The sequence below is a fragment of the Chiloscyllium plagiosum genome, unplaced genomic scaffold (assembly GCF_037043375.1).
Source record: "Chiloscyllium plagiosum isolate Xiang-an unplaced genomic scaffold, Cpla_swu_hap1 HiC_scaffold_52, whole genome shotgun sequence".
Lineage (NCBI taxonomy): Eukaryota > Metazoa > Chordata > Chondrichthyes > Orectolobiformes > Hemiscylliidae > Chiloscyllium > Chiloscyllium plagiosum.
In genome coordinates, this window is record NW_028270190.1 from 2829413 (window position 1) to 2901501 (window position 72089).

The 72089-nt window shown below is 41.8% G+C and overlaps 2 protein-coding genes across 2 annotated transcripts; one reads left to right on the forward strand and one right to left on the reverse strand.

The window, feature by feature from the left end:
- The first annotated feature begins 15594 nt into the window (after positions 1-15594).
- On the forward strand, positions 15595-27472 carry LOC148134746 (putative G protein-coupled receptor 139). The gene is made up of 2 exons (XM_087985350.1): positions 15595-15664; positions 26556-27472. The coding sequence occupies exons 1-2, from the start codon at positions 15595-15597 to the stop codon at positions 27470-27472; spliced, it is 987 nt and encodes a 328-aa protein (XP_087841476.1).
- A 12740-nt stretch (positions 27473-40212) lies between these two features.
- LOC148134747 (putative G protein-coupled receptor 139) lies at positions 40213-43381 on the reverse strand. Its single transcript, XM_087985377.1, has 2 exons — positions 43312-43381; positions 40213-41114 (listed from the first exon to the last, which is right to left on the reverse strand). Exons 1-2 carry the CDS (start codon positions 43379-43381, stop codon positions 40213-40215), a joined length of 972 nt encoding a protein of 323 aa, XP_087841503.1.
- Positions 43382-72089: the final 28708 nt, after the last annotated feature.

Below are 72089 nucleotides of genomic sequence, written 5' to 3' on the forward strand. Positions count from 1 at the left end.
AGCAAATGTGGTTCCCTTGTTCAAAAAGGGGAGTAGGGATAACCCTAGTATCTATAGGCCGGTGAGTCTCACTTCTGTGTGGGCAAAGTCTTAGAGAGAATTGTAAGGGATAGGATTTATGCACATCTGGATAGGAATAATGTGATCAAGGATAGTCAGCATGGTTTTGTGAAGGGCAGGTCGTGCCTCACAAACCTTATTGAATTCTTTGAAAAGGTGACGAAGGAGGTTGATGAGGGGAAAGCGGTAGATGTGGTATATATGGATTTTAGTAAGGCGTTTGATAAGGTTCCCCATGGTAGGCTACTGCAGAAAATACGGAGATATGGCATTGAGGGTGAGTTGGAGGTTTGGATTAGGAATTGGCTGGATGGAAGAAGACAGAGGGTAGTAGTTGATGGCAAAGTTTCTTCATGGAGTGCCGTCACTAGCGGTGTTCCGCAAGGATCTGTTTTGGGACCATTGCTGTTTGTCATTTTTATAAATGACCTGGAAGAGGGGTTAGAAGGTTGGGTGAGCAAGTTTGCGGATGATACGAAAGTCGGAGGAGTTATTGACAGTGAGGAAGGATGTGGCAGGTTACAGCAGGATATAGAGAAGCTGCAGAGCTGGGCAGAAAGGTGGCAAATGGAATTCAATGTAGCTAAGTGTGAGGTGATTCACTTTGGGAAGAATAACAAAAAGATGGGGTACTGGGCTAATGGTCGGATACTTGGTAGTGTGGATGAGCAGAGGGATCTTGGTGTCCATGTACACAGATCTCTGAAAGTTGCCACCCAGGTAAATAGTGCGGTGAGGAAGGCATATGGCGTACTGGCTTTTATTGGTAGAGGAATTGAGTTCCGGAGTCCTGAGGTCATGATGCAGTTGTATAAGACTCTGGTGCGGCCGCATCTGGAATATTGTGTGCAGTTTTGGTCGCCATACTATAGGAAGGATGTGGAGGCACTGGAACGGGTGCAGAGGAGGTTTACCAGGATGTTGCCTGGTATGGAAGGAAGATCGTATGAGGAAAGACTGAGACATTTGGGGCTGTTTTCATTAGAGAAAAGAAGGTTTAGGGGTGACTCGATAGAGGTGTACAAGATGATTAGGGGGTTAGATAGGGTTGACAGTGTGAACCTTTTTCCACATATGGAGTCGGGTATTACAAGGTGGCATAGCTTTAAATTAAGGGGGAGTAGATATAGGACTGAAGTTAGGGGTAGGTTCTTTACTCAGCGAGTCATGAGTTCATGGAATGCCCTGCCAGTAGCAGTGGTGGACTCTCCCTCTTTATGGGCATTTAAGCGGGCATTGGATAGGTATATGGAGGATAGTGGGTTAGTATAGGTTAGGTGGGCTTGGATCGGCGCAACATCGAGGGCCAAAGGGCCTGTACTGCGCTGTATTCTTCGATGTTCTATGTTCTATGAGACTGTTTGCAGTCACTATATGATCACTTGGGGGTGTATAGTTGAGAAAAGTCTCTCTGAGAGACTGTTTGTAGTGACTGTATGGTTACTGGGAGGCGTGTTGATGAGGCCTCTCTCACTGGGAGACTCTGCAGTGACTGTGTGGTTACTGAGAGGTGTATGGATGAGGACAGGCTCTCTCTGAGATGGTTTACAGTTAGTGTATGGTTACTAGGAGGTGTGTAAACGAGGACAAGCTCTCTCTGAGACTATTTGCAGTGACTGTATGGTTACTGGGAGGTGTGCAGTTGAGGCCATTCTCACTGTGATACTGTTTCCAGTGACTGTATGGTTACTGGGAGGTGTGTGGATGAAGACATTATCTCTATGAGACTGTTTGCAGTGACTGCGTGGTTACTAGCAGATGTGTAAATGGGGATAGACTCTCTATCAGACTCTGTGCAGTGAATGTATGGTTACTGGGAGGTATGTAAGTGGGGACAGGTTCTATATGAGACTGCAGAGACTGTAATGTTTCTGCGAGGTGTGTGGATGAGGACAGGCTCTCTCTAAGCCTGTTTGCAGTTACTGTATGGTCACAGGGAGGTGTGCAGAATAGGCCAGTCTCACTGGGAGACTGTGTGCAGTGAATGAATGGTTAGTGGGAGGTGTGTAGATGATGCCAGTCTCACTGGAAGACTGTTTGCAGTGTCTGGGTAGTTATTGGGAGGTGTATAGATGAGGATAGAATCCCTATGGGTGTTTACAGTGACTGTATGGTTACTGGGAGGTGTGTAGATGAGGACAGTCTCACTGGGAGACTGTGTGCAGTGATTGTATGGATACTGGGAGGCATGAGGCCAGTCTCACTGTGAGACTGTTTGCAATGATTGTGTGGTCACTAGGAGGTGTGAAGATGAGGACAGGTTCACTGTGAGACTGATTGCGCTGACTGGCTACTGGGAGGCATGTCAATGAGGACAGACTCTCTCCGTGGCTGTTTTCAGTGACTGTATGGTTACTGGGAGATGTGTAGATGAAGCCAGTTTCACTGTGAGACTTGTTTGAGTCACTTTATTGTTACTGTGACATGTGTAGTTGAGGATAGGCTCTCTATGAGACTGTTCACTGTGACTGTATGATTACTGGATGGTGTATAAAGGAAGACAGGCTCTCTATGAGTCTGTATACAGTGTATGTATGGTCACTGGGAGGTGTGTAGGTGAGGACAGGCTCTCTATGAGACTGTGTTCAGTGACTGTATATTTACTGGGAGGTGTATTGATGAGGCCAGTCTCACTGTGAGACTGTATGGAGTGACTGTATTGTTACAGGGATGTATGTAGTTGAGGATAGGCTCTCAATGACACTGTTCGCTGTGACTCTTGGTGTGTAGATAAGGACACGCTCTCCATGATACTATTTGCAATGACTGTATGGTTACTTGGAAGTTGTGTAGCTGAGAACAAGTTCTCTGAGACTTTGGGCAGGTACCAACCCACGCTGCCAGGTCACCAACTTTATTTCGGATGCTCCTCGCATTGAAGTACACACACTTCAAACCAGGTTCTTGCTTGTGAGTGTCAAATACTTGATTTGGGTACTCCCTACTGTGCCTGTCCTACAATTAAAAGACCTAAGGGGCAACATTTTCACGCAGAGTGTGGTACGTGTATGGAATGAGCTGCCAGAGGATGTGGTGGAGGCTGGTACAATTGCAAAATTTAAAAGGCAACTGGATGGGTATATGAATAGGAAGGGTTTGGAAGGATTTGGGCCAGGTGCTGGCAGGTGGGACTAGATTGGGTGGGATATCTGGTCGGCATGGACAGGTTGAACCAAAGGGTCAGTTTCTGTGTTGTACATCTCTATGATTCTGTCTGCCACTTTCTGTTGCGGCTACTCTGAGATCCTGGGCCAACAAAATTCTCCACTCTCAAGGGAAGAGGAGAGAGATGTTGTAGCACAGGCCAGGAATGGAGGCTGGGATTTTCCAGATCTCTGAGACTCCGTACCATTCTGCATGTGTAATCCACACTACATGGATTTAATTTCGGAGTCTGTCTATTTCTGTGTCTCCTGTAGCTACTTGGAGTTCTTGACGGAGCAGAATTCCCAACTCCTATCTCATCCAGAACCACATTGAAGACAGTCAAGCAGCCAGGAAAAATGAAAGACAGATCGACAGCGTTCAATAAATCCTGCAGGTAAGATCACTCATGTTGGATAAAGCAGAAGATGAATTAGAGGACTCAAAGCTATAAGCCCACAAAAGTGACATAGCTAAAGGGCTGCAGTGGGAACACAAAGGCTCCATTGTCATCCTGTCATGACAGGCCTGCTTTCACCACTGCTTTACTGAGCTCCACGAAGACAGCACAGGCCACAATTGATGACTGGGACCTTCACATGCTGTTTTAATGAAGCTCAATTCAACAAAGGTAAAAGCAGGCTCCTCATGAGAGGCTGGTAATTAAGTCTGATATCTTTGTATTCTATTCTGTTCTCTGTCTTCAAAACTGTAATTATGTCACATCTTATGATCCTGTGTGTTTCATCTTTCTAACTTTGATAACAGTCCCAATCTCTGTAACGTCTTCCAGTCACTGTTACTGTCCTATCTTTGTAACTTGTTCCTGTCTCTACAACATGTTTTATCTCAGCAATCTCAATGTCCAGTCATTGTCGTAGTCACTATCACTGCCATCTCCTCCAGTGTCTACAAACCTCCTCCAACACCTCGAACCCTCCCCATCGGTACACTCTCCTCCAGTCCCTGCAACACTGATTCCTCCCATTCAACAATGCACGATCTCTGTAATCTCCTACTGTTCATACAAATCTCCTCAACTGCTAAAAGTTGTCCAGTGGTTACAGCTTTCCCTTCCTGTGTCACCTGCTCTTTGCGTGACCTTCTGAAGTAACTTTGACCCTCCCCATGTCTGTTACCACCTCCAGTCTCTTCAACCTTCTCTATCTCTGACCTCCTCCAATTGCGAAAAAGATCGCTATCTCTCCTTCTTCCAGTCACGACTAGCCTTCCTAACCCTGTAATCTCCTCCAGCCACTAAAATTATCCATGTCCTTGTAACATTTTCTCGATTGATGTAACCACCTCCAGTCCCTACAGCTGTCTCTTTGAAACCTCTTTCAGTCCGAAGAACCATTGCTACCTCTGTAAACTTGTCCAGTGTCCACAACTTTCAGTGTCACTAACCTCATCCAGTCTTGATAACCACCCCGATCTTTTTAATCGCCTTGTTGTAACCATCTTTCCAATAAACACTACTTAATTGACCTCCTTCTAAATGACATAATATGTCTGCTTCCTCCTCCTGTTACTGTACTCCTGTGAACTCTGTAACCTCATCCAATCTGTGCCTTTGTATAAAGAACAAAGAAAGAACAAAGAAAATTTACAGCCCAGGAACAGGCCCTTCGGCCCTCCAAGCCTGAGCCGATCCACATCCACTGTCTAAACCTGTCGGCCAAGTCCTAAGCATCTGTATCCCTCTGCTCCCCACCTACTCGTGCATCTGTCCATTCGCATCTTAAATGAATCCACTGTGCCTGCCTCTACTACTTCTGCTGGCAACGCGTTCCAGGCACCTACCACCTTCTGTGTAAAGTATTTGCCGCATGTATCTCCCTTACCGCTCACCTTGAAAGCGTGATCTCTTAATATTGGATTCTTCACCCTGGGAAAAAGCTTATTTCTATCTACCCTGTCTATACCCTTTATGATTTTGTAGACCTCAATCAGGTTCCCCCCCGCTCAATCTCCTTTTTCCTAATGAAAACAAACCTAATCTACTCAACATCTCTTCATAGCTAGCATCTTCCAAATCCGGCAACATCCTTGTAAGTCTTCTCTGCACCCTCTCCAAAGCGTCCACATCCTTTTGGTAATGCGGCGACCAGAACTGTACACAGTATTCTAAATGCAACTGAACCAATGTCGTGTACAATTTTAACAAGACCTGCCAGCTCTTATACTCAAGAGCTGATGAAGGCAAGCATACCATATGCCCTCTTGACCACTCTATCCACCTGGGCAGCCAGCTTCAGGGTACAATGAACCTGCACTCCCAGATCTCGCTTCTCTTCAACTTTTCCCGATGTCCATGTGTTTTTTATAATTCGCTTCAGAATAAGACTTCCCAAAATTGCATTTGCCTAGATTGAACTCTACCTGCCACTTCTCCGCCCAAATCTCCAGTCTATATATATTCTCCTGTATCCTTTGACAGTCCCCTATGTTTTCTGCTACTCCACCAATCTTAGTGTCATCTGCAAACTTACTGATCAGACGAACAATGCCCCCTTCCAGATCATTTATGTACCTTACAAATAACAGTGGCCCCGATCCCTTTGGAACACACTTGTCACATATTTCCAGTTCGAGAAACTTCCTTTAACTCCTACTCTCTGTCTTCTGTTGCCCAACCAGTTCTTTATCCACCTAGTTAGAACACCCTGCATACCATGTGACTTCACTTTCTTCATTAGTTTACCATGGGGAACCTTATCAAAGACCTTACTAAAGTCCATGTATATCACATCTACAGCCCTTCCTTCATCTATCAACTTGGTCACTTCCTCAAAGAGCTCCATTAATTTGGTAAGGCACGATCTACCCCACACAAAACCATGTTGCCGATCACTGAGAAGCCCATTCTTTTCCAAATATAAATAGATTTTATCCCTCAGTACCTTCTCCAGCAGCTTTCCCACTACTGTAGTCAGACTCACTGCTCTATAGTTACCTGGAATATCCCTACTACCCACTTGTACAGGCAGACAACATGAGCAACCTTCCAGTCCTCCGCACCTCACCTGTGTTTAAGGATGCGACGAAGATATCTGTCAGGGCCGCAGCTATTTCCTCTCCTGCCTCCCTCAGCAACCTCATCTACACAACTCCAAGTAACCATACAGTCGTTGCAAGCTGTCTCAGAGATCCTGTCGCCACCTACACAACTCCCAGAAATAATACAGTCACTGTAAACAGTCTCTTAGAGAACCTGTCCTCATCTAAACACCTAGGAGAAAGTGGGGACTGCAGATGCTGAAGATCAGAGCTGAAAAATGTGTTGCTGGAAAAGCGCAGCAGGTCAGGCATCATCAACGTTTCGGGCATAAGCCCTTCTTCAGGCTTATGCCCGAAACGTCGATTCTCCTGCTCCTTGGATGCTACCTGACCTGCTGCGCTTTTCCAGCAACACATTTTTCAGCTCTGATCTCCAGCATCTTCAGTCCTTACTTTTTCATCTACACACCTCCCAGTAACCACACAGTCACTGCGAACAGTCAGAGAGCCTGACTTCTTCCACACACCTTCCAGTAACCATATATTTCACTGTAAAGAGTCTCCTAGAGAGCATGTCCTCATCCACACACCTCACAGTAACCATACAGTCATTGAGAACAGTCTCACAGTGAGACTTGGCTCTTTACACACCTCTAAGCAACCATACAGTCACCGCAATCAGTGAATCCGTCCTCACCTACACACTATTCAGTAACCATACAATCACTGCAAACAGTTTCACAGCGACCCTTCTCCTCAGCTACAGACCTCCCAGAAACCAGACCGTTATTGCAAATAGTCTCCCAGTGTGACTGGCCTCATCTACCCACCTTCCATTAACCATACAGTCACTGCAAATAGTATCATAGATAGCGTGTCCTTATCTACACATGTCCCAGTAACCATACAGTCTCTGCACAGTCGTCCAGTGAGACTGGCCTCATCAACACGCCTCCAAGTTGCTATACAGTCACTGCAAAAAGTCTCATAGAGAGCCTTTCCTCATCTACACACCTCAGTAGCCATACAGACACTGCTCACGGTCTCACAGTGAGACTGGCATAACCTACACATCTCCCAGTAACCATACAGTCATTGAAGACAGTCTCAGTGAGACTGCCCTCTTCTACACATCTCTCAGCAACCATACAGCCACTGCACACAGTCGTTCACTGAGACTGGCCTCATCAACACACCTCCCAGTTACAATACAGTTACTGCAAACAGTCTCAGAGAGCCCATCCTCATCTACACACATCGCAGTAACCATACAGTCATTGCACACAGTCTAGCAGTGAGAAAGGCATCAACAACAAGACTCCCAGTTGCCATACTGTCACTGCAAACAGTCTCACAGTGAAACTGGCTGAATCTTAACATTTCCCAGTAACCATAGAGTCATTGAAAACAGTCTCACAGTAAGACGGGCCTCTTCTGCACACCTCTAAGCAACCATACAGTCACCGCAATCAGTCTCACAGTGAACCTATCCTCACTTACACACTTTTCCATAAGCATACAATCACTACAAACAGTTTCATAGAGACCCTTTTCCTCAGCTACAAACCTCCCAGTAACCAGACAGACACTGCAAATAGTCTCCCAGTGAGACTGGCCTCATCTACCCACCTCCCAGTAACCATACAGACATTACAAACAGTCTCATAGAAAGCCTGTCCTCATCCTCACACCTCCCAGTGACCATACAGTCAGTGCGAATAGTATCAAAGATCGCGTGTTCTTATCTACACATCTCCCAGAAACTATACAGTCACTGCAAACAGTCTCACAGTGGGACTGGCTTAATCTACCTACCTCCCAGTAACCATACAGACACTGTAAACAGTTTAATAGAAAAATTGTCCTCATCCACACACCTCGCAGTAGCCATAAAGTCACTGCAAAGAGTTTCATACAGACCCTGTCCTTATCAACACACCTCCCAGTAACCATACCATCACTGCAAACAGTAATAGTGAGACTGTTTGCAGTGACTGTATGGTTACTGGGAGGTGTGTCGACACTGCACACAGTCGCCCAGTGAGACAGGCGCAAACAACACTACTCCCAGTGACCATACTGTCACTGCAAACCGTCTCATAGAGAGTCTGTCTTCATCCACACATGTTCCACTAACCATACAGTCATTGAAAACATGCTCATACAGAGCCTGTCCTCATCCACACCCTTCCCAGTAACCATACAGACACTGCAAACAGTCTCATAGAAAGCCTGTCCTCATCCTCACACCTCCCAGTAACCATACAGTCACTGCGAATAATATCTTAGATAGCGTGTTCTTATCTACACATATCCCTGTAACCATCAAGTCATTGAAAGAAGTCTCACAGTGAGACTGGCCTCTTCTCCATACATTCACTGCACACAGTCGTCCAGTGAGACTGGCCTCATCAACATGCCTCCCAGTTACTATACAGTCACTGCAAACAGAAACACAGTAAGACGGGCCTCATCTACACCCCTCTAAGCAACCATACAGTCACCTGTCCTCACCTACAAACTTTTAAGTTACCATACAATCACTGTTTCATATGGACCCTTTTCCTCAGCTACAGATCTCCTAGTAACCAGACAGTCACTGCAAATAGTCTCCCAGTGAGACTGGCCTCATCTACCCACCGAGGAGAAAGTGAGGACTGCAGATGCTGGAGATCAGAGCTGAAAATGTGTTGCTGGAAAAGCGCAGCAGGTCAGGCAGCATCCAAGGAGCAGGAGAATCGACGTTTCGGGCATGAAGAAACGTCCTTCCTGAAGAAGGGCTCATACCCGAAACGTCGATTCTCCTGCTCCTTGGATGCTGCCTGACCTGCTGCGCTTTTCCAGCAACACATTTTCAGCTCATCAACCCACCTCCCAGTAGCCATACAGACACTGCAAACAGTCTCCTCGAAAGCCTGTCCTCATCCTCACACCTCCCAGTGACCATACTGTCACTACAAAGAGTCTCATAGATAGCGTGACCTTATTTACACATCTCCCAGTCACTATACAGTCACTGCAAACAGAGTCACAGTGAGACTGGCCTCATCCACACCCCTCCCAGTTACCATACAGTCACTGCGAAAAGGATCTTAGGTAGCGTGTTCTTATCTACACATATCCCTGTAACCATACAGTCATTGAAAAAGTCTCAGTGAGACTGGCCTCTTCTCCACAACTCTAAGCAACCATACCTTCACTGTACACAGTTGTCCAACGAGACTGGCCTCATCAATACGCCTCCCAGTAGCCACACAGTCACAACAAACAGTCCCATAGAGAGCCGGTTCTCATCTACACACATCTAAGTAACCCTACAGTCAATGCAAACAGTTTCATAGACAGCCTGTCCCCAATTACACAGCTGCTAGTAACCATACAGTCACTGCAAACAGTCTCAGAGATAGCCTGTCCTCAGCTACACACTTCCCAGTAACCATACAGTCACTGCAAAGTGACTCAGAGACTACCCTCAACCTCACATATTCCAGGAACAATACTGTCACTGCACACAGGGTGAGACAGGCCTCAACAACACGCCACACAGTTACCCACTGCCAAAAGTCTCAGAGCCTGTCCTCAGCTACACCTCCAAGTAACCATACAGTCGCTGCAAACAGTCTCACAGTGAGACTGGCCACATCTACACACCTCCCAGTAACCATACAGACACTACACAGTCGTCCAGTAAGACTGGCATCATCAACACACCTCCCAGTAACTATACAGTCACTGCAAACAGTCTCAGAGAGCCTGTCCTCATCTACACACAGAGTAACCATCCAGTCAATGTAAACAGACGCATCCAGAGCCTGTCCTCATCTACACACCTCCCACGAACTATACTCAGAGAGACTATCCTCATCTATACACGTCCCAGTAACCATACAATATTTGCAAACAGTCTCACAGTGAGATTGGCCTCATCAACACACATCTCAGTAACCAGTCAGTGGAATCAGTCTCAGTGAGAATGGCCACATCTACACACCTCCCAGTAACCATACAGACACTACACAGTCATCCAGTGAGACTGGCCTCATCAACATGCCTCCCAGTAACCATACAGTCACTACAAACACAGTCTCATAGACAGAGTGCCCTTATCCACACATCTCCCAGTGACCATACAGTCACTGCAAACAGTGTCACAGTGAGAATTGCCTAATTTATACATATCCCAGTCACAGTGAGCCTGTCCTCATCTACATACCCCCAGTAACCATACAGTCACAGCAAACAGTCTTATAGAGAGACTATTCTCATTTACACATGTCCCAGTAACCATACAGTCACTGTAAACTGTTTCATAGAGAGTCTGTCCTCAACTACACATGTTCCAGCAACAACAGTCACTCCATGCAGACTGACAGTGAGACTGGCCTCGTCAACACACATCACAGTAACCATACGGTCACTGCAAACAGTGTCACTGTGTGACTGGCCTCATCTACACACCTCTCAGTAACCATACGTCACTGCAAACGTCTCAGACACCCTATCCTCAACTACAGACATTCAGGTAACCATAGAGTCAGTGCACACAATCTGCCACTGAGACTGGCCTCATTTACACACCTCCCAGTAACCATCAAGTCACTGCAAATAGTATCATAGAGAGCGTGTCCTTATCTACACATCTCCCAGTAGCCATACAGTCACAGTGAACAGTCTCAGAGAGCCTGTCCTCATCCACACGCCTCCCAGTAAACATAGTCACTGCACAGTCTCAGAGAGCCTGTACTCACCTACACATCTCCCAGTGACCATACAGTCTCAGAGACAGCCTGTTCTCACCTACACATCTCCCACTGCCCATACAGTCACTGCACACAGTCTCCCAGTGAGACTGGCCTCATCGACACACCTCCCAGTAAATATAGTCACTGCACACATTCTCATAGAGAGCCTGTCCTCATCTACACACCCCCCAGTGACCACACAGTCACTGTAAACAGTCTCATGGAGAACCTGCCCTCATCTAAACTCCACCCAGTAACCATGCAGTCACTGCAGACTGTCTCAGAAAGAGCCTGTCTTCATCTTCATATCTTCCAGTAACCATACAGTCACTGCAGTCACACAGTGAGACTGGCCTCATCTACACACCTCCCAGTAACCATATAGTCAATGCACACAGTCTTCCAGTGAGACTGGCCTCATCAACACGACTCCCAGTAACCATACAGTCACTGCAAACAGTCTCATGGAAAGCCTGTCTTCATCCACACACTTTCCATAACCGTATATTCACTGCAAAGAGCCTCAGAGAGCATGTCCTCATCCACACACCTCCCAGTAACTATACGGTCACTGCAAACAGTCTCATACACAGCCGGTCCTCATCTATGCACCTTCCAGTAACCATACAGTTACCGCAATCTGACTCAGTGAACCTGTCCTCACCTACACACCTTTCAATAACCATCGTATCATTGCAAACAGTCTCATAGAGACCCTTTTCCTCAGCTACAGACCTCCCAGTAACCAGTCATTGCAAATAGTCTCCCAGTGAGACTGGCCTCATCCACCCACCTCCGAGTAACCATACAATTACTGCAAACAATCTCTTACAAAACCTGTCCTCATGCACTCACCTCCCACTAACTATTTGCAGTGACTGTATGGTATCATAGCTGCAGTGTCCTTATCTACATATCTCGCAGAAACCATAAAGTCACTGCAAACAGTCTCCCAGTGAGACTGGCCTCATCTACACACCTCCCAGTATCCATACGGTCACTGCACACAGTCTCCCAGTGAGACTGGCTTCATCAACACAACTCCCAGTAACCATACAGTCATTGCAAACAGTCTCATACAAAACCTGTCCTTATCCACACCCCTCACAGCAACCGCAGAGTCAATGCAAACAATCTGCCACTGAGACTGGCCTCATCTACCCACCTCGCAGTAACCATACAGTCATAGGATGTACAGCATGGAAACAGACCCTTCGGCCCAACCTGTCCATGTCAACCAGCTATCCCAACCCAATCTAGTCCCACCTGCCAGCACCTGGCCCATATTCCTCCAAACCCTTCCTATTCATATACCCATCCAAATGACTCTTAAAATGTTGCCATTGTACCAGCCTCTACCACTTCCTCTGGCAGCTCATTCCACATACGTACCACACTCTGCGTGAAAAGGTTGCCCCTTAGGTCTCTTTTATATCTTTCCCCTCTCACCCTAAACCTATGCCCTCTAGTCCTGGACTCCCCGACACGAGGGAAAAGACTGTGTACTTATCCTATCCATGCCCCTCATAATTTTATAAACCTTTATAAGGTCACCCCTCAGCCTCCGATGCTCCAGGGAAAACAGCCCCAGCCTGTTCAGCCTCTCCCTGAAGCTCAAATCCTCCAACCCTGGCAACATCCTTGTAAATCTTTTCTGAACTCTTTCAAGTTTCACAACATCTTTCCGATAGGAAGGAGACCAGAACTGCACACAACATTCCAACTGTGACCTAACCAATGTCCTGTACAGCCGCAACATGACCTCCCAACTCCTGTACTCAATACTCTGACCAACACAGGAAAGCATACAAAACGCCTTCTTCACTATCCTACCTACCTGCAACTCCACTTTCAAGGAGCTATGAACCTGCACTCCAAGGTCTCTTTGTTCAGCAACACTCCCTAGGACCTTACCTTTAAGTGTATAAGTCCTGCTAAGATTGGCTTTCCCAAAATGCAGCACCTCACATTTGTCTGAATTAAACTCCATCTGCCACTTCTCAGTCCATTGGCCCATTTGGTCCAGATCCTGTTGTAATCTGAGGTAACCCTCTTCGCTGTCCACTCCACCTCCAATTTTGGTGTCATCTGCAAACTTACTAACTGTACCTCTTATGCTCGCATCCAAATCATTTATGTAAATGACAAAAAGTAGAGGGCCCAGCACCGATCCTTGTGACACTCCACTGGTCTTTCCAAATACATGTACATCCTGTCCCTCAGGATTACCACCAATAACTTGCCCACCACAGAGGTCAGGCTCACCGGTCTATAGTTCCCTGGTTTGCCATGGCAAATCAGTCTCACTGTAAACGTGTCCTCACCTGCACACCTTTCAGTAACCATACGATCACTGCAAACAGTTTCATAGAGACCCTTTTCTGCAACTACAGACCTCCCAGTAACCATACAGTCACTGCAAATACACTCTCCATTGAGACTGGTCTCATCTACCCACTCCCAGTTACCATACAGACACTGCAAACAATCTCATTGAAAGCCTGTCCTCATCCACACACCTACCAGTAACCATACAGTCACTGCACACGGTCTCACAGCGAGACTGGCGTAATCTACACACCTCCCAGTAACCGTACAGTCATTAAAAACAGTCTCTCAGTGAGACTGGCAACTTCTACACACCTCTAAGCAACCAGACAGTCACCACAATCAGTCTCACATTGAACCTGTCCTCACCTACACATCTTTCAGTAACCATACAATCACTGCAAACAGTTTCATAGAGACCTCTTTTCCTCAGCTACTCAGTAATTTTATTATTCCTGATAATGTGCTAAAAATGTAGCTTCCCCGACCATGGCCAACAATCCTTCATTTAGATTTATGCCTTTATTCTGAGAGCTGAGTAACCATTTTGTTATCCTCACCCAGAGCAGAAAATGTCATTTCATTCATTCATTCACTCCAGCTGTTTGATGACGGATTTTCTTACGTTCAAACAACCCAAAAGGATTGCAGGGGTACCAGATACAATCGATTTGTGGAAACATGTGGTGCCATGAACCAACACTGTCCATTATAGACAGTGCATACTTAGGCAAATATCCACCTTGTCACCACTTATTAAACCTGCAATCGAAAACAACAGTTTATTAACATGTGGCGCTTGCAGCTGTCAAGGCTGAGTAATGCTACAGAATGTAATGCACACAAGAATCATTAATTTAAATAAACAATGAAATAAAAATACCTGTAAGGGATGAACAGAAACATTTATTATAAGGAACGATTCTTTTTTAAACAATATTGACACGATATTGGATATGCATTTATTATCTTTGTTCGCCTGTGCATCAATTGCCTTCCGTTGTTTCCAGATGCAGCAGTGAGTGAATTTCAATGCCTGAACATCAAATAAGGTTATGTTTGCGCCAAAATATATCTCTTTGATGAAATTACTTCGAGCAGCAGTGAGTTCCATTTGCAGTTTGAGTATTAAACGTGATTCTCTCTTATGTTCTTAACAAGCTTGTGGTTCCTTGGTGTAAGTAGCCAGAAAGCAGGTAGACGTTACTTGTCCTCCGCATGAATGGGAAGCTGTTGTTGGAAGCAGAATTCTTTTCCGAGAAAGCTATGAGCATGTTTCAAAAAGTATGATACGATTCTGGAAGGAAAGCAGGCATTAGGACACAAGCAATCCACTCCCCACCTTGCTCCAAGTTAGATCATTACAACTGGCTCATCGAAATATTGGAAGCAGCAAGTATGGAAGTTATTATCAGACAGATGGAGAAAATGTAAGAGTGCTCTCCAACTCTGATAGTGAACAGCATGGGATGAATTGTAGTTTATGTCTAATTTAATTTGCTACGGTTATTTCTGGTATTAGTGAATAATGTGCTCCAAACAATGGACATAACAAATTTGAGAATGTGGAGAAAGTCAAGAGAAAGAACTGAGAAGTACTTTGTGTAGCCAAACAAGATATTTCTTTCAGAAATGCAATTAGCCGTATTTCTCAGTTGTGTATGAATAAAGAAAGAACACTTCCAGACTCTTCGATACAGGTGAAGGAATGTCACACTGATAGTGGAATTAAACATTTTGACAAATCTTAGAAAATATGGGCATTGCTGGATCTGTGTTTGCCTTCTTGACACCTGAACAGTTAACCATGGTAAATCTGATCCCTCGCGATCACTCCCTGGAACGTTGCTTTCGACATTCAGATGCACGGAGCCATGTTAAAGTGTTGTACAAAACACAAATGAAATTAGGTTATGTTCGTTCAGTTTGCCTGATTTTACCCACGTGTGGTGAATAAGTTTTTCGGCATTGGAGCTGTGTTTTGCTGCATGCGTTCACAATGAACTGAACCCGTTCAAAGCGAATGGAGCGATCTTGGCAAGACCGAATTTATTCATGAACATCATGTCATATATTCTTCCAAAATATAACTGGACATTTTTGCAGTCTGTATATTCCATCTTACAGTCATATCAGGTGTCACGAAGAAACATTACACTCAAGCAAAACACACACGTGAATCAAAACAGCTGCACTGTTCCCTAAGGAATAGAATAAAACTTTAATTAGCACAATTGACCATTCTCTCTGGAGAATTACGTGACATATAAAATTGACCAACTCAATTATGAGCATAGCACACTCAGTGCTTCTGATAGAAATGCATGGAGTACCATCAGGTCTGGTTTTTGCCATATACTATCCCATCATTGCAGCAATCGGAGTTCCAGGTAAGAAATTTTACCAGTTCTTTACCAGTTGCGAGGACAACTGGTTAACTATATCATTCCACATACTGCGTTCCGAAAGCTTCTTCATGATCGAGATAACTACTGTTCGAGGGCCAAAGGGCCTGTACTACCTGCGCTGTATTTTTCTATGTTCTATGTTCTATAATCATGGTCTTTCATATAAATTATTTGTATGTGAGTATAGGAGGTACAGTTAGTAAGTTTGCAGATGACGCCAACATTTAAGGTGTAGTTGACAGCGAAGAAGGTCACCTTAGAATACAACGGAATCTTAATCAGATGGGCCAATGGGCTGAGAAATGGCAGATGGAGCTTAATTTCGAAAAATGTGAGGTGCTGCATTTTGGGAAATCAAAACTTGGCAGGATTTACATACTCAATGGCAAGGTCCTGGGGAATGTTGCTGAACAAAAAGACCTTGGAGAGCTGCTTGAAAGTGGAGTCGCATGTGAATAGGATAGTCAAGAAGGCGCGTTAGGCATGCTTTCGTTTATTAGCCAGAGTACTGAGTACAGAAGTTGGGAGGTCATGTTGCAGCTGGACAAGACATCTTTTGGAATTTTGCATGTAAATGTGGTCTACTTCCTTTCAGAAGGATATTGCAAAACTTGAAAGGATTCAGAAAAGAAATGACAAGGTTGTTGCCAGGATTGCAGGATTTGAGCGATGGAGAGAGATTGAGTAGGCAGAGGCTGTTTTCGCTGGAGCACTGCAGGCTGAGGGGTGATGTTATAAAGGTTCATAAAATCATGAGCGGCATGGATAGAATAAATAGAGAAAGTTTTTTCCCTGGGGTGGGGGAGTCCAGAACTAGATGGCATAGGTTTAGGGACAGTAGGCAAAGGTATAAAAGCGAACTGAGGGGCATTTTGTTTTCATGCAGAGGGTGGTACGTGCATGGAATGGGCTGCCAGAGGAAGTGGTGGAGGCTAATACAATTGTAACATTGAACAAGGATCTGGATGAGCATATGATTAGGAAGGGTATAGACGGATATGGGCCGGGTGCTGAGAGGTGGGACTAAATTCGTCTGGGATATCTGGTTCGCATGGACGAGTTGAACTGAAGTGTCTGTTTCCGTGCTGTACATCTCATTACTCTGTGAATCTATGTTCTCAGTGGTATAACACATTTTACTGAACTTGATTAATTGTGATTCTTGTGCAGCTTGTTTTCAGTCTCTTTAATAAATTATATATTTTTCAACGATTACCAGTTATTCATTTCCGATTTTAGCTCTGTAATATCATCCATCTAACGTCGTTATTTTTCTGTGATTGGATTGTTTGATTAGCTTCTTTAAATTTACCTCGCTGTGGTTAACATTCCAAATGTGGAAAGTTGTGAGAATTATTTGGTGTTGCTAGAGCAGTTAAATAGAAAACAATTAGTGGTGTACATAAAGTCTGTGCACTGGTTAGCTGTTGGTTTGCAATCCTGTTCTTCAGTGACAGATTGAATTATATTATCTTTTCTGAGGGGAAAAAGCAATTAATTTCATTTTGTTTTGGCATTCAAGTATCTTTCCCATCTTACTTGCATGCTGTCATCACCTTAGAACGTGAGCTCTGCTGAACTGTTTCAATTGTCATTGGTGATCTGCAGTCAGAATGTGATTATGAGTGATAAGGTTAGTTAAGAAAAGTACAGACGTCAAAATGGGAAAAAAGACAATGTACAAAGGAATGCTGAAAATAAATATAAGAATAGATGTACGAACATGTGTATATTCATTTTAAGGAGTTACCAAAGTGACCACAGTCCGAGAGAAAATTAAGAATGAAAAATAAGGTAATGAAAATTTAAGGGTTTTGGTGTTTCCATTTTTTTTACTATGGACACAGTAATAATTCGTTAGAAATAGTGGTACTGCGGAACAGGCAGGGATAGACAATCTTGGGAAATATGCAACCCACAGAAGAAGGTAATTGAGTGAAGGCTGAAAGCTTTTGGACTCATGAATATCCGAATCCTGATAGAATTCCTACTCCAATCAGAAAAAACCCGATTATTGGGATTATTGTTGCATTGGTGTTGATTTAAATGAATGAGCCTTTTATTCATAGAAGGTTCCAATACATTGACCGGTTCAAATTCAACTAATCTATTTTTAAAAATACTCTCCACAGAAAATTGGCAACTATAGGCCAGTTATAGAAATCCTGTTATAAGGAAAATGGCAGAACTCATCATCGAGCTGTTTAAGGCATATCATTCGACTGCAGACAGAGGAATCTACCAAGTTTCTGTCAAGGAGAAATCATATTGAAACAATATAGTGGAGTTCTTTGTAGGAAACTATGAAAATGTGTTGGAAGTAAAAAGAGCTGCTGGACAGACTAATTAGATCAACAGATTGCATTTAATAATGCGCCAGTTAAAAAAAAACAAGCAAAGTAAACTTCATCACTTTGACATAAAACACGGTGGCATGGACACACATTGGATGGTGAACACAGCCTCTTCATATTTTGAGTCCCTTTTTTTATAGATATTTTTATTAGAAATTTAACATTTTAACAAGTTTACAAAAATAAACAAAACTCTCAGATATAAACATTGATATACAATTAGCTCAAATATACAATAGCCAAAATTTAACAAAAAAAACCCCGTATTTGTGCGGGATTCCTCCGCCGAGGGGCTGCGGACCAGCCAGGTTTGTAATCTCAATTAAATAAAAGCCCTTGTTAGGATAGCCGAAATATCTGTATTTATGTAATTCAAAAAGGGCTGCCATATTTTATAAAATAATTCGGTCTTTCGGTGCACCATATTTGTAAGGAAGTCAAGGGGAATACAGAATAATTAGTCTGTGCCAATTTGAAAATCCAGGGGGGCCCTCAGCCGCCCAGTTCACCAAAATATTTTTCCTTGCACAGAGAGAAAGAATAGAAAATAGTCTCTTCCCGTACGTGTCCAGGGAGGGAAAGTTCGAAAAGCCCAAGAGGAGAGATACAGGGTCCACTTTAATTTCCGTTCCTAAAATTTCTGTCAGGGTACTTGCTACTTTAGTCCAATATCTACGGATCTTATGACAGGTCTATAAGCAATGTACAAGAGTGCCCACCTCTATTTTGCATTTAGGACACATTGGAGATGCTCCTGCCTTAAATTTTGCCAATCGAACCGGTGCTATATGGGCCCTATGAAGTATCTTCAGCTGGATAGCCTGGGTTCTGTTACAAATAGTAATTCTTCTAGCATTTTCCCAAATATCATTCCACGTTTCTGTGGAGATTTCTAGTCCCAGATCCTGACCCCATGTTTTAAGCAGATTATCCATATCTCCCGATACTTCATCATGTAGTAAATGATAAATAGTACTGACGGAAGATACCCCCACTGGTCGTAGGACACTACATTCTCTATCGGATTTATAAAGACTATCTAACAACGTAGTCTTCTTCTGTATATAATCTCGAATTTGGAAGTATCGAAAGAGGTCTCCATTGGGTAATCCGAATTTCTGACGCAGTTGTTTGAAAGACATCAGGACCCCATCTTTAAATAGATCCCCTAGACATGAGATACCCCTGGATCTCCAGAGTTTAAAAGTGGCATCTGTTAACCCTGGTTGGAATCCCCATGCTCCCACTATCGGTGCATAGGGGAATGTTTTATGTGAATTGCCCTCATTTTGCCGCATTATATTCCAAGCCTTGATTGCATTTAGTATGATAGGGTTTTTACAGTGATCTGTAATGATTTTCCTCTTGTCTGAGAATAAAAGGTTAATAAGTGGGTATTTTACTTGAGAAGCCTCGATGTCCAACCAGATTGATTGTGGATCAGGCAAGACCCAATCAGCTATGTAACTTAATAGGAAACTTAACTGATATTTCCTAAAGTCTGGGAAGTCCAATCCACCCCTTGCCTGTGGAAGCTGTAGCTTCTTCAGCTTAATGAGGGGCCGCCTATGATTCCAGATAAAGGAACTCAGCCAGCCATATAATTTACATAAAGCCGTCCTCGGCAGCATCACCGGAAGCATTCTCATAGGGTATAGGAGACGGTGCAGGACATTCATTTTGATTAATGCTATTCTACCCAACCAGGAAATTGGTAGGTCTCCCCATCGCTGGAGGTCCAGCCTGATCCTTTCCAATAAATACACAAAATTAGCCTTATACAACTGACCAAATACTGGAATAATAAAAATGCCTAAATATAAGAAACCCTCCAGGGACCAGCGAAGGGGAAAAAGGGATCCGTCCGCTAAGCGGGGTATCATAGCAAGGCCATTGGCATAGCCTCCGATTTTGAAAAATTAATTTTATAGCCTGAAAATGCACTAAATGTATTAATAACTTGGATTAAGCGAGGTATGGACATCAAAGGTTTACTAAGGAATAGAAGAACATCATCTGCATAAAGGGTAATTTTATGTTTACCTGTACCAATCCTTGGGGCCACTATATTAGGATCAGCTCGTATAGCTTCTGCTAGTGGTTCAATTATTAGCGTGAATAACAATGGTGAGAGGGGACATCCCTGACGGCAGCCCCTACCCACACTGAAGCTATCCGAACCTAAACCATTGGTAACCACAACTGCTTTGGGATCACTATACAATGTTGAGACCCATTTGGTAAACACTTGTCCAACGCCAAACCTCTCCCATGTGTAAAACAAATATGACCATTCGACCCTATCAAATGCCTTTTCTGCGTCTAATGAAACCACTACTCCTGGTATCTTTCCCTGATGACAAGCTTGAATCATATTCAGAGCCCTTCTAACATTATTGGATGATCTACGGCCCTTAATAAACCCCGTCTGATCCTCCTTTATAATATGTGGCAGCATCCTTTCTAGTCTCCGTGCTAACGTTTTAGAGAGGATTTTAAAATCTACATTTAGCAAGGATATTGGTCTGTATGATGTACAATCTTCTGGGTCCTTTCCTTTTTTAAGGATAAGAGAGATATTTGCCTCTTTCAGCGAAGGAGGGAGACAGCCCTGACTATATGCATAGTTATACATGTCCATAAGTGGACCAGCCAGTATTTCTGTAAATTCTTTATAGAATTCAGCTTGAAAACCATCTGGGCCCGGCGCCTTACCATTTTGAAGATGCCTAATTGCATCAACTATTTCTTGGGGTGTAAGAGGAGCATTTAGGACCGATACTTGTTCCGGAGTTAGGCCTGGAAAAGTCAAATTTTTAAAAAATGACTTCATCCTCTTCGTCCTATCTTCACAATCCTGTGATTTATGTAACGCAGAATAAAATTCTCTAAAGATCGCATTAATCTTTTTGTGATCATGAGTCAAAATACCCGTACTTTCCTTGATAGACGTAATAGTCTGAGGGGCCTTTTTTTTCTTTGCAAGAAATGCTAAGTATCTACCTGGTTTGTCACCATATTCATATAACCTTTGCTTTGCAAATATTTCCCTCTTAGCCGTTTGAGGAAGCGTAGTGTTTAGAGCTGTCCTAAGAGCTGTAATCCTTTGCAATTTAATAATAGAAGGTCTATCAGTGTATGCTGTTTCAGCCGCTTTTAAGCGGGCTTCAAGCAAACGCTGTTGTTCTCCCTTTAATTTCTTCTGGGTCGCTGAGTAGGAGATGATCAAGCCTCGCGTGTAAGCTTTGATGGTCTCCCACATCATTGACGGGTTGCTAGCTGTACCTGAATTAATTTCTAAAAAAGTTTTAAATTCTTGAGAGAAGTACTTTACAAATTTACTATCTTTCATTAGGAAGGGGTCCATACGCCAATGCCGAGGGGATGTCCCATTGTTCCTCGCCTTAGTTTCCATATATACAGCAGCGTGGTCAGAAATTGCTATATTACTTATTTTACAGGATGATATGGAATTTAAAAAAGTCGAGGGGGCAAAAAACATATCAATTCTGGTATGACATTTATGTGGATTAGAGTAGAAAGAAAATTCTCTACCCTGTGGATGAAGACATCTCCATACATCTACTAATCCTAATTCTTTGTTCAGATCCATCAATTGTCTAGATCTGGGAGATACTCCTGCAGTACTCTTGGGAATCCTATCTATTTCTGGATCCATAATACAATTAAAGTCTCCCCCTATAATTATATGACGGGCATCAAACGCAATCAATTTTGAAAAGGCTTCCGTTATAAATTTAAAGGGGTGTGCCGGGGGGCAGTACAAATTTAAAATCCCATATTCCTCTCCATTTATGAGGGCTTTAATCAAGATATATCGTCCAGATTCGTCTTTTATCTGCTTTAGGATTTTGAAAGTGAAATTCTTCCGAACAAGAATAACAACTCCCCTGCTTTTTGAGCTAAAAGAAGAAAAAAAGGCCTGATCAAATCCGCCCTGTCGTAATTTCAAGTGTTCTTTATCTGACAGGTGTGTCTCCTGTAGGAGAGCTATATCAACTCTTTCCTTCTTAAGATTTGATAATATTTTCTTCCTTTTAAGTGGCGAATTACTCCCCTTGACATTCCAGGTGCACCACTTAACAGACTGATCAACCATAATCCTCTGGGCCAATCCGAGACCCCTCGGGAGGGGGAACCCTATCCAGAACATCCCGAGCGTAGAACATGTAAAATTTACAAAAATAAAACCTCTTTAATACACCCACAACAATACAGTAAAAAACTATTTCTAAATAAAAAAAAATATAAAACGTATAAAGTGGAGACTTTCCCCCTTGTTCCCAGGGGGCATCACTTCCTCTCCAAAAGTCCCTCATATCCTCTCCCAACCAATGCCCCACCCTTGACCCAGGCACTCCTCAATAAAATGAGGAGAATTCAAATATAATACAAAGCTAGAGTTGACAGTGAGCACCCTGCCCCCACCCATACCAACACCTGGGTATATTTCGTAATATTAATACCATATATAAACATATAACTATAAAATTACCACCTCAACAAATAATAATTAAATATAATAATACAAAATAACAAGGGGAAAACAACCCCGCTCCTAGAGACAGAGGTAAAATTGAATAAGGTAACCACCTCCCCCCACCAACATTAACCAAACCCCCCAGCTTTTATATATATATATATATATATATATATACATACACACATATACATACATCCCTCATATACACATAAAATAATAACAGAAAACAACCCCCGGGGGGGGGGGGGGGGGGGGAAGAAAATCAAATCCCTCTCCCCACCCCCCATAATAATATTGAACAGTATATTGAACAGAAAAAAAGGGGGCGATATAAACCAAAGCGGGGGGAAAGGCAGACCAACATCCATTATGTCTTACAGTTTATCTAAGAGAGTCCAAGAATTCCTTAGCCTTTTCTGGTGATCCAAAGTTATATACGGATCCTTCATGGTTAAAGCATAACATCGCTGGGTAGCGTAAGGAGTACTGAATATTTAAGTCCCTTAAACGCTTCTTCGCCTCGTCGAAAGCCTTCCTCTTTCGAACCAGAGCCGGGGAAAAGTCCTGGAATAACATGATCTTGGATCCTTTGTAGATCATAGCTTGGGGGTCTTTTCCGAGATTTCTAGGGGCTTCTAGGAGTATCTGCCTCTCCCCGTAGCTCTGCAGCCGGAACAGGACCGGGCGTGGGCGCTGGTTCGAGCCGGGCCCACGTATTGCGACCCGGTAGGCCCATTCGACCCTTACCTGGCCTGATCCAGCTTGCAGATTTAAAAGTTGTGGCAGCCACTGCTCTAGGAACGCTGTAAGCTGGCCTTCCTCTTCCCGTTCGGGAAGGCCCAGCAAATGAATATTTTTTCGGCGACCTCGATAATCGAGGTCGTCAATATGATTTTCCAAGGTCCGGACTCGCTGTTCGAGAGTCCGGACCTGATCCACGGCCGATTGAGCGGTATTTTCGGAGGTCGCGGCCTTTAGCTCCGCCCCTCCGACTCGGCGTTGAATTTCTTGAATCTCTCGGTCGTGCTTCTGCAGCGCGGCCGAGAGCGACTCCCAACGATTTCTGGATTCTACAATAAAGGCATCGATCTTCGAGTCAAGCTTGGAAAGCATTTCTGTAAGGCTTGTTACTGTTGGTAAGTCCCCCGGGGCGGCTGTGGACGCCTCTGCTGCAGCTGGAGAGGGTGGGGGAGGGGTTCCTGCTTGCTGAGAGCTGCGGGCTCCCTTCCCTTTAGTCATTTTAACTTAGGATTAAATTGTTTAAATGTAATATTACACAACTAATTAAATTACACAACTATTATAAATGATTTGGTGAGCTTGGTAGGGGGTGGGTGACCCACTGTACCCAAGTCTTGGGAGGAGCACTATAGACTCAGTCTTGCTGGGTCGCCGCCATCTTGGATCCCCCTTTTTGAGTCCCTTAATGTTTTCAAGACTTAACAAGTGGAATACCATTTCCATCAGTACTTGAAAGGTAGTTGCTCACAATGCATGTTAACTAATCTAGATATGAGAATGCAAAGTATAATTGCTAAATATGCTGATGAGGTAAACCCTGTAAGCAAGTACAGTTGTAAATGTGACAGGTATAGAATGATCGAGGCATAGAGTTTTACAGTACAGAAATGGATCCTTCAGTACAAATTCTCAAGATCGATCTTAAAGTAAGGTAGTCCTATTTTCCAGCGTTTGACCCATATCCCTCTAAAACCTTTCTGTTCATGTATCCATTCAGGTGTCTTCTAAATGTTGTAATTGTACCAGCTTCCACCACGTTGGAAGAAAATTCAATCCATCCATGCACCAGTCTCTGACTGAAACCGTTGCTCCTTAGAGCCCTTTTATGTCATTGCCGTCTCAGCTTTAAACTATGCCCTCTCCTTTTGGTCTCCTCTCCCCTGAGAAAAGGACCTTGGGTATTCACCCTACTCATGCACCACCTGATTTTATAAACCTCTAAAATTTCAATCTGGAAATTGATTACGTGAATGGACAAAGAGCAGGAAAATGTATTATAAAAGAAGGGGAGAATATATAACTGCCAACTCTGCCATGAAGAATATTTTAAAAATCGTAAATGGTGACAGATAGATGATCTGAGATTCACAAGAGTGAATTGTTTGAGATCATTATTTATGTAAAAACATCTTATATAAAATTTTCATTTAACGCAAAGCCAATGAATGCAAAGGTATAAACGTTAGAGTTCAGTTATGCAATGCATTGATGAAACTCATCTGGAGTGCTGTGTACGATATTGATAACTTTATTAAAGGGAGGACGTAAATCCATTAAGGAAATTTCAGATAATGTCTCGTTGACTAATAATTAAATTTGTTGCATTTTCTTATGAAGCGAAATTGGAACGGCTCAACTTATGGAAGTTGACTGCAAACGGGATAATGAGCAACTTGCTTGACAGATATGTCACCGAGGCATTTTATACGGTGAATGTGGCGTGCATGTTCCCTCTAATGGGAGAAACGAGGCACCTCGTTCTAAAATAAAAAAAAAGACTCGTGTCACCCACTTAAAACATCAATGAAGAGAAACTGTTTCCCCATGGGCCATGAATCTCTAACAATCTACTCCTGAAACGGTGACACTAGCGAGGTCCTTGGACATATTAAGGCAGAAGTCTATACTTACTTCGAATGGAAGGCTGCGAAATATTATCCTGGGTAGACCAAAAGACAGATCTGAGTTTGCATTTACATCATTATGATTTTATTAAATGATGGGTGAGTCTTAAGGGGTCGCATGTGTGTGTGCTTAACCGAACATGATCTAAGTGTTGGAAGCTCTGTACTTCTTTCCACCAAGCAAAAACGACTCCAAACAAGCTGATGCTCGTTGACACTACCTGGCCTGCTGAGCTCCTGATCTTGAAGCTGCACTTGACATAATGTACCATCAAACCCCAGCAAACCTGAACGAATGGAAATTGAGTAGGTGGGGCAAATCTAGCACAAATGAAGATTTTTGAATTGGTTGGTATCCACTTTCTCAGCCACAGAACTTAATTGCAGGGATACTTCATAGCAATGTTTCCAGTGTAAGCCTTCTGAGCTAATTTTGGACATGTTCAATTAATCATACCATCAAGCATTGAAATGTTATCTGCAGTTTGCAAAATATTGGCATAATTTCCTTATCTTCTCATCTAATGTAGTGCATGCCGCAGTGCAGCAAAATATCTGGACCAAATGAGGCGTGGACAAGTACCAAGTAATGGCCATCGTTGAGAACAGAAAATTTAACACTCACTCTCTGATATTCAATTGACATTAATATCGCTGAGTTTCCAATGCTTATCATCCTGGCTGTTATTTTTGATAGGAAAATTATATAGACAGGGCAAATCAATATTGGGGGTATATGCTTATGTCAGAGGCTTGGAATTATGTCGTGCATAAATCAACTTCCCTCCCCTCAAATGCCCTCTATCGTCTCTGAAATTCAATTTTCGAGTGTTATGAAATATTCTCCATTAGCCTGGATTAATGTTGGGCCAAGTTCATTCAAGAAACTCGAAATTATCGATAAATGAAGCAATACAGCTGGTACCTCCTCCAATTTATTCTCAGCGATACATTCCATCTAATCTTCCACAATGGCAATGCTGTGTATGATCTATGAGACGTTCTGTAACAACTATCCAGAACTTCACTTTAATGCTATGTTTAAACTCGTATGCTTAAACCTCTCATTCTTTTTTACTTTTTTGGATGTCCTCTTATTCTCCATTGATCCATTTAAAGTTTTTAACAAGATAAACACATTGTGCATAACAGTATTAAATCTAATAATTACATTCAATTAAGAACATTATTAGAGTCGAATAAAGTGTAATTGGTCATGTGTAAATGCTTCAACTATTCAAATTTAAACAATTTCCAGCAATAATGTTGTTTGGAAATGAACGAGTATTATTCCGACTTTTCAGTTTCTCTCTCTATTTCTCTTTCTGTGCCAATTTCGTTCTCACTCATTTCAAGTTTTTCTCTTACAGCTAACGTGACAGTGATTGTGATTTTGTGTCGGACAAGGTGCGGTCTTACCGGATGCATCACTCATTACCTAGTGTCCATGGCCGTAACGGATCTTCTGGTGATGGTCACAGTTGTAATATTAAATCGCATTGCTGGAATTTACTTTCCTTCCAGTTTCTTGTCTATCACACCAATATGTAGTGTTCGCTCTTCGTTAAATTTTGCAGCCATTGATAGTTCTGCCTGGTTGACCGTCGCCTTCACATTTGATCGATTTGTCGCAATTTCTTGCCAGAAACTAAAAAGAAAATATTGCACGGAGAAGATGGCAGCTTGGGTCATAGGAATTGTATCTATCGTTTCTTGCATAAAGAATGTCTCGACATATTTTGTTTATAAACCTATTTACAAAATTAACAATGTACCATGGTTCTGCGGTGTAAAGGATATATATTATACGTCACTAGGATGGGCTGCTTATGACTGGATTCGTTCGATTGTAACTCCACTTCTCCCCTTCTTTCTAATTTTACTGCTTAATGCTCTGACTGTTAGATACATTTTTGCAGCCAATCGAGTCCGCAAGAGACTCTGCAAAAACAGCAATGGAGAGCATCAGAGTGACTCGGAAATGGAGAAGCGGAGAAGGTCGATTGTTTTACTCTTCACTATTTCTGGCAGTTTCATCCTGTTGTATTCGTTATTTTGTGTATCAATTCTTTATGTTCGAATTGCGAACCTTACTTATTCGACAGGTTCTGACTTTAATAATGTAACGTTTGTCCTGCAACAAAGTGGATATATGTTGCAGTTATTAAGTTCTTGTATCAACCCATTTATTTACGCTGGGACGCAGAGTAAATTCAGGGAGGAGTTAAAGAATTGGGTAACATTTCCACTGAGCCTATTTGTGAAAATGTTGAATTCCAGGAAATAGAAGACTCTAAGGCGAAGTTTGTTTTATAGAACAGTCGATGTCAATTTGTCATTGCACACGCACAATAAAGAACGTTTAATTGTGCACTCGCTTCCAATTGCTGACTTTGAAAATATTTACGGCCAATAGTATTTGAACAATGCCAATATTTCTGTTGTTCTTCGATAGTTTATATTTACAGTACCTCGCGCTGAAGCAACCTTCATGCTTTCCTATCAACCTTTCACGAGTTGTAGGCCAGTACATATTTGAAATACCAATGTCGTGAGTTAGAAGGTCTACGAGTTTCTTAAAATAATATTTTTATTGCATGTGATTCCTATTTATCATTACTAATTATGATGAATTCGTAATTATCTAGCTTGATTCAGGACCTGGAAATATTAACGGCCACCGTAGTTTTGACAAACGTCCACATTTGCAAATTGTCTATTAAAGCAGATCCACAATGTACTTCACCGCTCATAGACTTTGTAACTGCAATCTTGTCATGACTACAGAGGCATGTCGTAAGTCGGATGCTAGGCTTTGCCAAGCCTTTCCAGTCAACTCCAGAAATGTATTCGACGGATATACTAGCACCAAAAAAGCACCACCTTGGTCGTAAATGGGCGTCCCGTTTTTCTGAAAATAAGACAACACAACTTCCCATCATAAGATAGTCTCTCACTACCACGGCCAAACTGGCTGTCCCGTTCCTGTACTTCCTGTGATGCTAATTCATGTTTCATTATGTAAGGGGATGAAATTTGGCAATAATCGAAAGTTCTGGTCTACCTAGTAATAATACATTTCCAGGAATGTTTTCCTGCTTTTATATTGCATTCCATTTGAGATTAAAAAAACATTCCTTTTACCTTCCCGATGCTCCAAGTGAAATAATATCAGCCTGCCCCTCTCCGTCTTGAGAGCTAAAACTCTCCAGGCCAGGAAACATCCTGTAAATCTTCTTTGCATTCTCTCCAGGGTAAGTATAGATAGATAGATAGTTAGTTAGATAGATAGATAGATAGATAGATAGATAGATAGATAGATAGATAGATAGATAGATAGATAGATAGATAGATAGATAGATAGATAGATAGATAGATAGATAGATAGATAGATAGATAGATAGATAGATAGATAGATAGATAGATAGATAGATAGATAGATAGATAGATAGATAGATAGATAGATAGATAGATAGACAGACAGACAGACAGATCGATATAAACGTTTTTAAGTGGAAGTTAGAAATTGAGAGGAGACCTAATAAAAGTTCACAAAATAATGACGGGTAAATATTGAGGTAATGATAGTTATCTTTTCCCGAGGATCGGAGATTTCCAAATTGGGGCATTTTTCATGGTTTAAGGAGAGAGATATTTGCAACAAAAAATCGTGGGCTGTTTTACCCCACAAAGGATGTTTCGTGTGTGGAACAAACTTCCAGAAGAAGTGGAAAATGTGGGTGCAATTACAACGCTTAAAACAGATTTGGATAAGGGCATGAACAGGAAAGTAAGAAATGATACTGGCCAGGAACAGGCATCTGGGACTGGTTTAGTTTGAGCTGACAGTTGGCATGGATTGAAATGGGCAAAAGTGTCTGATTCTATGCTGTATGATTCAATGATTGTTTTGATTCAATGCGGACAATATCTAGCTGTAGATTAATCAATTTGTGTACGGTTCCAGCATAACTACCCTTCTGCTGAACACAATCACTTTGCTTATAGCGGAAAGAAACTCCTACGCTTTCTTGAAGACATTGTACATTCCAGAACAAAGGATTCATGGACTTGCACACAAAGATTAATCAGATCCTCGTTATCTCATAGATTGTAACCGTTCACTAAATATTCTTGCCTTGTTTGGCCCGACCAAATGCCTAACTTCACACTTATATGGGTTTCGTTTATTTTGCAACTGATTATCCCTCCCCATTTAATAATCTCATGAAATTTAAGGCAGTCTTCCTTACGATATGCCACTTCCAATTTTTAATTTTTTTTTGCGAACTTACTCATCAACCCTGTTACATTCAAGTCTAAACCACTTACGTAAACCACAGGCATCAAATACCATCCCCGACATATCTCTGAGGAATTTCATTTGCCGGAGTCCTCCAGACACAAAAACATCCTTCAAACAACACCCTCTCTTTCCTGCAACTCAACGAAAACTGAATCCAATTGCCTAAATTTCTTGAATTCTATGGGCTCTTAGGTTCTCTGTTAGTCTCCCATGATAGTCATTATAAATCGCCTTGCTGACGCCCACATAGACTGCATCAAATGCATTTCTCTCAATTAGAGAACGAGGCACACATTGGAAAAAAAGTTCATGCTGATCAGACATGGTCTTTGCTTTACGAACGCATTCTGACTGTTCTGGATTAGTCCATGCCACTGTAAGTACTGTAGAATTCGATCTCTCAGAATTGATTCCAATCGTCTCTCCAGCACTAAGATTAGAATGACTGGCCCATCGGTTTCTTGTATGTCCCTCATTCCTTTCTAACTGACCACAGAACATCGTATGCAGTCCAGTTCTCTGGAACATCACCTGTAATCAGACAGTAATTGAAAATTATTACCAGTACCTCTGTCATTTCTTTCCTGGTCTCACTCACATGAAATACATGTCTTCTAACCCTGCGCATTCGTGTATTTTATGCCATCATATCACTGACAACCTTTTCTCTGTGTGTGATAATTTATTCAAATATATCATGGTACTTGCCCAGATTTCTACGTAAACCTAGCCCCTCTAACTACTAAACAGCATCGTCAAGCATTCACATAGTAACTGATCTGCATCTTCCGGTTTCATGCACGAATGTCACAGTAATTCTTAATGGATCTTTATATTTCCCCCTTAATGTACTTGTAAATAACTGAGGGATTTCGCGTTTTTCTTTCAAATACAGTTAAACTTTCATGTTCTGTTTTCACACTCATAACTTCCTTTTTTAAGTTTCATATTTTGTGCTTCATTTGATCTCCTATTGTTTTGAGGTCTCTGTACCTACAAAGCCAATTCCCTTGAAATCGAGTTTTCGTTCGACTTGTTGCTTTTAAGATTTGTCTTTATTTGAACACATTGGCCTTAAACACACAGTATTCACTGAATACTTCCTATTCCTTTGATACAGAAATAGCTGTACACGCAGTCTATTCACGTAATATAATATCTGATGTTATTAATATTCAGCAGTTTAGAAATCTGATTTGTGTCTGCATCTGTAATTGTAAAATATGCTTTCAAATATCATTAGAGTTGGATTGTATGACATGGATTAGAATTGTTGTTGATATCTGAGAGCTGCTTGACCTGGAGTTTGTCCAGGCATTTCACATTCCTGCAGGTGCTGAAGGTATGGAACATAGAACACAGAACAGTACTGCATAGTGCAGGCTCTTCGGCCTATGACGTTGTGCGTAGCACTCATCTTAATCTAAGATCAAGCTAATCTCTGCAGTCCTCAGTTTACTGCCTTCCATCTGCTTGTCCAGCAGACGCTTCCATTTCCCTAACGTGTCTGACTCGACTACCAACGCTGGCAGTGCATTCCACGCACCAAACACTCTCTGCATAAAGAATCTACCACTGACATCTCCCCTATAATTTCCTTCAATTTCCTTAAAATTTTGAACCCTCATGGCAGCCATTTCTACCGTGAGGAAAGGTCTGTGGCTATCTACTTTCTCTATGCCTCTGATTATCTTGTACATCTCAATCAAGTCACTTCTCTTTCTTCTTCTCTCGAGTGTGAAAGATCTGAGGTGACTCGACCTCTCTTCATATGACAAGCCTTCCAATCCAGGAAGTATCCTGTATCCTCTGCACCCTCTCTAAAGCATCGACATACTTCTGAAGATGATGCAACCATAAGGCGAAGGTTTACAATGGCAGGGGAACTCAGACCTGTGGTATGTGCCTCTTGCCTGATGTGGCAGCTCAGGGAAGTGGCTGAATACATGACCCTTACACTTGCAAGAGGTGTGTCCAACTGCAGCTCTTGTTTGACCACATGATGGCTCTGGAGCGACGGATGGACTCACTGTGGAGCGTCCGCGATGCTAAGCAGATCGTAGATGGCAGGCTTAGTGAGTTGGTCACACTACAGATTAGAATTACTGAAAGAGACAGTAAATGGGTGACCAAAAGGCAGAGAAAGAGTAGGAAGGCAGTGCAGGTGGCCCCTTTTCTTAAATCCCTCCAAAACACATATACCGTTTTGGATTCTCTTGGGGGAGATGGTTCACCAGGGGAAGGCAGCAACTGCCAAGATCATGGCACCTTGGTGGGCGGGGGGAACAAACTCGTAGTGCCATAGTTATAGGGGATTCTATTGTAAGGGGAATAGATATGCGGTTTTGTGGCCAAAAATGAGGCTCTCGGATAGTATGTTGCCTCCTAGAGTAAGCGATGTCACCTATGGGCTGCACAGCATTTTGAAAGGGGAGGGTGGACAGCCAGTTGTCATGGTGCACATTGCCACCAATGATATAAGTTCAAAAAAACGAGATGACGTCCTGAAAGTAGAATTCAGGGAGCTCAGAGAGAAGTTGTAGTGGAGGACAACAAAGGTAATGATCCAAAGGGATTGCCACCCAGTGTCACGTGCTAACAAGGGTAGAAATGAAATAATTAGGCAGGATGAGCACGTGGCTTGAGGGTTGGTGTAGGAACGACGGGTTCAGATTTTTGGGACATTGGGACTGGTTCTGGGGAAGGTGGGACTATTACAAATTGGACGGTATACATCTGAATCAGACTGGAGACAATGTTCTTGGGTGAGTTTTTGCTACTGTTATTGGGGAGATTTTAAACTAATGCGGCAGGGGGCTGGGAACCAGAAGAGAACACTACTAGACACTGAGGTGGAAACTGAAGACTATAAGGGTCACAGAGTTAGCATTACCAAGAGGAACAGTAGTCAGAGAACATATGAATGCAAAAGAACTGGCGTCCTGAAGTGCATATAAATTAATGTAAGGAGTATAGTGGGTAAGGCAGATGAACTAAGGGCTTGGATTGGTGCCAGGAAGTATGACGGTATGGCAATCACAGAGACTTGGTTGAAGGAAGGGCATGGTTGGCAACTAAATATTCCAGACAGGACGGGGAGGGAAGTAAAATGGGGGTGGAGGAGTTGCATTGGTGGTCAGGAATAATATCACGGATGTGTTAAAGGAGGACACAATATACGGCTTGAGCAGTGAGGCGTTATGGGTGGAGCTGACAAATAAGAAGGGTGCAGTTACATTGGTGGGGCTGTATTACAGACCTCCCAACAGTGAGCGTGAGGTAGAAGAACAAATAGGTAAACAGATTATGGAAAGATATAGAGGCAACAGAGTGGTTGTGATGGGAGCTTTTAATTTTCCCAACATTGGCTGGGACATACGCAAGTATTTGAATCCAGTTGAACTGACTATAAATGTGTGCCGACATTATACTCTCAAAATTACTTAAACTCTCACAAACGTAACATTATTTCCTTTGACTGTTGTGTTAACTCTCTTGTTTCAATTTAACAAATGTAATTGTGAAAAGAAAATTAAAAATTAAAATACGCATCATTATTAGTAGTATAAAGATGACATTTTCTGAACCAATGGACGCATGTGTACACTCACACAAAACATATTAATCATCGTTGAGGCGATCTCCTGCAATTAACCCGATGCTACCCATTCTGCTACCAAACTGCTTCTCTGGAATTACACATTTGAAAGGACTGTTTCTATTTACAGGTTTATATGTCTTGCAAATACTCTTAAACGTGTCGAAAACAACTAGACAAAAAATAATCAAAATGGGAATTAGAAATGAAAATGTGAGAATCACACGTTTTAACATGATATGACATGACACGTTTTAACATGACATTGAACACAATATGCCTTCATTTGGATTATACGAAAATATCCAGTTTTCCGAGAATCCACTTACATCATATTCACAGAAGACTTGCTTTATCCATAATTGAATAGTGTTCCTATTATCCAGTTTACACAATGTATCATGTAGATGAACTAAAGAGGTAATCTGTTGTCCAAACTCATACCTAATCGAACTCAATCTACCATCAACGAAAGTTTTGGTGTGTTTCGTTTTGTCCTTCATTTTAATAGCTGCTGAAAACTGTGCAACCTGAATACTGTTAAGAAATTTTTTTGGACAATACTCTCATGGCCAAAAGTGACAAGTTCAGGTTCAGAAAACTTCAGCCCTCAATGAAGTTCCTTTCCTCCCATGGAACGTCCTGCCATCAAAATATGTGGAGTAAATTTTTTCCTTTTTGGTCTATTTCTCCTTTTTAGTAGAGGGTGGCACAGTGGCTGAGTGGTTAGCACTGCTGCCCCACAACGCAGGCGTCCCAGGTTTGATTCTAGCCTCGGGCGACTGTATATCTGGAGTTTGCGCATTCTCCCCGTGTCTGCGTGGGTTTCCTCCCACAATCTAAAGATGTGCAGGTTAGGTCAATTGGCAATGCTAAATTGCCCATAGTGTGAACTGCACTAGTCAGAGGGAAATGGGTCTGGTTGAGTTACTCTTCAGAGGGTCGGTGTGGACTTAGTGGGCCGAAGGGCCTGTTCCACACTGTAGGGAATCTAATCTAATCTGCATTCAGTTTAACAACAGACTGCATTCCGCATTATCATTCGAACAAATTTTAGTACCGTGTTCCATGTAGCCTTGTTTACCGGTTTCATTTACTGAATCATGGATTTTTAGAGTAGATTCATCCTCTCTATTATTCTGCTCAATGAATGATGGAAGACAATATTTAACCTTTGATACTCGTGGGAGTCTACATCTGGTAAACCCTTGTTCTGCTAGAATATTGCTTTAGCTGTGTTGCTTTTTGCGTGTCATAACCCATTTACTGGAAGTGTCATGTACACCAGGTTATGTCGGTATCTTCCCTGACATGGTGGCAAAGGACCAACAGAATCTATGTTCAAACTTTTCCATGGGTTTTCACCTGGTCTTTTGTGCCTCATTTCCACTTTAATCACGTGCCAATCAATGTCATTTTGAGCACATATTAAACACGGTGAGTACGGTGGTTCAGTGGTTAGCACTGCTGTCTCACAGCACCAGGGTCCCAGCCTCGGGAGACTGACTGTGCGGAGTTTGCACATTCTCCCTGTGTCCGCGTGGGTTTCCTCTGGTACCCGGTTTCCTCGGGTACTCCGGTTTCCTCCCACACTCACCAAAGATGTGCAGGCAAGGTGAATTGGCCATGCGAAATTGCCCAGTGTTAGGTGCATTAGTCAGAGGGGAAATGAGTCTGTGTGGGTTACTCTTTGGAGGGTCGGTGTGGACTGGTTGGGCCGAATGGCCTGTTTCCACACGGTAGGGGATCTCATCTAATTATGCCTCAGCATAATGTTCCATGTTTTATTCAAATCACGCCACCAATATCGACCCATGATTGGATTAACAGTTGATTCTGCTCCCTGATGACCTTGAACACCAGGTTATTGATAGGTGAGTCGATCGGTGAGTTTTTTGAGTCTGCACCAGATACCGTTCATGAATTAATCATTAGCTCATCTGTAAGTTGAAACTTATCTTTACACCACTTATAGGCACCAGGCTGTACTCCGTCCTGTATTTGGTTCAAATGATTATCACTCCGCTGAACCTTTTTTGAGATCTTCGACTTAAACCTGACTAATGGTAACATCATTTATCTTTTCACCCATTCTGGGTTGTCATAGTTATTTTTCTCTCTAAAGCGTCCCCCTTTGCCAATTTATCTGCTCAAGACATTCCAATTAATCTTCATTGTCATAGTTTGCCTGGACAGTTTGAAAAATATGCTTCAACAAGGGCATGGACACTAGTGCGTTTCCATCTGCTGAAACAAAACTCTCGCTTTCCATAATTACAGGAAGTTAGCCGATATAATGTTAGAATACCCTATCTACTGGTGTTGGAAACTTATCAGATCATAGCTATCAATTCTGCAATTTTGGTACATGACACTAAATAATTTAAAAGCCAGCTCAACAGAAAGTGTACCTTGGTGATTTTCTGCCTATATACCAAATCTTGGCTTTCAAATACCATTCTCCATCATACAAGATCCATCACCAAAAATGTTCAAACGCTGCTTTGCCGATTGTTCTTGTTCAGGTGTATCATATATGCATCTAATTCTCTTACACTTTACGAGTTCACCAATCCAACCGCCTCTCCCAAACCCTCCAATTAATTTGGAAAAAGAGAATTACTTCGGATTGCTTATTACAAAAACAACTCTCATACAGTAAACCACTGTCATCCATCTTAAACTAAATTAATAAGAAAAAACATAATTTGTTGAATGAGCTCAGCACGTCTGTGAAGAGAAATCAAAGCTAACATTTCATGCCCTTTGACACTTCCTCACAACTGATAATCATCGGACCCAAAACCTTAACTTTGATTTCTTTCTGTAGTGTTGCTATATCTGCTGAACTTTTACATCAATTTCGATTTTTGTTAATTATATATAGCCTCTGCTCTCTTTTCGGCTTTTACACTGAACTGCAACCTTTTCTATTCCTTCCTGCAAATGGCCTGTCGACCTACTTGAAATAATTGTACTTCTCTTTCGCCTGCATCCCAAAGGAATCCGATGCAGCAGCCACCTATCTCGTTATGTGCTACAACCATGAGCTAACCTTTTGCAGTTCCTTCACAAGGGCATCAAGATCTTTATTTGCACAGCAGCATGTTACAGTCATTTATTATGGAATCAAACGTCCATTTTGCTGGTGTTCCCACTAAAATAGATGACCTCACAATTATCAACATTGTACTGCATCTGCTGGACCCTTGCCCACTTAATTAACTGATCTATATTCCACTGTAAACTTTCATTGTCCTCTGCACACTTTCTTCTCGCACTCACCTTCGTGTCATCTGCGAACCTTGGCACACTACACTTGATTGCTTAAACGAAAACATTTTTGGAAGGTGTACACAATTGCAGGCCCAACACTGATTTGCAAACAGAAAAACACCCATTTATCCCCACTCTTTGATTTCTGCGAATTAGCCAATCCTCTATCCACACGAAAACACTACTCATAACGCCACAAATTATTATCTTACACAGCAGGCCTTTGTGCAGTTCCTTCTCGAATTCCTTCTAGAAATCCAGGACACTATATCGACTGGCATTTCGTTGCTATGCCGCGCTTGTATGTCATCGAATACTTCCTGTAGATTAGTTAAACATGACCTGCTTTTCCAGAACACATGGTGCATATGCCCGATATGGTGCCGTTTGTTACTTGTTATTTCGTTCTTGATGACAGATTCAAGCATTTTAAACACCAAAACAAGTTAGGCTAAATGGCCTATAGTTATCCGCTTTTTGCCTCCTATTTCCTTCTGTTTTAAACAGTGATATCATATATGTTGTTTTCCAATCTGCCGGAAACAACCCAGAATAGACCAAATTTTGGTAAGTTCCCACCAGTGCATTTGTTATCTCGTCATACCCTTTTATACCCTGGGATTCATTCCATCTTGGCAGGACATCTGTTTAAACTCCACCCCATTAGTTTGCCCAAAACTACATCTTCATAATAATTATCGTTTCTATGATATGTCCTGCCAACGTTTCCTTGTCATCAATGTTTGGCATGTTATTTGTTCTTCCATTGTAAAAACCGACAGGAAGTACCTTTTCAACGCGTTGACCATTTCTTCATTTCCCAGTTTTAATTCCCACTTCATATTCTCTGCAAGCCTACTGTTTACCTCAGTCGCCCTGTTTCCTTTCAAATGTTTGTGGAACACTTTGCTGTCTGTTGATTTCTTTCGTATTGTGAGTTGGTTTACTCATAATCTATCTTACCTTCCTTTTAATTGTTTTGTCTCTTTCTATTGATGTTTAAACATTTCCCAGTCCTCCCGTTTTATTCTTACTGATCTTTGCCACTTTGCATTATCTTTCAATTTGGTAGCCTCATTTAATTTTCTTAGTTACCCGTGGTTAATTTCCGCTTTTCCTTTAGTCCTTTACTTTTCACTGGTACATAGCTTTGTGGAGCACGTTAAAAATAGAATTGAGAGTGCACCACAGTTGGCAAGTTGTCCAACATATAGTCTTTAAAAGCCAGTCAACATTCGCCAACGCTTACCTCATCCCATTTTAAATGCGTTTGTTTAAGCTCAAGACACTGGTCTTCTCACCATCCATCTGCGTTGTAATTTCAGCCATACTGTAATTGTTCCTTCCAAGAGGATACCAATCCATGAGATTTTAAACTATTCCTGCTCAAACAGGAAAAGATCTGGGACTGCTTGGTCCATCCTACGTTCCATCGATGCTTTATGGGTAAACTATCACAGATGCATTCTGTGAACTCTGCCGAAAGGCTGCCCTGACAGTCTTTGATTAATCAAGCGATAGGGAGATTGAATTCTCCCATTAAAATTGCTGCATCATTTTTACATGCATCATTTACCTTCTTGTATATTGTCCACTCTAGCATGATGTCATTAAACGATGGCTTACAGACAACGCCAGTCAATGCTTTTTATCCCGTTATTATATCTAATTTTCACCCACATTAATATAACATTTTTTCTCATGGAAACGAAATCGTCTCTTCTTATCTATATGATGTCATCCATAAATATCCGAGCTATTCCACCTCCCTTTCCCTTCTGTTTGTCCTTCTAAATAGTCTGATGCCACTAAGTTATACACATTCGCAATGAGTTGTGCCGACAATTGTATCGAACGCGACCAGCATTCAGGTAAAAAGCTGTTATGATAGCATTTTTAACCTTCATTTCCTCCACCAGAAGAAACTTGGTTTGCAAAAATACTCTTTTTATTTTCTGTGACTACCTGCTTTCCTCCCAAATTAGAGCCACGTTTTTCAACAGTTTCATGCTTTTACTTACTGCCGTGATTCATTTTTTAGTTAAGCCCTCTCCCACTCTAGCTAACTCAAAGCCTCAAACTCAAGTAATTTAACTAAATCCCATAAAAATCTTTATGCACACGTTATTATAATGAAAACAGTTTTAGTTGCGTGTTAGCACAGACACTTGAATAATATTATCTTTAATGTATTTCAGAATGAAATTTCATTCCTGTAGGCAGCTAGCTATGGGGAATCTTGAGAAAGATACTGGTTAGCAGCTGGCATGTTTCTGGGACGGCATGTCGAAAAGTGAATGTTGGAATGTGGTCATAAGATGCATTGTAAGAGTCAAAAGACAGATAATGAGGTGATCTGGCAAACATCATGTGATGAAGCGAGGACAACAGTTTGACTATGAAGTTGTCCATTACTGATCATACAAGTACAGGCTTGGATGGGCAAAGGACAGATTGGAAGTGCTGATGTCAATGTTGCTTGTAATCATTGTAATACATAATGTATTAATATCTTATATGTTATTGGGAAACCTAGGTTTTCTGAGAGACGTCTCCCATTTTGTGTTTGTAAGGAGCTCCTAATATAGATCGATTTATGTTACTGAAAAAGGGGTTCAGATCTCCTTCAAACTCCTTCTCCAACGAGGTTTATGCGAGATTTTGAGATTATTGGTGTTTCATTATCAGAACTTTGAAGTCTGTGTCCAACATGCCAACAGGGGGAAAAAAATTGCAATGAGCACGATCCTGATTCGTAATTCATACGAAAGACAATCAGCTGAAAATCTGTCATTATACAGATGAAGCATTATTTTTCAACCATTTAACGTAAGTATAATGTGCATTGCTCGAACAAGTTTGAGGCAGTTGAGTTCTGTCTCGAGAGAGAAGAAAGCTGGTGACATGTGATTGCAATTATCACAATCATGAGTAACCTGGTTAAAAATCACACAACACCGTGTTATAGTCCAGCAGGTTTATTTGGAATCACTAGCTGTCAGAGCGCTGTTCCACCAGTAGCTGATGTAAGAGCAGCGCTCTGAAAGCTAGTACTTCCAAATAAACCTGTTGTTGTGTGATTTTTTAACTTTGGACTCCCCAGTCCAACACTGGTACCTCCATATCATGAGTGACTGGATATTATAAATAAAGATATTTAGTTATCAGTCGTGCAAACAGAAGCATGAGCAACTCAAGGATACATTATAACGAAATAAAGTTTTAATGATAGAAATGGTGTGAAGTGATGTGGAGAAAAGCAAGACCTTAGTTCATCGATGGTTATTCTGCAATATTTTAAAACAACTTTTTTTTCTGCCTCTTCTGTTTGCTAAATTAATGCACACTGGCATTTGTGTCTCAAATTTACAAAATGACATGATATTTGAACACTCAGCACCATCCCATTTGTTCAATACAAATATCATTCCTTAAAGTGTCATACAGATTTATCACTTTTAATTAATGAATGTCTGTGTAAAGTAAACCCTTTACTTTCATAATGCCTTCTATTTTGAAGTTTTGCAGGGAGATGTTTTGTCACAATCTATTGGTAAACTGTGATAATGATTTTTTGAGATCTATTATTTCGTTCGTTGACTTCTATGGTTAATCTGCACTGCATGATTGTTAGTATACATTAATAACAGCACTGTCTGATTCTATCATTCATTTAATTTCAAATATATGGTGGTTCACATACATTTTTAGATGTTTCTAAATAACAACTGAATGAAAAAAAAAACGTTCATCAGAGGTTCTTGGTTTATTCCCGTCATGTTAAATGCTCCCAGTCATTTTAATTAGAGATTAAATTCGAATTACATGAATTGTAAGACAAACTCCGTCAGTTTGTAATGCATTTTCCATTTAGTGTAAAAAGATATTTTATCCCATGCTTCAACTCTGCTCTGAATTTCTTTTGTGTTAATCCATAAATACAAGTGTTGGTTGATGAACTGAGAAGTTGCAACATAAAACCAACCTGCTGAACAATATAAATGGGTCCATCAAAATATTTGCTTCCATATTGACAGTTTACCAGTTGCCAAGTTAAGGAATGCACAACGGTGGTCATCCATAACAGTATGAAGTTGGCAGATAGAGCGAACAACAAAATCATGGAATTTCTCCGATTGTCCATTTCTGGATCATTATGGTTCTTGCCTGTACTTCGGAGTGCCTTGCGCACTTTATTTGTTGCAAAAATATGCCTAATAGTTAACACATTAAACACCAATATCATACATATCGGTAATAAAGGGTTAACAATGCTTTCGATGCATTCATATGCCTTCCAGAAGGATGAAGTTGCGTAGCCTGTTTTTCCAGTGCAGTACCATGAAATATTGTTGATCACAATTACAGGCTGGTATAAAAAGAATATGGGAATGCTTCGAAAACAACTTCCCACAAAAATAACTGATAGAATCACAGTTACTGTTCTCCTCCTACAGTATTTCTGCTTAAAGTTTGAATAGCAAATAGCTGTGCATCGGTCAAACGTAAAAGCAACAGTAAACCACACTGAGCAATCAATGGACACATTGTAGAGAACATGTCTGAGTGAGCAAACAGGTGTCAGCAGTAAGAAAGAAACCGGAAAATACATGTGATTTAAACGATGCATTATGACATCAGTAATCGTCACAGCAAGATCAGCTGCTGCCATGGCTAACAGATAGCAAGTGATGCATTCAGAGAGACCACACTTCCCACGAGCTAGAATCACGATTGCCACAATGTTTACTGTTAAAGCAGGATTTGGATATACGTTAACATCTTCATAATTGTATCAGATATAAACATTTGGATGAAGTTTCTGATTCAATTCTGCAAGAAATCTATGCTTATGTTTACCTTAATGTATGTACGAATAGTATACATATAAACAGATCAAATCTACTGTGATGATATAAACAATCCCAATAAACTTGTGGGTGCCACACTAAATAAATTACAACACAATAAGGATAATTCTACTTGGGAATTAGAGGAAAGGAATGAAACATTAAATTATAAATTGAAGTTTCATAGACAGTGAACCAACCTAATGGACGAAAAAAAGAGCACAATTAAATAAATGTCCAGGATAATCAAAAGAGAAATGATTGAAACTGGTAAAAGATTAATGAACAATAAAATTTCAATTTATATATTTAAGAGTCGATCATTGAAATGGGAGCAACCGAGCTGGTGAATGCATAAAGCATGAAACAAATTAAACAATTTAATAAGTTACAATTTCCTGGAATCTAACTACAGTGCAAATACCTATGATTAAAAAACAAATACTTGCGTGGTCTAAGCTGTTGGGTGCTTCCATAACTAGACAAAAAAAGAAACACCCATGATCATTTCTACCCACACACTCCGGAACCCCTGGAAGATCTTTTTCAGAAGAATCGTTTCTCCATCTGTTGATATTAGTTGATTTCTTGATTCATTACTTCATTTTTCTTCACTTCTCTTGCTCTATCTCTCTCTCTGTTGCTCTCCCTCTCTCAAGATTCTGCAGTGAACCAACCTGAGAATTATTTTTGGAGAGTTTCTCGTCTTAAGTTACATGAGCAAAATTTTCAAAGTAAGACCAGAGAGCTTCACACCATTAAATCCACACAGGATAGATAACAAGGATTATCGTACGCTTGCCTGTCATTGATCAGACCATTGGGTACATGTGTTATGACGTCATGCTGAGTTCGTCTCGGATGTTGCTGAAGCCACTTTCAGTCTGTATGTACATTTATGCTCGCTTTTCAACAGGAACAAAATAATTGAAGTTGAGAGCTTTCAGAAACATACGACCAGAGGTTTGCCAGGACTGGAGGGTTTAAGTTGAATGAAGTGTCTGAGTATTCAAGTATAATTTTCACAGGAGCACAGGAGATTGAAGGCTGGCCCGATAGAAGTATATAAAATCATGAGGGCTATTGATAAGGGGAATAGCAACCGTAATTCTCCTATGTTGGCAGATTTCAATACTGGAACCTTTATTTAAGGTTGAGTGCAAGCAGCTTTGAAAGAGACCTAAAGGGGCAACCTTTTATTAAATATTGGTAAAGTGCAACATTTACAAGATGTTAGGACAGCTAAATGAATAAGAAAGATTTACAGGGATATTGGACAAATGCAGGTAAATGGGACGTGTTTAGTTTTGGGAACATTGGCCGGCATAGATGAGTTGGACCGAAGAGTATAACTCTTTCACACTGTGACTTTACATTGAATCAGTCACAAATGCGTTGAAAAAAGTTCAAGTAGAGTCCAATTCACGCATGACAAATTTAGGCACATTTGGACAATATAATCCCAAAGAAACCGAATTTCACTTGTTCAGTAAATTTCCTGTTGAGATCATTAATATCCAAATCAGAAGTAAACTACTTTTAGACTGTTTTGCACAACTGAACAAGAGTGAATTCCCTTCATTTTCATTGACCCAAAGTATGGAAACAAGTCCAGAAATGAAGACATATTGTAAAATTAATACATGAGACATTTCACTGAGAACTTTTAGACAGATGCCACAATGAAATTCGATGTTAGTAACACGTGACCTATTATCAAATACTTTTATAGAAGGATATTCTTTTATTCTATCATGTTCGTCTATGATTGGAATCTAAAATGAACGCAGTAATCAGAATTCAACCAAAATGCAATACTCCAAAATATAAAATCCGACATGCTTTGCACATGAATGTGCTCCACACAGACAGGTCACTGAGGCCAACCAAGTTTAAAATGAAGAGTCCGAAATACAGAAGAAATTTTGCGACAGAAATAAATAAATGAATAGGTACCCTGCCTACAGTTGATGCTAATAAGCAAACAACTGAAAAAATGAAGAACGTATAACAAATTTGTGACCATACTGCACATGTGACACATGCGAAAAAGAAGCAACGTTTTGTACATTGAACAACTTGTTTGAATGAAGTACCTGGTATGGCAATGATCGCAAGAACAAGGAAATAAATGCATTCCACTTCATAAATTACTGGATATTCCATTCTACGAGAGACGAAAGTAACTTGTTGGTCTCGAAACATGGCACTCACGAAGTGATTGTGGTGACACCTGAAGCCTTAATTGTAGTGAATCGAAGCATCTCGGGAATTAATTAGCAATTACACATCATGAAAGACGATCATTACAGATGGAAAGCAGTAATAGATGAGTTAAAAGTTTTAATAATTTTGAAAACAACTCAGGCAAATATGGAATAGAATGCAGGTAATAATAAAAAGGTGATTTCACATTTGATAGAACGTTATAAACAAATAAGCTAAAGTATATATTCAGAGGTCATTTTGAATTTGGTGCTCGGCAATGAGCCAGGACAGGTATCAGATCTCATGGTGGGTGAAAACTTTGGTGACAGTCATCACAACTGCCTAACATTTGACATAGCCTCAGAGAGGGAAAAGACCAGTTACCGAGGGAAGATATTTAATTGGAGAAAAGGAAATTATGCCGCTTATAGACAGGTGTTGGGAAGCACAGACTGGGAGCAATTGTTCCACAGAAAGGGCACAACAGACATGTGTAGACTGTTTAAAGAGCAGTTGTTGCGAGTGATGCACGCATTTATTGTTCTGAGACAGGTAAGAAGGGGTAAGATTAAGGAACCTGGGATGAGGAGAACAGAGGAGCCTCTCATCAAAAGGAAGAAGGCAGCTTACATAAGGTGGAAGGAAGCAAGGATCTAGCACAGCTTTAGAGGATTACAGGCTTTCTAGAAAGGATCTCAGAAATGGACTGAGGAGAGCCAGGAGAGGGCACGAAAAAGGCTTGGCAAATAGGATTAAGGAGAACACAAAGGCATTTTACTCATACGTGAGGAAGAAGAGAATGATCAGGAAGAATGTAGGGCCAATCAACGATAGCATACGGAACTTGTGCGTGGAGGCTGAGCAGATAGGGAAAGCCCTTGATTCAGGTTTCTCCAAGGAAAGGGACCTTGTTGTGACTGAGAACTTTAAGGAGCTGGGATACAGGCTTGACCAGATAAAGAATGATGAAGTTGATGTGCTGGAAATTTTGGAAAACATTAAGATTGATAGGTCCCCAGGGCAAGATCAGATTTATCCTAGGCTGATCCGGGAAGCGAGAAAGGAGGTTGCTGAGAGTTTGGCGAAGATCTTTGCCTCCTCACTCTCCACGGGAGTCGTACCAGAGGATTGGAAGGAGGCGAATATTGTTTCTCTTTTCAAGATGGGTAATAGGGTAATCCCTGGCAGTTACAGACCAGTCAGTCTTACGTGTGTGGTCAGCATGATTTTGGAAATAATTCTGTGGAATAGAATCTATAACTATTTGGCAAAGAATAGCGTGATAAACGCTGTCAGCATGTCTTTGTGAGGTGCAGGTCATGCCTCACAAATCTTATTGAGTTCTTCCAGGATGTGACAAGACAGGTTGACGAAGGTTGAGCAGTGGATGTGGTGTATATGGACTTCAGAAAGGCATTTGATAAGGTTCCCCATGATAGGTTCATTCATAAAGTCAGGCAGTATGGTAAACAGGGACAGTTGGCTATCTGGATTCAAAATTAATTGTCTGACAAAAGGCAGAGAGTGGTTGTACAAGAATGCATTCTGCCTGGAGGTCAGAATTGAGTGGGGTCCCGCAGGGCTCTGTTCTTCGGCCTCTGCTCTTCGTAGTTTCTATAAATGACTTTGACGAGGAGGTTGGGGGTGGGTTAGCAAATTTGCAGATGAAACAAAAATTGGCGGTGACGTCGATAGTATCGAGGCTGCCGCGTGACATAGAAAGGATGTAGAGCTGGGTTGAGCAATGGCAAGAGCTGGGTTGAGCAATGGCAAATGGAGTTCAACCTAGATAACTGCGAAGTGGTGCATTTTGGAATTTCGAACTCGAATGCTGAATATAGGATTAAATACAGGATTCTTGATAGTGTGGAGGAACAGAGGGATCTGGGTGTGCAAGTACATAGATCCTTCAAAGTTGCCACCCAAGTGAATAGGGTTGTCAAGAAAGCATATGGTGTTTTGGCTATCATTAAAATGGGGATCGAGTTTAAGAGCCGCAAGGTTTTGCTTCAGCTCTACAAGTCCCTGGTGAGACTACACTTGGAATATTGTGTCCGGTTCTGATCGCCCTACTATAGGAAAGGTACAGAGGCTTTAGAGAGGGTTCAAAGCAGGTTTACCAGAATGCTGCCTGGACTGGAGGGCTTGCCTTATGAAGAAATGTTGAAAAAGCTCGGACTTTTCACTCTGTAGAGAAAGAGGAAGGGAGGAGACCGGATAGAGGTGTACAAGAAAATGAGTGGAATAGATAGAGTCAATAGCCAGAGACTTTTCCCCAGGGCAAGATTGACGGGTATGAGAAGTTATAGTTTTAAAATATTAGGGGAAAGGTACAGAGGAGACATCAGAGGTAGGGTCTATACGCAGAGAGTTGTGAATGCATGGAATCCATTGCCAGCGGTGGTAGTGGAAGCAGAGTCATTAGGGACATTTAATCGACTGCTGGACAGGCACATGAAGAGCAGTGAGTTGTTAGGTGTGTTGGTTAATTTTTTTTAATTTTCCATTAGGATTAAACCTCGACACAACATCGTAGGCCAAAGGGCCTGTTCTGTTCTGTACTTTTCTATATTTCTATATACTGTACATTCAGAAACATCACAAAAAGACGACTGAACCTTTCATTTAGGTGATTATGGTGCATCACGAAGAATTTAAGACAGTGACAAGAAATACCTGTTTGTGAAATAAAACACTTGCCCTATTTATACATCGAACAGCGACAGTCTAATAACTGAAAACAAAACTGTAGACAACCTACAAATAACTTAAATAATCACGGAGAGTCAGCTCGTAATGAACTTACTATAGATCGCAAGAAATCAGCATCCAACATTTCATGGTCAAACTGTTGGCTGCAATCTCCAAAATGCACACGCATTTCAACCCGAGTAAGCTCCTCCATTGGCCTGTTCAGTGATTAGAGAAAATTTCCTAGAACGCTGTTACTTGACAATGATTTGTCACTTGACAAGTGCATCTTCAGTTTGTCCTCGTCTATTCCAGGGCTTTAGTCAAGATGGGGACGTCCCTGCATGATTATTTTTGTTTTACTCAATAGAGGATTGCAGCTGTCTGGTCGAACGAAAGACTGATCGGGGCCTTTACCATGTGGACAGACCATTCTACCCATTGTGTTCTATTGATGATCAGGGATGTGTGCATATTAATTCTTTCATTTCCGTTTTGACCTATGGTGGCTATTATAATGCAAGTGAAAGTAGATGAAAATGGAAATCCTATCAGGCTATCAGACCGGACCATTCCCTCTTTCAGTGTGCACCAGGCACCAACGTTCCTCTGAGGCAAACCAATTCATCACAACTGTCATTTTACCCTTTTCCTTAAATCTGTGTTGTCTAATGATTCACATCTCTACTAAAGAAAAATAAACTTTGTATCTGAGCTATTTTTGCTCTTCAAAGAATTATACCCACTTTCTCAGGTTCCTTCCTAAACCCCGCTATTCCAAGCAAGAAAAAAACTGCTACATACGCACATTCCCGTCAATTTAAACAGTTGACTTCAATCAGCGTGATGGTGAAGATTCACTCTTAGGCTATCTTGAAGAAATGGTAAGCGGGGCAATAAATGACTCTCTTTTTGTGAGAAATCATTTTTTTTTCAATTGCAACAGAAACTATCTTCTGATGCATCTCATCCAAAATTGGCAGAAATATTTTGGAAATTAACTTGTCTATTGCTCTATAATTAGAGATGGCCAATAAAAAAAACTGGCCTAGACAATGACACCAACATTTCCTGAGTAAATAATAAAGAAAAAATTTAGAAATCTGTTGGTATGCATATTCAGGTCCCTCTGAATTTCCATTCTTTCCAGGGTGCTACAATTCATAGCGGGGTTTTGTGCCTTATGCGCTTCCCTCACGTGCAATGCCACATATGTTTCAATCTTCCCCAATTGTCCACTCATTGAAAACCATTTTGCAGGGTATAGGGAGGTTATAGCTTAGTACTATGTTTAGATTTGGTCATGTATCTGTATTGAGCTTGAAGGCATTTCAAAGAATTTTACCGGCTGATAGCTGAAATTAAGAATTAGTTTACTGAAGACCAGCTGAAGATGTATCTGTTTCTGCATTAGAATGTCAAGCAATCAGCGGTGGTCTCACTGAAACAGATGGAGCTGAGCAATTCCACATCCAATGAAGAAAAACGAAAACAGACTGATAGAACATAGAAGAATACAGCGCAGTGCAGGCCCTTCGGCCCTCGATGTTGCGCCGATCCAAGCCCACCTAACCTACACTAGCCCACTATCCTCCATATGCCTATCAATGCCCACTTAAATGCCCATAATGAGGGAGAGTCCACCACTGCTACTGGCAGGGCATTCCATGAACTCACGACTCGCTGAGTAAAGAACCTACCCCTAACATCTGTCCTATACCTACCACCCCTTAATTTAAAGCTATGCCCGCTTGAAATAGCTGACTCCATACGTGGAAAGAGATTCTCACTGTCAACCCTATCTAAAGCCCTAATCATCTTGTACACCTCTATCAAGTCACCCTAAACCTTCTTTTCTCCAATGAAAACAACCCCAAGTGCCTCAGCCTTTCCTCATACGATCTTCCTACCATACCAGGCAACATCCTGGTAAACCTCCTCTGCACCCGTTCCAGTGCCTCCACATCCTTCCTATAGTATGGCGATCAAAACTGCACACAATACTCCAGATGTGGCCGCACCAGAGTCTTATACAACTGCAACATGACCTCAGGACTCCGGAACTCAATTCCTCTACCAATAAAAGCCAGTACGCCATATGCCTTCTTCACCGCACTATTTACCTGGGTGGCAACTTTCAAAGATTTGTGTACATGGACACCAAGATCCCTGCTCATCCACACTACCAAGTATCCGACCATTAGCCCAGTACCCCATCTTTTTGTTACTCTTACCAAAGTGAATCACCTCACACTTAGCTACATTGAATTCCATTTGCCACCTTTCTGCCCAGCACTGCAGCTTATCTATATCCCGCTGTAACCTGCCACATCCTTCCTCACTGTCTACAACTCCTCCGACTTTCGTATCATCCGCAAACTTACTCACCCAACCTTCTAACCCCTCCTCCAGGTCATTTATAAAATGACAAACAGCAATGGTCCCAAAACAGATCCTTGCGGAACACCGCTAGTGACGGCACTCCAAGATGAACCTTTGCCATCAACTACTATTTCTCTTACTCTCTCTTAATTGTCATTCTTACCCTGTGCCGAACTATCTGCATTATCTTCAATCAGATTTCATTTTCCTTTATACCTGAGGTTTCTCTTTTCCCAATTTCTGTCCCTCACACATAGAAATGATCTTAAGTCCAAGCCTTGATTTAATGCATCAGCACATAATGATCAGCGAATTCAGCTGCTAATCTTGCAATTTTAAATCTCTGCTCTTCCACAAGAGTTGAAGGAAGTGAATTTCTGAACTCCAAAATAATTGTCTCATTCAGAGAAATGTTTGAAATAGTTTCAATGTCTTTATCAGCCCGTCAACACTGTTTTGCTGGATCCTCTCAAACTTAATGTATACTAGACCAAGTTCCCCTTTTCGATTCTTGAAAACTTGTCTGGATGCTTTTGACACCAGCTCATGTGCAATTAAAATGACATTTTTAACGTCATTATACTTCCCAGGTACATTCTCTGACAGCGAGGCAAGTAACTCACGGGCTGGACCTACCAATTTTATTTGGATCAACAAAACCCGCATGGTCACTGGCCATTCTCATTTATTTCTGACCTGACATGAAAAGGGCATCTACATCCTTCTTGTACAAGTTCTGCAATACTTAGACATAGTTAAACATTTCCTCACCAGGTATTTGGCTGTGATCGCCTTGCTCATCATCACGATTCTCACTAAGCTTACCTTCCACTTTTACCTCCGTTCTTTTAAGTCGACTTTCCTTTCTCATTCCCAACTTCCGAAGTTAAAGCACTCTCTCTCTCCCTTTGTACTCCTCTTCACTCTTTTTTTTTCGCTAGGACCATCCTCTTCTTTACTGTTTCCTCTGCTTTCAATTGCAATTTAAACTGTTTCAATTCTTTTTCTCTTCCATTTTGCCCAATTCAAGCGGTTTTATTTGCAGTTGAATTGTTCCCATTTCCAAAGATTATAATAGCATTTCGGCAACTTCAAACGTTGCAAAATTGCCACAGATATCTCCTCTTTCTTCATGGACATAGGGAAATCCAGCACCAGCTTGTTTTCCGATTTCAAAAGGTTTGCATTGCTCACTTTTTGGGACAAAAACACACGAAGTCAATTCTTCCACGGACAGAAAACTCTAAGTCTCTTAAAAAAAGTCCATTAAGAGACAGGGTATATCTTGCTAAACTCACCAAGTTCTGCACCGAAAATAGAAGACATTAACATTTAGCACTCACAAACTTTGTGTACAACAATCCTGAAGCCAAACTCGAATTTGGGATTTTGACCGCGACAAAACCCATAATTTGTATTGGAACAGATGACAACCCCCTCAAAATATTTGAAGATTATAGCCTCGACCATATTTTCTTTTATACGAAAGGCAAATAGAACATAGAACATAGAACATAGAAGAATACAGCGCAGTACAGGCCCTTGGGCCCTCGATGTTGCGCCGATCCAAGCCCACCTAAACTACACTAACCCACTATCCTCCATATACCTATCCAATGCCCTCTTAAATGCCCATAAAGAGGGAGAGTCCACCACTGTTACTGGCAGGGCATTCCATGAACTAACGACTCGCTGAGTGAAGAACCTACCCCTAACATCAGTCCTATATCTACCCCCCCTTAATTTACAGCTATGCCCCCTTGTAATACCCGACTCAATACGCGGGAAAAGGTTCATACTGTCGACCCTATCTAACCCCCTAATCATCTTGTACACCTCAATCAAGTCACCCCTAAACCTTCTTTTCTCTAGTGAAAACAGCCCCAAGTGCCTCAGTCTTTCCTCATACGATTTTCCTTCCATACCAGACAACATCCTGGTAAACCTCCTCTGCACCCGTTCCAATGCCTCCACATCCTTCCTATAGTATGGCGACCAAAACTGCACACAATATTCCAGATGCGGCCGTACCAGAGTCTTATACAACTGCATCATGACCTCAGGACTCCGGAACTCAATTCCTCTACCAATAAAAGCCAGTACGCCATATGCCTTCCTCACCGCACTATTTACCTGGGTGGCAACTTTCAGAGATCTGTGTACATGGACACCAAGATCCCTCTGCTCATCCACACTACCAAGTATCCGACCATTAGCCCAGTACCCCATCTTTTTGTTATTCTTCCCAAAGTGAATCACCTCGCACTTAGCTACATTGAATTCCATCTGCCACCTTTCTGCCCAGCTCTGCAGCTTCTCTATATCCTGCTGTAACCTGCCACATGCTTCCTCACTGTCAACAACTCCTCCGACTTTCGTGTCATCCGCAAACTTGCTCACCCAACCTTCTAACCCCTCTTCCAGGTCATTTATAAAAATGACAAACAGCAATGGTCCCAAAACAGATCCTTGCGGAACACCGCTAGTGACGGCACTCCATGAAGAAACTTTGCCATCAACTACTACCCTCTGTCTTCTTCCATCCAGCCAATTCCTAATCCAAACCTCCAACTCACCCTCAATGCCATATCTCCGTATTTTCTGCAGTAGCCTACCATGGGGAACCTTATCAAACGCCTTACTAAAATCCATATATACCACATCTACCGCTTTCCCCTCATCAACCTCCTTCGTCACCTTTTCAAAGAATTCAATAAGGTTTGTGAGGCACGACTTGCCCTTCACAAAACCATGCTGACTATCCTTGATCACATTATTCCTATCTAGATGTGCATAAATCCTATCCCTTACAATTCTCTCTAAGACTTTGCCCACAACAGAAGTGAGACTCACCGGCCTATAGTTACTAGGGCTATCCCTACTCCCCTTTTTGAACAAGGGAACCACATTTGCTATCCTCCAGTCTTCTGGGACTACTCCTGTAGACAAAGAGGACATAAAAATCAAGGCCAATGGCTCTGCAATCTCCTCCCTTGCTTCCCAGAGAATCCTAGGATAAATGCCATCAGGCCCAGGGGACTTATCTATTTTCACCTTTTCCAGGATTTCCAACACCTCTTCTCTACATACCTCAAAGCCATCCATTCTACTTATTTGTGCCTCAGTATTCTCATCGACAACAATGCCCTGTTCCTGAGTGAATACTGAAGAAAAGTATTCATTCAGTGTCTCCCCAATCTCTTCCGCCTCCACACGCAACTTCCCCCTACTATCCATGACTGGACCTATTCCTACCCTAGTCATTCTTTTATTCCTAACATACCTATAGAAAGCCTTAGGGTTTTCCCTAATCCTATCTACTAAGGACCTTTCATGTCCCCTCCTTGCTGCTTTTAGCTCTCTCTTCAGGTCCTTCCTGGCTACCCTATAACTCTCAATCGCCCCAATTGAACCTTCACGTCTCATCTTGAGATAGGCCGCCCTCTTCCATTTAACAAGGGATTCCAATTCCTTATTAAACCACGGCTCCCTCGCACGACCCTTTCCTACCTGCCTGACAGGTACATAATTATCAAGGACACTCAATAGTTGCCCCTTGAACAAGTTCCACATATCATTTACACTCTTGCCTTGGAGTCTACTTTTCCAAGCCACACATCCTAAGTCATGCCTCACCGCATCATAATTTCCCTTACCCCAGCTATAATTCTTGCCCTGTAGTACACACTTATCCCTCTCCATCACGAGTGTAAAAATCACCGAATTATGGTCACTATCCCCAAAGTGCTCACCTACCTCTAATTCTAACACCTGGCCTGGTTCGTTACCCAGAACCAAATCCAGTATGGCCTCACCTCTTGTTGGCCTGTCAACATATTGTGTCAGGAAACTCTCCTGCACACATTGAACAAACACTGACCCATCTAACGAACTTGAGCTATAGCTTTCCCAATCAATATCAGGAAAGTTAAAGTCCCCCATAACAACCACCCTATTACTGTCACTCATCTCCTGAATCACCTTCCCAATCCTTTCTTCAATGATTCTAGGACTATTAGGAGGCCTGTAAAAGACTCCTAACAGGGTGACCTCACCTTTCCTATTCCTAACCTCAGCCCAAACTACCTCAGATGGCAAGTCCTCATCCATCGTCCTTTCCACCACTGTAATACTATCTTTGACAAGCAATGCCACACCTCCCCCTCTTTTACCCCCACCTCTAAACCTACTAAAACATTTAAATCCCGGAACCTGCAACAGCCAATCCTGTCCCTGTTCTAGCCATGTCTCCGTAATAGCCACAACATCGAAGTCCCAGGTACCAACCAACGCTGCAAGTTCACCTACCTTATTTCGTATACTTCTTGCATTGAAGTATACACACTTCAAGCCACTTCCCTGTTTACAGGCACCCTCCTTGGAAATTGATGCCATGTTCCTCACCTCCCTACACTCCAGGCCCTGCACCCTGAAGCTACAATCTGGGTTCCCATGCCCCTGCCGAGTTAGTTTAAACCCCCCCCAAGAGCACTAGCAAACCTCCCCCCAAGGATACTGGTTCCCCTCAGGTTCAGGTGTAGACCATCCTGTTTATAGAGGTCCCACCGTCCCCAGAAAGAACCCCAGTTATCCAAAAACTGGAACCCCTCCCTCCTGCACCATCCCTGAAGCCACGCATTTAATTGTTCTCTCTCCCTATTCCTCGAATCTCTATCACGTGGCACGGGTAACAAACCAGAGACAACAACTCTGTTTGTTCTAACTCCAAGCTTCCAACCTAGCTCCCTGAAAGCCTGTCTAACATCCTCAGCACTCCTCCTACCTATGTCGTTGGTGCCAATGTGGACCACGACTTCGGGTTGCTCCCCCTCCCCCTCCAGGACCCGGAAAACACGATCAGAGACATCACGTACCCTTGCACCTGGGAGGCAACATACCAAACGTGAGTCTCTCTCGTTCCCACAAAACCGCCTATCTGTGCCACGAACTATCGAGTCCCCAATTACTACTGCTCTGCTCTTCTTCACCCTTCCCTTCTGAGTAACGGGGACAGGCTCCGTGCCAGAGACCTGAGCCCCGTTACTTACCCCTGGTAAGTCATCCCCCCCACAAGTATCCAAAACGGTATACTTGTTCTTGAGGGGAATGGCCGCAGGAGGTCCCTGCACTGGCTGCTTCCTCCCAGTCCCCCTCACTGTAACCCATCTATCTGCCATCTTTGGAGTTACTACTTCCCTATAACTCTGATCTATGACCCCCTCTGCCTCCCGAATGATCCGAAGTTCATCCAACTCCAGCTCCAGTTCCCTAACACGGTCTTGGAGGAGCTGGAGATGGGTGCACTTCCTGCAAGTGTAATCGGCAGGGACGTCGATGGCATCCCTCACCTCATACATGTTGCAGGAGGAACATTGCACTGCCTTCACTGCCATCCCTCTAAAGCTAACTGTTTAAACAAAAACTGTGTCTAAATAATACAAACAAAATTCAGCACTTACCTGCTTGCCACAACAGATGTTATTATTAGGTTAGAGGAGGAGGGCGGGTGGGAGGCACTACCCGTGTAGTGCCTCGGGTTCCTCTCCTTCACGCTTTTAAAGGGGGAAAAAACTAACCCAGCTAAGCTTACACTAACTGCTTCCGGGTCTCGGCTGCCCCTCTGCTTGCCGTCACTTCCTCTGCTGCTCCCGCTCTTTCTGTGAAGGAGAGAGAAAACAAAACACCGATGCCCGCTACAGGTAAGTAATTTTGAAAATGTAAAATGTCAGTTCCAGATCTAAATCCCTTGATCAAAATGCAATTTATTTAAATACTGTTGCTCAAATACAACTAAACAAAATGCAATTTATTTAAATACTGCTTCTCAAATACAACTAAACAAAGAAGAATTTAGAATAAACTAACTCTATCGCAAACGTAACAGAATAACCGATACAGTTACTTTTAATACTTAACTGTTGGAATATTGCGACACCCCATGCACACACACTTTGGCAAATAAAGCGGAACGTTCAAACACGAATTCTTACATACAGTTCTCTAATCAAAGAGAAATACACATCCAGAGAAATTCAGAGAGCGCAGCAGGCAGGAGACATTCATTGAAACAGTAACATTTTTGAGACCCTAATGGCTTCTGATGTGAATCAGGAATCCTGCTTTGTGAGAGCGGGCCACAACTATTCATCCATTCGAAAGGAATCCAAGGCCACCCAGATTTATAGATATGATCTTCAATAGACAGCTCATATCTCTGCCTGACAATCTTTCCTCAAATAAAAAAAAGGACAAAGTGACATCTTACGGCAAAAGCATCAACACGCATCCTTAATTCAAATAATTTGGTCTCACAAGCTAACCTCTGAATTTTGTAAATTCTTGTTATATTTGCTCCAATCTAGTATACTTATGCAAGGTGCGGGACCCATCCCTTCGCATAGCACTTCAAATAGGGCTCATTAGAGTTTTGAGAAATTGCAGCATAACCTTTGCAATTTTGCACTCAAGTGTAATGCACACAGCTGTCACTATTCTAATTGCTTTCTTGATTTATTCAGGCATCTGTGTGTTAGTATTGACATACCTATGCACCTGAAAGTCCAGGTCTCTTTGGACGTTCAATAGATTTAGTTTAACGCCATCTGGAAAGTAATATTTCAGGCCTCATACTTGCTTACATGTGAACTGATTTGTTTTGTTCATTCATTTACTTTATTATTAGCGTGTTTTTACTGTTATTCTATAAGCTACACTATCTATAATGTAGCCTAAATTTGTGTCATTATCAAGTTTTTTTTATTTACTCGTGGAACATGGGGGTCGCTGATTGCGTATTGCCCTTCGCTGCTTCCATATGGAGAAGGTGGTTGTTAAAGGCATTTGAAACCAAATGAGTTCAAGGGTTGCCCCTTACTGCGTTGAGGGAGAAATTTTCAGGATTGTGACACACAACCAGTCAAGAAACAGTTTTTGTTTCCAATTCAGAATGCGAAGTTGCTTTGAGTACCATTTATAGATGTGTGGTGTTCACAGGCATCTGCTGACTTTGTCATTATATTTTGAATGGTTGTGGTATTTTATGCTGCTGTCACAGGAGCCATGGTACATCTTATACATCAGACACACTGTCATTTACTGAGCATCTATGGTGGAGAGATTGTTGTCAAACAAGCGGACTGTTTTGGTGTCAATCTTCTTGAGTGCTGTTCGAACTCCACCCATCCAGACAAGTGCAAATGTTCCATCTCACTTATGCCTCATGGACTCTGGGTAGGTTATGTGGAGTCAGAATCACTGCAGTTCATCACTACAGTTTTCTTTTCCTTTGACTTTATCTTTCAGCCAATGTATTTCTCTGGCGAATGAAGTGGAGTTTCTGATCAATAGCAACCCCGAATTTTGATAATGGGGGATTCAGTGATTGTAACACAACTAATTTTCAAGGGATTGTGATTAGAATGTCTCCTACTCTGGATGGTGACTGTCTTGTACTTGCGTGGAATGAATATTAGTTACTATCTGTCAGCCCAAAACTGAATATGATCCAAATCTGTTGCATTTAAAGTCGCAAATAATGCTGAATTGCACAATACCTGGTGAATATCCCTACTCCTGACCTCACGTTGAAGGTTTAATTATTAAAGATGCAGATGATTCAGCCCAGTACACTACTTGGAGGAATGCTTGCAAAGATGTCCTGGAACTTAGATGAACGATTTTCCTTTGTAAACCAGGCATGAATCTAAACAATTTTCCCCAACAGCAGTGATTTCGTTTTTTTTCGGGCTCCTCGATGCCACACTCAGGCGAATGCGACTTTTACAGCAAAGGTCATTACTTTCATTTCATGTGAATACTTTTATCGATGTAAGAAACAAGGCTGTAATGATGTCAGGAGCTCAGTGGCAATAGCAGAGCCCAAACCGGACAAAACTGAACAAATGTTGCTGGATAGTGCTGTTGATGACAACATATCTCTTTACTGATGTTTGAAAGGAGATTGATGAGACGGTATTTAGCTGGGTTGCGATTTTCTGTTTATCATGTACAAGACACTGCAGGGAAACGTTTGGAAGCTGCCAGTTTTGCAACTGTAGTGGAATAGCTTGTCGTGTGGAGTGGCAAGTTCTGGAGGACATGTCTTCAGTGTTACTGCCGGAATTTTGTCAGGGCTCACAGCAATTGCAGCAGCATTTTACAGTTTCTTGAAGTCCCGTGGAATGAATTGATATGGCTAAGGACCTGTATGCGTGCCACTGTCAAACCATAGAACAGAGAACAATACAGTGCAGAATAGGCCCTTCGGCCCTCGATGTTGCATTGACTTGTGAACTATTCTCAGCTCGTCCCCCTACACTATTATTTCAAAATAATCGATGTACTTATCTAAGGAATGTATAAATTTCCCTAATGTGGCTGAGTTGACTACATTAGCAAGTAGGGCATTCTCTGCTTAAAGAATCTGCCTCTGACATCTGTCTTAAATCTATCACCCCTCAATTTGTAGTTATGCTCCCCAGTACAAGCTGACGTCATCATCTCAGGAAAAAGACTTTCACTGTCTACCCTATCTAATCCTCTGATCATCTTGTATATCTCTATCAATCCCCTCTTAGCCTTCTTCTTTTCAATGAGAACAGACCCAAGTCTCTCAGCCTTTCCTCATAAGACCTTCTCTCCAGACCAGGCAACAGCCTGGTAAATCTCCTGTGGACCTTTTCCAATGCTTCCACATCATTCCCGAAATATAAGCACCAGAACTGTACACAATATTCCAAGTGTGGTTGCACCAGTGTTTTGTATAATTGAAGGTATGATGGATCATCTGCTCAGCATTTCTGCCTGATATGTGCTGCGAAGTCTTTTATCCTTATCATTTGAACTGATGTTTTGTGTTTTTTTTTTCATCATTGAGGATCCTCCAGCTTATTTGAGTGGTTCAATTGTCCAGTACAATTCATGAGCAGACGTGTGAGGACTGCAAAACTTAGATCGGAGCCGTTGGATGTGTGTTTGCTTAACTCTTCGTATCACTAGCTCTTCATGTTAGTCACTTATCATGAGGTCACTTATTCAAAATATGTCGATGGGGTTTGTATGACGAAACGATAACTTCAATAGTGTATTTTATCTTTGTTTTATGAAGAGGTATTGAGACAGAGATAAAAAGTAGCCTGCTCAAGCCAAAAGAGCCTTTTTCTTTCTCTGAGAATTTGAAACAACACTAGCAACCGGAATGGACTGGCTCATGTTTAGTCTTAGGCTGGTGCCTTTAATCTGACTGAGAATGTTCTTGTTGCTCCCTCTGTTAAATTTATGAGATGGGATTCTGTTTCTGCTGCTAGAATTGCATGTGAAACCATGTGTTTAATGAATTTGCCTTTATCAAGTGGCAAGTTATTATACTGGACCAGTTAATTTGTGACAGTTATGATATATTGTTTTGCTAAGCATTTCGATTGTTACATTTATATAGTCGTAGTGTCACAAAACAAGTTCATTCCAACATGAACCACTCTCTATGTAAAAACAAAATGCATTGCATGTCTTTTTAAAAATCTCTCTTCCCTCACCTTAAAAATGTACTCTTTATTCTGAAATCCTCCTGAAAATCTGAACGCAAAGTAACTATTCAATATGCCTTCAATTTCCCTACAGTCATTGACAAAATTTCCAGGTACAGGCTTTGGTGGACCAGCAATGCTCCTGACCACCTGCTTTTCCAACATGTAATTATAAAATTCGTCCTCGTTGATTTTGACTTACCTGAAAATGTTCCTTTCATAATTCCTTTTAGTCGTTCCAAAAGCGCTTAGTCGGCATTACTTATTCAAAGGTCTGGAAGGGAACCTTTCCGGCACTATTCGGGATCTTTGTTGGTTGAATTTTGCGGTGTGTGTATACAAAGGTTGGCAAGGCTTTTTGGTTTGGATGTTTGTCTCCATGTCATAATAGCATTGGAAAGTACAGAACGTTTATACTTAGACGGATCATAGAACTGGAATGTTTTTAAAAGATCTTGAATATTTCGGAAATTTTCCTGATATGGTCGTAGAGTATGATTAAAACGAAATTAACAGAATTAGAGAAACGAGGAGAAAACATGATTCAATAATGAAACAGTGGGATGTAGCGGCAAAAGAGAGGTGGAGCAGAAAACACATCAGAATAATCAGAAAACATTGAGTTGCACGTCCGGCAAAAGGAAATGAGAAAAAATGGAAGTGAAATCCCAAAGTAGGAAAAATAACTTTATTACAAAGAAAGTCAAAACATTGAAAAATGGGACTGCAAAGTTAATAAAGGGATAAAAGAGAAACAGAACGGGAGTATGATAAAATAATTTGATGCAGCCTTGACAAGCTGAACGATACAATAAATCCATTCCTGGTTGATGGCCACCAAAAGGCGGCACAGTGGTTAGAACTGCTGCCTCACAGCGCCAGAGACCCGGGTTCAATTCCCGCCTCAGGCGACTGACTGTGTGGAGTTTGCACATTCTCCCCGTGTCTGCGTGGGTTTCCTCCGGGTGCTCCGGTTTCCTCCCACAGTCCAAAGATGTGCAGGTCAGGTGAATTGGCCATGCTAAATTGCCCGTAGTGTTAGGTAACGGGTAGATGTCGAGGTATGGGTGGGTTGCGCTTCGGCAGGTCGGTGTGGACTTGTTGGGCCGAAGGGCCTGTTTCCACACAGTAAGTAATCTAAAAAAAAACTATCCGCACTGCATTCCCAAGGCACTTTCCCATGTGACAGGAGAAGACAAATGCAACCCCTTCATCTCTTCCCTCCTCACCATACGAGAACCAAATCAGTCTTTCCAGGTGAAGCAACATTTCGCATGCACCTTCTACGATCTGGTTTACTGCATTCACTGCAGACTTTGTGTCCTTCTCTACAATGCAGAAACCAAACGCAAAATGGATAGCTGCTTCACAAAACACCTCGGATCCTTGTGCAAGCATAACCCCGAACATCCCGTGGCTGGTCATTTTAACACAGCATCTCTCTCTCTCTCTCTCTCTCACATACTCAATTGCCTGTACTTGGGATGATTTTCCATCAAATCACAGAGCAAACTGAAAGAACAGGATGTGACTACCTTTATTTCTAGTTCGGTAGTTGGACACAGTATTATTCTCCCATTCTCACATTCCTTAATATTCGTTACCAGCACTCCACCCGCACACGATTGCATAAATAAGTCTCCTTATGTAATCTCCGATGAAGAGTTATATGGACTCTATTGCCTGACCACTGTCATTTCGAGCATTTCTTTTCTTTTTTTGTTTTCTGTACCTCATCGTAGGCAATAATTATGGAAAAGCCTGAATGCTGCATTGGAAGAATTGGGGAGTGTAATTGCTAAAGATCTGTGTCTTAGAAATTATGCAGCCATAGGCTTCTCCCTTTTTACGGTTTTCTATATTTTGACAAGAAATTGCATTAAATTTTAAACATCTCTGATATTTTTACTCGTCTTACAAGTATGCTATAAAATAAATTGGGTACGCATGGAGGCTGTTCACACTGTCAAATTTGTGCAGTATTGGTTTCCACGGATGAGCTCCAAGAAGAAATGCTCAACAATTATTCTGAAATTGAATGCCATCAGTCTTGTATTCCTGAGCATTCAACGCGACCGTGGATTGACGGTCAAGATTCAATTCGGTGGATGGAGATATATCAATTGAAAAGTAAATGAATCACACGATGTGTCAGACAAAAGGGTCTTGCAACTATTTTAATCCAAGAGGAAAAATAAACTCTGTAATTTTGGCTTTAGGGTGACAAGTCACTTACAAGTTCCACGTTAGACTCAGAGCAGCTGGAATGGAAGTTTGAATGAGCTGGATGCCGAGGTCAGTCGCTTCCCTACAATTGGGATGAATCTGAGAAAAGCTGGAGAGGAGAAAAGTGGCAGACTTCTCAGAGAGGGAAGACACCACAAGGAAATATTTGAATATGGCAAAGTCTAAGTTACCCAGTACTGCACTAAGAGAACATCTGTTCTGGAATCTAAAGGGTATTTTACCTTTGGTCAGAAAGCGCATGAAGCGTTGGGTAACAATGTCCCAAACTGAAATAAAACTTAAGCGTCTGCATCGGAGTGAAAAGAGTGAAATGCAGAGAAATTGAAAACATAAAACTGAAGGAAGTGCTCGGGAATGCAGATAATAAAATCGACCAAATGCAGGCCAAAATCCTTGACCAGAAAATGAAGACTTAAGCGAATTTACCGCACACTGTTCAGTTTCAGGCTCAAGAAGGAAGGCTTGCCAACAGGAGTAGCTTGTGATGATGCATCGTATTGGAGTCCAAAGAGTCGTGACTCTTCTATCCAGGAAATGTAGTATTTTGTAAGCGGTGGTCATAGCTTTGTCTGAAGCAATGTAGGAGAGTAAAGGTCGACCTACAGTGACAATGATAGATTGATATATTAGCGCCCCATCTTGAGGTCCTGAAACACCCTTTAGTGCTGCAGGCAGAAAACAAGAAGAGCCACGATGTGGGCTTGTGTGGCAAAAATGAGGATCACAGACCACTGGCAGATGTTAATATGCACGACTGGTCCCGCAAGAAGCCCTACTCCCATTATACTCAACACCCTAATTACCCTCAGCACTCCAAGCCTCACTTCCCTTCCCCAGAGACCGTGAAGCTCAGGCAACCATGAACCCCTTCGACCTTCGATGAACTGTATCAACACTAATGGTCACGACAGAGAAGAGATCGCCGTTATCGTCATGACCATGCATTCACCTGACTCAATTGCCAGAGATATTCAAAACAACTTGCCAGAGTACCAAATCGGATACAAATAGATTTTTTGACAACTCCTACTGAGAGGTTATTTGCAGGGCCCTCAACAAATCATGCTAATATTCAACCCTTCGAACTCCACAATCCTTTCTGCATTTCCTTCTCAAAATCAAAGGTACACAGAATACTGAGTACACTCGTGGATACTGAGGGAGAGGATCTATTGACATTTGGAACAAAATAGACTTATCAGTGATAAGCAACATGGTTTTGTGTAGGGAAGGTCATGCCTCATCAACTTAGTAGAATTCTTTGAGGAATTAATGATGTTCATTGCTGAGGGAAGTGCTGTAGTTATCATATACATTGATTTCAGTCAGGCTTTTGAAAAGTTTCTGAGTGGTAGTCTGATGGGAAAAAAATGAAGTCGCATCGGATCCAGGGTATTCCAGCTCGATGGATAGGGAACTGGCTGGGCAGGAGGAGACAGAGAGTAATAGAGGAATGGAGTCTCTCAAAATGGAGAACTGCGACCAGTGGGTTCCACAGGGATTCGTGTGGGACCACTGTTGCTTGTGATATATATAAATGCCATGGAGCAATTACAGGTAGCCTGTTTAGCAAGTTTGCAGATGACACGAAGATTGGTGGAGGAGTAGATAGTGAAGATAAATGCCTGGGAATGCAGCAGAATGTAGACAGATTGGAGAGTTTGGCAGAGAAATGGCATATGGACTTCAACCTGAGCAAATACAAGGTGATGCATTTTGGAAGATCCAAATTAAGTGCGAAATATACGGTAAATGTAGTCACCCTGGGGAAAATTGATGCACAAGAACATCTGGATTCTCTGATCCATTGTATCCTGAAGGTGGCAAAGCAGTTCAATAGTGTTCAAGAAGGCATACGTTATATTTTCCTTCATCGGCTGGGTATTGAGTACAAGAGTTAGCAGGTCATTTTACAGTTGTATGGGACTTTGGTTCGGCCACTTTCAAAATACAACAAACAGTTCTGGTCGCCACATTACTAAACGGATGTGGGCGCCTTGGAGAGGTTGCACAGGAGGTAAACCAGGATGTTGCCTGGTTTGGAAGGCGCTAGCTTTTGAAGATAGGTTGAGTAGATTACAATTATTTTAATTGGATTAAGAGGGAACCTGAGTAAGAAATACAAAATCATGAGAGGTAGAGACAGGGTTGATAACAAGGAACTTTTTTTCCCAGAGTGGGGCACTCAATTACTCGGACTCACGAGTTCAATTTGAGGGGCGGTGATTTTAAGGGAGATAGGTTTGGTAAGTTCGTTACACATAGGGAGGTGGGTGCCTGGAACGCTTTGCCAATCGAGGTTGTATTGGTGGCATCATAGCGTCATTTAAAATGTATCTGGACAGCTACATGAGTGAGCAGAGAGCAGAGGGATACAGATCCTTAGAAAATAGGTGACACTTTATATTGAGGATCTGGATTCGCACAGGCTTGCAGGACTGAAGGGCCTGATCTTGTGCTGTAATTTTTGTTGTTGTTCCTTGTTCTTTGTTCTTCAGAGAGGAATGGAAAAAGAAAAATAAATTTTCTCAGATGTGTTCACACCAAAGGTTCAGTAAGTTGGCTGAATGATCACCAGGCGAGAAAGGCAGGAAATACAATAGTCTCCACTGGCTATTCTTCTTTAAAAAAAACTTTACCAGTTTGGATACTATTGGTGAATATGTTCGCTCAGGGTATAAGTAAAAGCAGCAGGTAGATCTGTGCCTCCAAGATTGCTTCATTATGATACAACAGGGAAGGTAGAAGTGTCTAAGAGCGTGACTGACAGGCATCTCCACAGTGAACATCATATACACGCTTTTGTGTGGCAGCAAGTGACTTTCCAGGGTGATGTGTATCTTTACTGGTTCTAGCGTCAATGATGTCTCTGAGCGGGTGCAGGACACTGTGTAAGGTAAGTATGGGCAGCCAGGGATCGAAGTACATATTGGCCCACAAAACATGGGTAGGAAAAGGGATGAGATCCAATACAATGAGTTAGATAGAACGTTGAAAATCTGAGAGTCTAAAGTTGGAATGTCGTGATTAATCTCTCGTGAAGCCATAAATAGGAACGTAATAGCGTTGACATGTGGCTGTTATAGAAACAAATACCCGTATCATTGGGATTCCTTTGAATGGCCTGTACAAGAAGGACAGTTTGCATGTAAACTTAAGGTCACCAGTTCGCTGCTCGGGAGGTTTTGCTCATGCCACTTGGTAAACTATATTCAGTAGTAGATCATTTGAATGCAGATAGCATTCCCCAGTCCTGCTCCGTGCGCCCCCTTTAGGCGAGTGTGATGGTCACACAGACGTTACCACGACTTCCTCGCAGTACCCGGGATCCGCATTGGAGTCGGGTTACTCTTCGTGTGGTGTTTGCTCATTCTCCCCGTGTCTTCGTGGGTTTCCTTCGTCTGCTCCGGTTTCTTCCAACAGCCCAAAAATATTCAGGTTAGATGGATTTTTCTGTGTGAAATGCAGGATAATAGTAATAGGATACGTGCTGGGGTCACTCTTCAGAAGGCTGGAATGGCCTCAACGGACCGAATGTTTTGTTTCCAGAATATTGTGATTCTATGTTTAAAGCACTGAGGTAAGTGTGTGCGAATAAGAGCACTAGATCAGTTTTTCAAGTTTTGGGAAAAATCTAGAGGTAAAGTCGATTAATTTAGTTGGAAGAACGGGCAGAAACAGGTTAATCAATACAGCAATAATGGTGGTCTGACGCGCTATTATTTGAAAAGAATGAATAGAACAGGTAAGGCACATGAGCAGGTCGTGGCAAAGGCCGCGACACTGCGTGTGTCAGAGACAAAATGCCCATTCACACATCAAGTAGCTACCACAGACACTACCATTGCAGTGTCTGTGGTAGCTACACACATACAGCAAAACACCAGCAGGCATAGAAATGATGGCCGACGCCACTGAAACGTTCTTTGAGTTCCGCAGCGTTCACATGTATGGGAAGTACTTCCTGGTCTATGAAATTGTATTCAACCCAGTACAAATTCTCATCGAAAATACTCGAATGTAGTTACTGATGGGCAACCAAATGAGAGACAGTACAGTTAGCCAAAACTGCATAGTGCTCTGGACCTTGATTATTCAAGGCCCCGAAACATCTGTAAAACTTGCAAAACCTACCTTCTTAGCGGGTGACATGAGCTCTGAAAGGGAAACTCAAGAGACCATTATTACAAAAACAAACAGGCGGAGAGCCCAAAGGAATCGGGAATGCACCATTCAGCGTTTTACATATTTTTCTTGGATGGATTCTCTATGTTGGAGGACAGGAACAGGGAAATTTGATTCAGAATATATATGGAGAATCAACAAGGCGAACCCCCATTGGAATTACCATGAAAGCGCAATCCTAGCTTCATATCTGTTTTGTCCCCGACCCCCTGCCAAATTGGTTGAAAATCTCTCCAACAGCAGGAGCAAACCTTCCAGCAAATGTATTGAACACATTCTGGTACAGATGCAACCCGCACAACTTATACCAATTCCACTTACCTATGAAACAAACTCCGAAGAACTGCATGGTACACAATTTCTTTAGCCGAACGACCATATGACCTATTCTGTTGTTCCTTTCGTTAGTAATGTGTGGTGTTGAAAGTAATCCAGAAAGTAATAAAATTAATAATCCTCCTCTTTCCTGTACTTCCAATCTCTCAATGCAAAGAGTAAGCAGTGTTGAAACTACAAAGCATGAAAAAAGCAACAGACGTTACTGGAAATGCTTTTCGCACCTACCAGCATCTGGGAAGAGAAATCAAAGTTAACATTTTGGTCCAATGGTCTTTCCGAAGAACTCAAACTTTACATCCTTAATAATTAGCTCCATCATTCCCCTACCAGCTGTGTCAGGCTAACCAGCCAATAATTCACCGATTACTTTCTCCCCGTTTTTAAAAGTGGGAATGCATTAACTATCTTCTCATCCATTGGAACTCTGCCAGAGTGTACACAATTCTGGAAAATGATCACCAATGCCTCTAATTTGCTGGGGCCACTTCCTTCAGTATTCTGGGATGCAGACCATCAGTCCCTGGGGGCCTCTTCGGTATTAATCTCATAAACGTTCCTCAATACCATTTTCTGACAAATAAAGATTTCCTTCAGTTTCTTCTTCATGTTTGATGTTCTGTCCCCTAGCACTTCCGGAAGTTTATTTGCATCCTCTTTAGTGAAGACTGATCGAAAGTATTTCCTTAACCTGTCTATCTTCTCTTTGCTGTCCTTTATGAATTGAACTGTTTATAAGTGCAAGGGACCTCCATTTGTCTTCACTGGTCTTATTCTCTTCGCATATCAATAGAAGCTTTTGCTGAACAGTTTTTTTCGCTTCTACAAGCTGATTTTCATATTATATTTCCTACTTCCGAATTAAACCGTTTTTCCTGCTCTGCTGAATTTTATATTTCTCTCAGTCCTCAGGTTTACTATTTTTTTCTGGCCAATGTGTGCCTCGTTTTTGGCTTTAACACTATCCCTGATTTCCCTCGCTAGATGTGGTTGGGCAACCTTCCTTATTTTATTCTTACACCAAATTGCGATTAAAATTGTTGATGTTCTTTAAATGCATTGATTTAAATGCATTAAATTCATTGCATACCCACTGTCAACCTTTAAGTATCGTTGCCTGATGCCTTCAAAGTCAACTTTCTTTAAGTTCAGGACCCTCGCCTCAGATTTAACGGTGTCACTCTCCATCTTAATGAACAATTCTGTTATGCTGTGGTGACTCTTCCCTACAGGATCTGGTAGCACAATGTTCCTAATTAATTGCCTCTCATCACAAAATATACAATTTGGGATGATGGACTCTCTAGTTGATTCCCTACACATTGGACGAATAAAACAATTCCTTATGCGTGTCTGACGAGTTGCAATGGGAGACAATGGAAAAGATTTCCAGGGGTCTTGCACAGATATTTAACAGCTGATTGCCGTAGGTGAAGCACCAGATGCCTGGAGGATTGACAAGGTATTTCTTTGCTGAAAATGTGTTCCTGGAAAAGCGCAGCAGGTCAGGCAGCATCTAAGGAACAGATGAATCGACGTTTCGGGCATAAGCCCTTCTTCAGGCCTTCTCCTGCTCCTTGGATGCTGCCTGACCTGCTGCACTTTTCCAGCTCTCATCTTCAGCATCTGCAGTCCTCACTTTCTCCTCGAAGGTGTTTCTTTGCCCAAGAAGGGATAGATTCGGTAATTAGAGACCTCTCCATCATTGTTTCTGGGAGCGAAATTATTGGAAAGTTCTGGGGAAATGTATTAATTATCACTTGGAAAAGTAGGAATTAATCAAAATAGCGTGGATTTTTAAGGGGCATTCTGTCTGACTAATTTAATTGAGTTTCTTTTAAAATCGGTCACTAAATGTATCAGTGAGGGTAGTGACGTTGTTTTGTCTGGCATGAACTCCAATAAAGTTTATGATAAAGCTTGAAGTAGGAATTTTTTTTCACGAAACCTCAGGAACACATGGGATCAAATGAAAGCTGATAAAATCGAACGAAAATTGGTTTGGAAATAGGTGGCAAGGACTTAGAATGCAACGATGATTTTGTGATTGAAAACATGGTGTGTAGGGCCAGTAACCATGTGGCAATTTTCGAATCAATCTTGTTGGCAGGTAGAGCTAACAAGAAATTTGCATCACTGTCCATGGAGGTATCCGAAGTATATGAGGAGTGGAAAGACGCCATCTTTAGTGCATATGAGCTAATGTCAGGAAATACAAATAATGTTTCAGGAATCCAACATGAGAAAATGGTCAAATCTTCATTGAGTTTGAAAGTATCAAAGAAAGCAATTTTAATGTAACGATAAGGGCATTAAACTTGATAAAATATATGGTGTCCTTCGATGATTGTTTTGGAGTAGTTAAAAAATCACTTCCTGAAGTGAGAACACGTGGAACAGTGGAGACTTTGAATTGAAAGATTAGTAGCTGAAATGATTTATGAATAGGATTTTGTCCGTAAATCAAAGTTTAACTTTCAAAATCAATGTCAATCTGTGAGAGATAGAAATTGGGGGAAGGAAAAAGGAGACCTCAATGAAGATAATAAAAATAGGTTTTCCCAAAGCATCAAGGAAATCCATGAGGTGGAAGCAGAGATGCATAAATGTAAAATGATTCCACTGCAATGAAATACGCCACATGAAGTCGCAGTGTTAGTTATTTTGACTAAGCACTTCGAAAACGGATGTGGGAAAACAAAATAAGACAGTGAATTTGTTGAAGTGATCAAGGAAAGGACAGTGGAAGCTAAACAAAATGCACTGGTATGCGCGACCTGGCCAGGGGTTGATTGACAATAAAGTGCCAGATCTTGCTAAACTCTTTCCTTGTGATGGTAAGGTTTACTCGCTTATGCCCAGAGGAGCAGGGGAAAAATGCATTTTAGCGATCTGGTAGCCAGTCAATCCTTGATAGTGGGAGATGAGGAAGGATCTACCTCAGAAGGAGGATTTCTCAAAAACGTAAAGTACGTGGAATTAATTGTGAGACGACAATCGTTTCACCATGTTAATTTGAGGTTAAAGTGAAGCACGTCACGTGAGGTTGAAGTGTGTGGTGATAAGTCGTGAGTGGTAATCAAAGTAATAGAGAAATTCCCGTTCGTGGAATAAACTTACTCCTTGGTAATTCTATAGTTTTAACGCAAGTTAGAATGATGCCTATAGTATTTGAAAAGCCAGTGGAAAGTGAGGCAACTGAGATATTAGCGATTTCCTCGGATTTTTCTGAATGTGTAGTCTCAAGTTCACAAAAAACACACGTTAAAACAGGAAGAGAATTCAATAACAAGGATTAGGAAATTGAATTTCAAATGTCGGGAACTATATTTGACCAACTGGATGAAAAAGAAAAACTAGAACGGGTGCTCAGCGAAATCCACTGAATTACAACATAAAGATGAAAACAGAAAGCATCTGTGTCAAAACGCATACAGAGATGTAGAAGCTGCTTGTATCCCATAATGTTACTATCTTAAAATTACGTCTTGATGTGGAAATGGAGACCATCACACATTCAAGTGATTCAAAAATGTGCAGAAGTTCATCAAGTCGATTTTGGAGATGGATTACAGAAGGAGATAATGAAGGCTACACACGACTGCCAACAGGCGATCAATTGACAGCAAGGAACACACAAACCAAAATACCAAAATACATTTAAAGAACTTGACTGCATAAGATCGGATTTTGCCAGACACATCGTACATGTCAGTTAACTGGATAGACTCAGGCGGTAACGAAGAATGCATCTTTAATACTAATTCCCGCTTTTGCTGAAACTCTTGCAAGTGTTACGAAGTTTTTGTGTAAAAATTATAAAATAGCAAAATAGCGAAAACATTGCGTCATCCCTTTAAAACATGGTGTTTCTTCGGCGACAAGTGATTTTGTGATTTTGTGGGTTCGAGTGGTGTACCAGAGTCGGTGTTGAATCATTTCTATTCTTATTACAATTATGACTTCAAAGTGAACGTAGAAGGCATTACTAATAAGATTTCACAAGACACGGAAATTGGAAATGTCGTTGATAAGGAGAAGGATGGTCTCAGGCTAAAGTCTGATCCTGACCTGATGGTTCATTGGGAAGAGCAATGTTAGATGAAATTAATCCCGGCGAATATGGGGTAATTTAGGATCTCTAATAAGAGAAGGATATAGGCAATGAATGGGTGGTATCTTGAGGAACAAGGTGACCTTGATGTTAATGTCCATGGATCTCTGAAGGTGTCAGCACAGAGAAAGAGGTTGATGGACACAGCGTATGAGATGTTTTATTGGGTGGAGCATATAATATCGAAATAGGGCAATGTTAGATCGGCCACAGATGGAATAATCTGTGCAGTTCTGATCATCACAGAGAATGCAATGCAGTATCACCAGGATTATGCCTGGCAGAAAAATTACCAGCCATAAAAAGGGATTGGATAATTTGGCGTCGTTTTCTTTGAAGCACTTAGCATTGAGACAGTAGTTGGGGGTACATGCAATACTGAGAATCATCAGTAGATTAGATTGTGAGAATATTTTCCCCGAAATATTCCACGATTGAAAGACTGCGTAGAAAATTGGGACAAACCACTACTATTTCTAATTTGAACTTGGCCAGAGGATACTGGCAGGTACCTTTGTCAGAACAAGCAAAGGCAATTTCGGCTTTCTTAAAGCCAAATAGACTCGAATAATTTAAAGTCTTGCCATTTGGTATGAAAAATACACCAGCCACATTTCAGAGACAAGCCAACAAGTTAATTGTTTGATTGCCCAAGTCGTTTGAGTACTTAGATGAACTGGTGATTTTCAGTCACACATGGTAAAAGCACTTATAACATTTGTCGGAACTTTTCAATTGATTTCGGAAGGCACGCTTGGTGATAAACCTGCCTAAAAGTGATTTTACCAAAGCCCAAGTCAACTTCCTGGGCCATGTTAGTCGATACCGACAAATGACCCCTTGTAATGCAAAACCAAAGGCAATTGGGAAGTTTCCCATACCATCAACAAAATGAGCAGTACTATGGCGCTTGGGATTGAGTGGATTTTATGGCCCTTGTGCCAAATTTTAGTTATGTGGCTATTTCTGTCACTGAATTGCTAAAGAAAGGCAAGACACTTCAGTTGACAGCGGACTATCAGAGGACGTTTGCGAGCCTGAAAGCTGTGTTAACCACTTCCCCGCTGTTAGTCACACCTAATTATGCAAAGCCTTTCAAGGTGGCTATTGTTGCGAATGATGACTGTGTCAGTGCTGTGCTCCTTCAAAAAGACAATGAGAAGACAAAATGACCTATCGGATATTTCTCCAGGAAACTGAACATTGATCCGCACAAATATTCGACGGTTTAGAAGGAAATTTAGGGCTTAATATTATTATTACCACTTTCAGTGTTCATGTTACCAGTAACGCAACTGAGAAATTCATTTGCCCAGATCATAACTCTTTGAAATTTGTGGAGACAGCTAAGGAATAAAAGGCAAGACAGTTTAGGTGGAGCTTGCTATGACAACCATTCAACTTGAAAATCGTGCATGAGACAGGTCATCAAAATGTGATGCTGATGTATTATCGAGACTCGAACAAGATACCGTGGCGTTCATGGTGCGAGTGCTGCAGACTGAATCCGAGAGCGGTTGCATATGTTTGCACGAACTATCTTTGGATATTGAGCGTTCCTTTTTAATGGGTGAGGTGTGATGAAGCTGGCCCTCTCTCAAGGTTGCTGTGTCCGTGTGTTTTCTGAGGAGGTAATTTGTCAGGTACCAACTGGACTGGGTTTAGACAGTTTATTGGAATGCTTTTTGTTGATACCACACAGATAATGCCTCCATGCAGACGGCTTGCAAGTCTTAAACTAACTGGTATAATCAAACGTGAGTGGCCAGCTATCTGTGAAGCTAGCCTTTGTTTGGATGAGTTCAGCTGCGGTGTATGTGAGCAGCTGCCACTCTTTCTATTCTTCAGATTTCGGGCCTGTAAGACTTCGTTTCAAATTTTACCTTTTGTGCCAAGGAGTGTTTATTGGGATTATTGAAAACACTGGGGAACAACAGCATTAAGTTGATATAGTCTATCGCACTCGCAAGTGGGCGGCACGGTGGCACAGTGGTTAGCACTGCTGCCTCACAGCGCCAGAGACCCGGGTTCAATTCCCGCCTCAGGCGACTGACTGTGTGGAGTTTGCACGTTCTCCCCGTGTCTGCGTGGGTTTCCTCCGGGTGCTCCGGTTTCCTCCCACAGTCACAAAGATGTGCAGGGCCAGGTGAATTGGCCATACTAAATTGCCCATAGTGTTAGGTAAGGGGTAAATGTAGGGGTATGGGTGGGTTTCGCTTCGGCGGGTCGGTGTGGACTTGTTGGGCCGAAGGGCCTGTTTCCACACTGTAATGTAATCTAAAAAAAAAAGTAATCTAATCTAATCAAGTGATCAGTTAGTCTGTTATTCTATTTTCTGTTCTTTGAGTTTCATTCTGTAATTTTGTAAATAAAAGCTGTTTTTTTTTAAAAAGAACTAAGTCGGCTGACCAGCTAATTCTCAGCGGGAAAATTTGCTATACACTTAACGTAAAGAAAATAGCAAACTTAGGGTGTGGGCTACCTGCTTGAAATGTTTTGAAGGGTCGGGCCTGGTCCATAACAACAATCCCAACTGACGTCCCGGCTGCAATGTATTTTCCTATGTGAATACAGATGCGAAGTTCTCATTTAAGACCTCACCTACATCCTCTCATTTCATCAAAATTGCCCCTGTGGTTTATAACAACCCCCCCCTCTCTCTCTCTGGGAATCTTTTCCTCGAACTATACTTAAAAAAGTATATTTTGGACTTCTCTTTATAGTATCTTACAAAAATGTTTTGTGATCATTGCTTACCATACGTTTTGAAGGACCCCCTTGAACTTTCTATACTTCCAAAGGTCTTTGCATGTTTTTACTGCACTGTATTTTCTTTATCAAACTCAGGACATGGCTTGATCAGTGCTCCCTGGAATTGCTGCTTTTGCCATTTTCCCTTGAAGGACACATTTGCATTGAATTCTCACTGAATCACTGCAAAATACGTTCACTTTCAGAATATCCATCGACTTGCCAGATCCTGTCTGATGATAGTGATAATGTCGAGTGATAGTGGCATTACCCAAATCTTGACATTTGACTTCGGCACTTTCGTTACCTCTTTCCATAATGACTTTGAAACTCTGATGTTTAGTCACTAGCCCTTAAAAAACTACAAACATTCGTATCTTTGAGATATTGTCCCGTAAATGAGGCCTGCCCTGCCTCTGTAACATCCTCCAGGCTT

Coding starts and splice junctions, on each gene's coding strand:
- LOC148134746 (XM_087985350.1), top strand. CDS start 15,595: ATGCATGGAGTACCATCAGGTCTGGTTTTTGCCATATACTATCCCATC. Junction 15,665..26,555: donor TGCAGCAATCGGAGTTCCAG/GTAAGAAATTTT, acceptor TTTCTCTTACAG/CTAACGTGACAGTGATTGTG.
- LOC148134747 (XM_087985377.1), bottom strand. CDS start 43,381: ATGGAATATCCAGTAATTTATGAAGTGGAATGCATTTATTTCCTTGTT. Junction 41,115..43,311: donor TGCGATCATTGCCATACCAG/GTACTTCATTCA, acceptor CTGCTTTAACAG/TAAACATTGTGGCAATCGTG.